Genomic DNA, 72,089 nt, shown 5'->3' with positions numbered 1-72,089 from the left:
TAATTCCAAAGGGATAGGCCAACTAGCTCGTTTACACAAGCCACGCCAAATTCACATGGAAATCATTGGACACATGTGGAAAGTCCTTCGCTGGCATTGGGTTCCCAAGGGTATGCCCTAAGCGGCTTCAGCAATCCGGAAGCCGTTCCAGCTTTGGTTCTTGAATCTAGAAGCTTCTTCAAGTCTATGCTACCTTGATTACTTGCCTAAAGAAGACTTGGCTAGATGTTTCATGGCCTAAGGATGTGTCCTAGCTTATTGGATCCTACAAATAAAAAATTTACAGTGTTTAAGAGAAAAGAAGAAAGGATTAGTAATCAATCTTCCATAGAAGCAATGTTCTTTGTAACCCTTATTCCTCTTGAATTATTTTTTCCATGGCTCTAGTTAGAGGTCCTATGTTAGCTCTAGATGGCCCTTCATCACTTAAGCCATTGTTTAGCACTATAGCTGTGTTGTGTCAAATTGCTTGAAAATTGCTTGAAAAGTGCTTGAATTTTTTTGTTTTTCTTCAGATTTCAACTTTGACTCTCTAATTTATTTTATTCCAGCAAAAAAAGTACAATTAGGATTATTAATATGGATTTTACATAGAACTATCATAAGATAAGATCCAATTCAACATTGAAATCAATTAATATTGGCCACTTATCAATTGGCATATGTTCGGAGATCAGCCGGAAACTGATTAGCAAAAAACCTAAAGGAGCATCAACTAGTAAGCTGGTCTGTAAACTCCATCAAGCAGAGGAAGAAAGTGGTTTTGTCATTGAAGAGACATCTTAAGTCAAAGTGGATAAGGTGAAGATCAAGATGCACGACGTAGGTGATCTAGGTATTGATTGCATATTAGCTTTCATTTTTGTACTCAGGCATCAGGAAGTTGAGCTCCTCTATACCTAATAGAGCCTTTGTCGTTGAAGAGACGTCTTCAAGTGATAGTGGTGTTAAAAAATATGTGCTTCGTTTCTCACACTAAGAGGGGGGGTGAATCGGTCATGAATAAAAATGATTGCTTTTAAAATCTTTTTAGCAAAACTGAAAGTCTTTAAACTTTTCTTGAATCGGAAGTAAAAATGTGTACAATGAAACAGTATGCGTATTTGAATACAGATAATATGAAATGGATTAAATGTAGAGTGATAGGGAGAACAAGATTCAAACTCTGAATTTTTATACTGGTTCGGTCAAGCCTACATCTAGTGTCCTCTCGATCAACCTTAGACCAAAAGCCAATTGCACTAAAAGATCTGAGTTTTTACAACAAGGATTTTACTGTGACCTCACTTATCAAAATGTAAACAACATCTCTAACTCACTAATCTAAAATAGCCAATATACAACAGCAAGAACAATCCTTTCCTGCAGTCAACCCTTTGAGATCCCCCTCAAAGTCAAGAACCACGTTCTTCTTCCTGTATACACCATAGGGAAACAACAACATTAAGCGTCTGCAAGAGCTCCTGATCTAGCAGTATGCACCTTTGTTGTGCAGAATGATCAGCCTTTACAAATTAATCAATCTTACTCCTCAAGAATCAACACTTGAACACCACGACAATTCTTGTTTCTTGGAGCGTTTCTCTCTTTTGTAAGACTTCAAAGCATTTATCTGAAACTAATATGAAAGTGTTAATCACAAAAATGTCTCTTCTTCTTAAAGAATTTCTAACCATGCGTCAATATATAGAGTTAGTCAAAACAGACGCATTTTAATCGATTATGCCATTAATTTAATCAGTTTCTTTTTACAGTTATAACAGATCAACAACAATCAAAGTCATTAATTGAATGCTCAATTAATTCAATCGATTAGCAATAAATGCTTGGTCAATATATTCAAAAATATGACTGTTGTGACAGTTATGTCAATCAATGAAATAGTTTTCAAAACTTTAAACAACTTAATTGAATACAAGATCTATGTAATCGATTATGTTTTAACACTTAGTATATTTTTGAAAACTTTTCTTCTCAAAATCCATCACAGCATACTTGAAAAAGATTTTTGCAAACACACGAGTTTTAATCGATGTAACCACTAACGTGATCGATTTAAAACCTATTATTTTGGCACAGTTTAAAGCTTAAGTTTTCTGATGACCTTAATTGATTAACTCATCATTGTAATCTATTAAGTCATGCAAATATGCTTGGTGTGTGTGGTTTTTCTTATTTCAAAACTCATATTATGCATACATAGATATAATCACATTTCAAACACAGTAGTATGCAATAATCAACACATTATATTCACAGTTATTCTTGTATAAGTCTCACAGTTATCACATAAGGATATAACACACATAACACAGTACATATACATGTGTTTTTATTAAAAATGTGCTGTCATCATCAAAAACAGATATCACAGAGATTGTGGGTTCAGTTAATCCTGTGCTCCCCCTATCAACAATCTCAACAAGTGGTTAACGTGAAGATCGAGGTGGACGACCTAGGTGGTCCAGGTATTGTAATGTTGATTAGCTTTCATTTTTGTACTCGGGCATCAAGATGTTGTGGTCCTCTGACCCTATAGATATTCCTTTTGTACTCAGTTATTGGGATGTCGAGCTCTTTTATCCCTAATAGCTCTTCTTATTTTTGTACTTGGTTATTAAGATGTTGAGCTCTTCTGTACCCGGTAGCTCTTGTTTTTGTACTTGAATATTAGGATGTCGAGCTCCTTTGTACCCTATAGCTCTTGTTTTTGCACCCGAACATTAGAATGTTGAGCTCATTTGTACCCGATAAATCTTGTTTTGTTAACTTTGATGGCTTGCCTCACTTGGAGGCTTTTTGTGTCTCACTTAAAGGTTTGAGTCATGTTACAATTCTAGTAACTTGTTTCTCATGTTACAATTCTAGTAACTAAGTTCTAACTCTGTGATCTTTTCTTATGTTACAGTCTAGTAACTTGAGTGCCAACTCCATGGTCTTTTCTCGTGTTACAATCTTGTAATTGAGTGTCAACTTTGTGGTCTTTTCATATGTTACAAGCTAGTAACTGAGTGTCAAATTCGTGGTCTTTTCTCATGTTACAATCTAGTAACTCAATGTCAATATCGTGGTCCTATCATGTTACAATCTAGTTGCAGAGTGTCAACTTTGTGGTCTTTTCTCATGTTAAAATCTAGTAACAGAGTGTTAACTTTGTGGTTTTTTCTCATGTTACAATCTAGTAACTAAGGCCTAACTCTGTGGACTTTTCTCATGTTACAATCTAGCAACTAGGTGTCAACTCTATGGTCTTTTATAACTGTAATGTGCATTCAGGTGTGTGACACTCCATATCCTTGGGATTAGCTTTCCTTTGAGATCTTCTATCTTGTACGAATCATTTTGGAGGGTGATAACGGTTGAATTTACCGTTATTTGTGATGCTATTTTGATACTAAAATAACCCTTTTTGACTTTGAAGTTTTCTTAAACTCTTGTTTTAGATTAATTTGATAAATAAGTTAAGAGAGGTTATACTTTATGATTTCGATCATTAATTCCCTCAATTTTGTAGGTTATTGGTATGATTGGAAGAGGAGTAAAAGTATCAAACAATTGGAACCCAGGAGGGACAACATAAGCACTGGGAAAGAAGGCTGAAGAAGGCTCGTAGGGCACCTGGTTGCCCCCATTTGGGGCGCTGAGCGCCACTCACCTTGTAAGCACGCCTGGGCACCCTCTCTAGGGGCGTTGAGCACCAGTTGGTTGTCACGCAGGACGCTTGGTTGCCCTCAGCCAAGGCGCTGAGGGCCAGTCTCTTCACAGTCATGCCTGGTTGCCCTTAGTTGGGACGCTAAGCGCCAGGGACATTGGCCCATGATCCAATTTTGATCTATTTAAAGGTTTGGCTTAATACCTCTTTTTGTCCCTCTTTATAAGGGAAATGTTCAATTTCGTCCTACCTTTTTTAAAAAGTTCAATGTGGTCCCAAGTTATGTAAAAAGTGTCCAATTAAATCCTTTTTGGTCACAGCGTTAAATATTTAACGATCCAGCTGACAGCGTGGACTGATGTTTGCAACGTGGCTGCTTACCTTCGTAACGTGGCAGTGACAGTGTTTTTCATTAACCGAGAACGTGGCAGTGGGTAGTGTTTTCAAATTCCCCAAACAGCCGTTCGAGAACATCTCATCCCAGAACTTCCTCGCAGGACGCAGTAGATCCTCCTTACAACACGCTTCCATTATGTAATTATAAGACGAGACATTGGGTTGAAACCCTTTCTTCTTCATCTCCTGCAGAACAGTATAGCCTTCTCTCACTTTCCCAGCCCTGCACAAAAATGAAATCATTACATTGAAACCCTCCACATCTTTAAAGTAGTTTTGAGAATTCAAAACATGGAACGTCTCCAATAACTCATCAACCTTGCCATGCCTACACAGATTCCTACACAAATCATTAACAGTCAAAATAGTTGGGAACCTCTCTTTCTCAACCATGAAATTGAAAAACATTATAGCCACATTCCTCATTGATCGGAACCCTGCGGAAACAACCCAATAAGCCATGAAATCGGGTTTCCAACCCCTACTCCTGAGATCACCCAACATCCACAAAGCCTCCGATACCTTAGAAGCTCGATACAACCCATGAACAGTCAAATTGCGATTTCAAAGCCCAATACCTTAGAAGCCCCAAATTGCGATTTCGAAGCCCTAACTCAAATTTTAATCACTGTCACGTTCTCAGTTAATGAAAAACACTGTCACTGCCACGTTACGAAGGTAAACAGCCACGTTGCACACATCAGTCCACGCTGTCAGCTGGATCGTTAAATATTTAATGCCGTGACCAAAAAGGATTTAATTGGACATTTTTTACACAACTTGGGACAACATTGAACTTTTTAAAAAAGGTAGGACGAAATTGAACATTTCCCTTATAAAGAGGGACAAAAAGAGGTATTAAGCCTAAAGGTTTATACACACTAGGGTTCACATTTTTGGACGGTTGAAGCACTGAAAAGCTGATTTCGACCCTTTGGAGCGGGAGCTTTCCTTCTCACTTTCTAGGGTTTCCATTCATTCATTCTTCCATTGTAAGCCAAGGTTCTCCATGACAATGGAGAACTAAACTCATTTGTTCTTGGGATGATGTAACCTCTAAACTTTTATGTATATGAATATGATTTAAACATTTTATGCATCTTTCATTGAATGTTAGTGATTTTCTCTTATTCTTAATGCTTGTTATGTTTTGGTCATTCATGACTTGATGTTTGATTTATTTGAGTATTGGGAAATATCTTATGAATCATGATCTAGAGGATTTCACCCAAAGGGAATATTGCCTAGGGATAGGGATAGGACGTTTGGTTGTCTTAAGCTTCTTTTCTTAATGCGGAATTAATTATTAGAGATGCAAGGAATTGAGGTCTAATAATTAAGACTAGGCTTTTTACGCCGAGGGATCGGGTTCTAAGTAATTTCGTAAGTGACACTAACATTCCAATGAAGAAGATGAATTCTAATATGCATGAAAGTGAAGTAGGTGAAATCTAACCCCAACAACATCATCATCTCATATTATCAACTTCATCCATTCATTCTTGTGTCAAGCCTCAATTGATCAATTCTCATTCATATTTACTTTTGTTGCATTTACATTTAAACACCAACAAAATAGCTTTTAAGTCTTAATTAATTAAGGTATTACACAATTGTTAAGTAAACACGAATCTCTTGAGAAACAATACTTGGTTTACCATTTTATATTACTTGATACGATTTGGTACACTTATCAATGAGTTAACAAGTTTTTAGCGCCGTTGTCCGTGACTCGTTGTTTAAACTATATTTTTGTGTGATTCTTTAGTTTTATTTATGATACCTAGCTTGATAATATTCATCATTTATTATTAGAATATTTCTAATGTTGATATTCGTTTACGTAATTCAATAAATTATTAATTCGAAGTTGGTTATTTAAACTTTTTAAGTCACCTAGATTTATGTCAATTCTACACAACAAAATTTAAAACAATAGTCATTAAAAGGTCCAAAAGATGTGTGAATTATGCAATGATATGAAATACTATTGCATAGTCAACCTCTGAATGGCAACATCATATCCTAGTTTTAAGAAATTACCCAGTTTTAGAATTCAAACTTCTTAAGAAATGTGTTTAAAAAGAAATGTGATATGAAAGGAAGTTGGATTTTCTATTAGATATTATTTATCAACAAAATCAATAAATTCTAATGGGTTTTCTTAGTTTCCTTTTTTATTGTCTCGTCCTTGAAAGGAAAATAAAAGCAAAATTAGGTCACAACTAATCCAAAACAAGAAAGCTACAAACTTCAATAAATGAAACCTGTTTGGCCAAGGAGATTCCAAACTTGTTTTTAAGTACACATTTCGCCAATCAAAAATATCAATGCCGTAATGGAAATTTTACTACAAAAGGTCGAAGCCTTAATGACCGAAAATTTCAGCTACATGGGTGTTTCACCCAAAATTCTTTCATCACCTTTATTTATACAACTCCATTAATATAAATAAATAAAAAGATAAATATATTTTTAATCTCTAATTTAAAGGTAAAATTGAAATTTATTTTATAAATTATGGTACATTTTAATTTTAAATTTTAAAAATAAATTAATATCATCTTCTAATTATATTAAATCAATTTTTTTAATCTTTAAAAAATATCTTAGAATTTTTTTTTGTCAAATATATTTTAAAATGATATTTGAATTATTTACATCATCTTAATACGTTGATGAGATATTAGTCTAGAACAATGTTGAATAAGCTCAAAAAAAGTTAACACTATTAAATTAAAATAATCACACACATTATTTTTTTCACACATTCATTTTTAAAGTTTGAAGATAAAAATATCAAAATTTGGAAGACAGGTGAATTTTAATTTTAAGTTTAAATTTAGAAATTAAAAATATATTTAATCTATAAATAAATAAAGAAATTACCTTCTATATAGTTTAAATTTTTTTTATCAATAATTTTAAGGTACAAAATAATATATTCGAATTAAGTATGGTTTTAGTGCACAAGTCATTCAATCCTGATTGCACAAACTTCTCTTCTTCCTTGTGCATCGTTATCACTCGTGAACAAAATATATAGAGCAATTATATTTCTTTTTAATCACCAACAAAATTCGAGTAAACAAAATGTATAGTAACGGTTTTTTTAATATTATAATCTACATTAATTTTACAACTCGTCTATTATAACTAACTTAAAAATACTTAATCTACATTAATTCGAGAAAACCTTTTCGTTAGTCGTAGAGAAAATTGTTTTCGAAAAATCTTTTAAGTCGCTCATTTCTATAATAACTAAAATATGTGACACAATTTTGAACTTTCAAGATTCTTTACAAGACTTTATAATATGTCTTATATTAAGAAGCAATTTAAATAATATTTTTTACATTTGTTATTAGTACAATTAATTTAGAAAAACCCATTTAAAACTAGCTTAGTAACATATGTTTTCGTTTTCACTCTAATTTTCAAATAATCATTTATGTTATAAAATGTTTTAAGGAAAACATAAACAAACTAACCAGCCATTGTTCTTACTTTATAAAGGTACAGTTTCTATTTTATATTTATGCATTTTTCATTTTCATTTCCATTTTATTTTATGAATTTTCCCCTTCCATTCTCAATTTCGTTTTTCATTCAAATACATTTTATAAATTTTTACAAATACTAATGTTGTTATAATTTACCATTGGCTAACACATCAAACTGATATTCGAAGCAAGGGTTCAGCGAATTGAACCTAACCCTGCAAATCCTACTGAAATCTCCTTGAATTGATAAATTATTTAAACGAAAAGTAATAATTTATGTTTTAAAATATTTTAATAATCTTCTTTTAGTTTTATATTGAAAAGGATATTTTCTAAAAACATCTAATTTTTTTTTTCATCTTAAACAAACATATCTTCCATAAATATACTTAAATAGGTATATAATCAAGCTAGAATTTAGAATGTGTAATCATGTCTCATGCATTCGATAAGTCAACTAGATATGTTTCACAAATTAAAACTAATGTTATTATAAAAAGTAAAAACGTATATAGGGAATCCTTAAGCAACTAATTAAAATTCAAGATCTAACATGTTATAAAACTAAACAAAACTGACAATAATTAAATCCTACCAACATTGATTAAAGTTCATATCTTTCTTCAACTTTTGAAAACTATATTTCAAACTATATATATACATATATACATATACATACATACATATATATATATATATATATATATATATATATATTAATATGTCAATCAATTATAAATAATATTATTATAAAAAAATAAAATAATAATACTAAATAATTCATCAATAAAAAATAATATCAGTATTAAAATAATAATAATAAATAATATCAATTAAAAAAAATGTATAGAAAGGTTAAAATGAAAAAGCTTGGCTTTATTTGATAGAGGTTCTAAATGAGCACCAGAGAATATTTTTAACAAAATCTCTAACATTGAAAACCAACTAAGAGTAACTGTAATTACTTATAATCATCATTATATTTGCAAATATAAATAGCAGTGAATGCATAGGCAACGACACAAGCATATCGTCCTTGAGCTTCCATTTGCCAACCTTTTAAAAAGAAAAAAGAGAAAAAAAAGGGAAAAATAATAATAAAGTAGGAAGAGGAGACATTTACCCTTTTTTTTATATATATAATTTTACTTATTTATTTCATGCTTAGGTGGAGAATCCTAATCCCAAAATATACTATCTTTAAATATTATACACTAAATATGTAGTACTTAAAAAATTTAATTTCTAAATGTATATTACATATTATATATATATATATATATATATATATATATATATATATATATATATATATATATATATATATATATATATATATATAAACACCAGTTGAAAAACCATGTTTAACTATTTATAATATGTTATAATTTAAAAAAAAAATAAGTCTTTAATCAAAGAAATTATTTTTAAAGTATAGACATTAGTTATAAGTTAATTGAAATAATCAGGATATAAGTTTCAATTAACTTAGATACATGTCTATACTTTGTTAATAATTTCAAAAATATTATTGTATGTTTAAAAGTTTGTACTAAATGTCTCAGTATAGACTTTGGTTCTTTATAAAACTGAAACTCATACTCTAATTGCCTCAATAAGGTTTTAGGTCTTTGAGAAAATCAAATCATATACTTAAATAGTCAAGCTATAGGCTTCGGTTTAACCTAAAACTGGAGCTTTTACTCTTATGCATAGGGTTAATTTATGAATTTTTACAAGTCCATAAAAGGTCTTGTTGTATGATGTTGTGCACAACTCATTGTTCTTCTCCTTCGTCGTGCATTTTCCTCCATAAAGTCCTTTGTTGATGTTCATTTATTTCTCCCCTCTTGTTTTTCTTCTCTTTCTTTTACGTTCATTTATTACTGTAGAACTATAATGTTATTCTTGATTGTTTTAATCTTGCTATAATCCAAGTTTCCTATTATCATCGTGACACATTTAGGGTGCTTTCATTGTCACCATGGTACCCATGTTGTGGTTTTGCTCTTGGTCTTAGTCTCGATTTCTCTTATTCTCGTTCTCGTTCTCGCTTCGACTCCCATGTTTCTCTCTTTCGCCAATTTTGGCTTTGAAGCTCTCAATATCTCTCATTACTCTTACTCTCTCTCGCTCCCAAGTTTCTCTCTTGGACAGGTTTGACTTTTAAATTTTTGTATGATTTTTTTTATTATTGGAAATATTTTTTAATATATATTGTGTAATGTTTTTTTATGTCTAATATATTGATTTATTTTTTTTAATTGGTTAATTATATATGCGTAAATTTGGTTTGTTTCAAATTATTGTAGCAATGAGAAAGCTTTTGTTTCCCGTTTGAGATTCAATACAAAAGTTATGTAACATCTTAATTTTTAATAGTCTTAACACTGTTATAGGATAAATCACACATCAATAAAACTAGAACAGTCATAAGGAAAACATATATGAACTTTTACAATTGTCCAAGAGATAACATATACTAAAAGAGAGGATAATATCGTTATCAACAAAAACTCCTTATACTTGAAAGTTAAAGTGCGACTAGAAGTTTATCGAAAAGAAACTATAAACAACTATATACATATATAAAACATTAGCAAACTAATGAACTAAGATTGATCCTCTCTTGCATCCCCGCCGCCTAAGATCTGATCCAAAGACAACTCCTCATTTGCTCACATCGTAAAGATGATCATTGCAACCCAAGAAATGAACAAACACAAACATAGAGAAAGGGTAAGCTAGTTTATCAAAGAACACACACAAACCTCATTTATAATCATCATTTAATAATTCAACTATCAATCACTACAATATTTATACACATTTCATCATCTAACTCTAGACCGACCATTTAGATACATGTATTGATATCGAACTATAGAGGCCTTGTCTTTCAGGTGGATTAACAACAACATCTTAAACAACAATCACCACACTCCAAGATTAATCCTTTCAAGCATTTATGGCTAAACAATTAACCAATAGACTAGGAACCTCCTACTACTCTCCACCACATAATTATCCTTCTCTTCTTGAGATTGGAAGTTATTGATAGTGTCAAAATAACCTTTAATTACTAGCATCCTATATCAACACATACACTTATACACATAACCATTTAAAGGACCTCTCCTTGAAATCCTTATAGTCATCATTCACATGTCATCACACCTTTCAATCATGTCACAGAATATAAGGTACATCATTCTACCATTTACAACTACACATAAAAGAGAAAATCAATTAAAATAACCAAGAGAACCCACTTACTCGCTCAGCAAGCAGTCTTCACTCGTTCAGCGAGAGCAAAACCATTGAACTTCCACAGCCCAACAAGTTAGCTTGCCGAGCCCCTGGAACCAAAGCCAAAACAGCCTACAAACTTGCCCAACGAACCAACCCACTCGCCTAGCAAGAGTGGAAATAGTAAGTTCCACCATCCCCGCGAGTTGGCTCGCCTAGCCACTGAAACTCACTACTAAGACCCTCAAATACTCGCCCAGCGATCTCTCCTTGCTTGCCCAGCCACTCTGCATAATCCGCAGCATCAAAATCTGCAGAATTTGCACCCCTTAACGCTTCAAGACTTATCTTAGGCATTACTACGAACTTTCATCACTTCCATTACGCGTTCTAAGACACAATTGACCTTTCCAAGCGTTTAGGACTCAACTTAAACTAAATCTAAAATTGTTTGACCATAAGTTTTTAATTCAAATTAACTAAAACCCACTCTAGAGACCATAACCCAATTCCAATTGTTTGACCATAACCCAATTCTATTTAAAATATTGAATTATTTTAACTTTAAAATACTCAGTCTCATTATTTTAAACACTTATCAACTCTAATACTTTATTTTTTAGGGTCTTACAAATTATATACTCCTAGTCTTTTGAGAAACATGTATATATTTTTAAATTAATATAAGAGGAAACAATACTGATAATTTATAGGAATTCAATCTTGTATGGTCCGGTTAGACTGTTTAAGAAAATCAATCATGTAACATGTCCTTTTAGTCATATAAAGCTAATAAAATAAGACATTTCATAATTATATTCAAAATATATAATATAGAATACAAAGTACATTAATACAATCCTATAAGAGAAACGACAATAAAAATATGACATTTATACAACCACAATAAAACAACAACAACTCTGTTAAAAACTAACCATTAATTCTCCCAAAGCATCTAACAACTTAATTAGTGTCTTTTGACTCTTGGTCATTTAACTATCTTAAATAATATATAAAGATTACATGACTTTAACAATTAAATTTTTAAGTCTTTGCAACTCTTAAATCCAAGCATTTTTTTAAGACTTTAACATTTCTCCATGAATCATCATGAAATCTTTCACACTTTTCCATAAATCATCAGCATCAAAACTCTTTATTAAAGCAAGATGCTTATTTTCTTCTTTTGTCAACATTATTCCCTTTCTTTTCCATCTTTTGTTTCTATTTTTAGCTTATGTGTTCTATTATACGTTGTTTGTGTTCTTATGTAGTTTCTTTTCTGTTGTTAATTTGAATTCACCCTTTATTCTTTCTTTTTGAAGTCTATATGAAATTAATATTCATATCTGCATAACATTGTTATCTTGTGACACTAGTACAAAATGTGCTTTTAAACTCGCACAATAGACCTCGGTTTACACCAAACCGCTGTCTATTCAGACATGGTGGCAGTTTTGTAATTAACGAGACCTTATAGGCCTCGGTTCAGACTAGACCGGTGCCAAAAAGGGCTACCACTTCGGTTGTGAAAGCAACTGGTGCCTAATTAGTGGTTTCTAACACGGTTTCTGATGGACGAACGCCCGAGAAGCTGACGACCGAAGCTGTGCGAGCTCGATTCGGACTCCTCGAAGCTTCTCCGACGAGTGAAGACGCAGCGGAATGGACAAAAACTCGAAGAAGAACAAGAACAGAAGGTTAAACTCGAATAGAAAACCCTAAAATCATGAACGAACCCTAGAAAAGAGGGAAAACTCAAAATGAACCGATTAATCGGTTCAAACATAAGATTGGAGGAAAACAATCGGTGAAAAGTCTGGATCGAAGGTGAAACAAGGTTTTAATTGGTGGAAATCAAAAGAAATGGTGGAAGAAGATGGAGCTGTGAGGAAAAAGAGGATTACCGTGATGGAAGCAATGGCTCATGAAGAGGAGAGCTCTCGAGAGAAAGTGAAATGCTCTGTGATGTGCAAAGGATGTGCGAGGATGAAATGAGAGGCACAGTTCTGCGTGAGGGAAAAAGAGGACGCGTGCGCTGATGTGGATTGGAGTGGAGACGTACTGGCAGCTGACGCGTGCCAGATGTTGCAATGGAGGAGAGGCAGCGTGGAGGAGAGGCAGCACCGTGGAAAATGGAAAATGAGTGTGAGAAAGGTGCTTGGAAGGTGGCTAGAGGGAGTCTTTGGACTCTCTAGCCTATGACTTTCAAGAGAGATTAGTTTCTGATTCAAAAAACTCAATTCTCATTAATCTCAAAAGTGCTAATACAAGAGAGGAGTTGGGTATTTATAGTAACCCATGCTCCTTAAGAGCTAAGCTAGGAAAAGTAAAAATACAAAAGGAGGACTACGTCAAGGAGGATTCCAGCAGTTTCTGACGCGATTAAGAGAAACCCGAGGTGAAAGGGGTATACTGCATCGGTTGGTAGAAAGGACCGAGGCGTATAAGCCTCTACTACCTCAGGCCCAAGAAGGACCGAGGCATATAAGCCTCTTATTTCCCCAAATATTTTCCCCAAATTCAACGAAAACCTAGCCGCATCCCTCACTCTCGCCTCCCTCGCTCTCGCCTCCCTCCCCTCACTCTCGCCTCCCTCGCTCTCGCCTCCCTCCCCTCACTCTCGCCTCCCTCGCTCTCGCCTCCCTCGCTCTCGCCTCCCTCGGTCTCGCCTCCCTCGGTCTCGCCTCCCTCGCTCTCGCCTCCCTACCCTCGGTCTCGCCTCCCTCGCTGTCGCCTCCCCTCGTTGTCGCCTCCCTACCCTCGGTCTCGCCTCCGTCACTCTCTCGCTCCGTCACTCTCGCCTCCCTCCCCTCGGTCTCGCTGGCTCGCTCCGTCGCTCTCTCGGTCTCCAAAATCTCCTGCGAGTGCGTCGCCTCTGGAGGGAAGAGCAAGCGGTGGTGGTGCGTCAATGGTGGCGGCGGTGATAGTGGTGGTGATGGTGGTCAGATTAGGGTTTTTCTGATGTTGATGGTGGTGGTGCAAATCTGAGATTAGGGTCAGATTGGGGTCAAATTAGGGTCAGGGGTTTTTCGAATCTGAGATTAGGGTTTTTCGAATCTGTGTTAATTTGTCTGTTGTGTTAATTTGCCTGTGTTAACTTGCCCGAGGCACCAAAATTAAATTCCTGTGTTAATTTGCCATCATTTTCAAAGCAGGCTAATGTTCTCAGATCTGCAACCGGTTCATAACGAAAATCATAACGAAAAAAAAAAAAGACCCTACTGCCTCGGTTCAGCCTCCAACCGAGGCAGTAGAAGGAGAAGAACAATCTCGGTTCTGATAACCGAGGCCGAATCGTATCATTTTTTGTCTCGTTCCGAAACCGAGGCATAAAGTCTAGCACTTTTTACCTCGTCTGAATATGCCTCGGTTCAGGAACCGGTGCCTATCAGCGAAAATAACCAGTGTCATTTCCTTTAATTGTACTAGTGTGAGAATTATTTTGAGACTTTTTTAAACAACATAAAGGTTCCCTAAAAACAAGAATATACATATATATATATATATATATATATATATATATATATATATATATATATATATATATATATATATATATATTATAAATGAGTATCGTTATTTATTAATTTTAAACATTTTATTTTAATTTAACTTGAACTTAGGTTAGGGAGCGAGCGACCAAGATGCTGCCATACAAGTAAGTTATATTAAATTGTTTGCGTAATTTTTTCTATACACATGTATGATAGAAAAGGAATATCTCTTTTTCTTCGCTTTAAAATTAAATGTATTGGAAAAATGTTAGTTTCTTTCTTTTCTTCTAAGCATTGCCTAAACTAATAAATTAAGACAATTTAACAAATTCATTGTTATTATTGCATAGATTTTTAATTTACTTTTCCTTTTATTAATTTTAATTTATTTAATATTCTTATCTTCTTGTTTGTTTAGTTAATTTGTTATTTTGAATTACTATGTTATTGAATTTGTTGTATCTTTTTTTCTATATTTTTTGTTTTATTTTTTATTTTTAAGTTAAATGACTAATTCCCAAGTCACGATCCAAGGTTATATATTTTAGGTTAAATAAAACGAGTCAAAATTTTGAAACAAGTTTTTTTATTTCTTCTTATATTATTAATGTTTTGATTTCAAGTATGTTAAAATAATATTATTATGATCAATAATAATATATAAGAGATATTGCTTTCATCGGGATTTTATTCTCATAAGACATCTCAATTGGTTAAAAAATATATATTTAAATTGTTAATAATATTGACACTTTTAAATAACGTAAAACTATTACACATTTCAGAATAAAAAGATAAAATAAGATATAATAAGAATTAAGATTAATTTTGAAGCAGTTTCCCAGTCAAGAATTAAGGAAAGAAGAGTTTGAGCATATGAGTAGGTAGAAAGTTTGGGTTGATTTTTCAGTTGTGAAAGAGAAAAAGGTAGGTAAAGAGATTTTCTCGTAAATGAGAAATTGGAAGGTTTTTTGAACCGAGTTCATGTATTGAGGGTTAGTAGCATGTATAACGCGGCAACAACCTACTCCAAAACCTGACATAATAATAAGACTGACGAAAATGTTTCAAGTTTTGGTCAATTCCATTGCTTTCGTTGTTGCCAACTGAAACAACGTTGTCCACAAAAGATGAGATGGAGGGTGTGAAAGAGAAGGGATTCTTCTTCACCAACAATGGCTGTAATTGGACAAAGACAATGTGAAACCATCCAATGGAAACACATGTTAGTGCTTCCTTGCTTTTCATTCGGATTCGACTCACAGTGCTAAAAAGGTGTTCTGTGATCAGACGTACCAAAAAATTGAAATCTGCCAACCACTACGCAACATTTAAGCTTTTCTATCTTATTATCAACTTAAACGGATATCTTCTTATCAAACTTTACAAACTATACGTAGAAACAAAATACTGAATTTCTTACAAATATTATCATAAGAGTCAAACTTCCTATGAAATCTCACTTATTTATTCCTTCTATTCATATAAACATACTATGCTTCCTTCTTTAACCTAAACTAACTTTATTAATTTTTTTCTTCTATTTACAAAATTTAATTTAATGCTGAGTAAATACGTAAGCCACAGTATGCATGTTTACTAATTCAAGACATGAAAATAAAAACCATATAATAGTATAAGAGTTTATTTTCAATTGGATATTGACTCACTAATACTAAATACATCATTGTTTCGATCGGTATATAAAAGTATTAGTTTCCATCTAATCAGATTTGACCTAATCATAAATTTATGATTTAAATAATAATTTGATATTTATATTTAAATTTTGACATGTTTTCATTCCTATTTTTTTATATTCAATTGAGTCTTTGCTTTTTTAATAAAAAAAAACTCAACTTATATAACGTAGTTTAGAAATATTACATATGTTACGTGTTAAAACGTGGATTATTTTCTATGTTAAAGATGTTATTTGTTAAAATAAAAAATATTCAAAAATTTTGACATGTGACCGAGCTAACTATTGACATATAACACGATATTAACGTCAATTTAATAAAAAAGAATCACATTATCCTTTTAAAAAAAACAAAAACTTAATTTAATTAAAAACAAATATAAAAAAAAAATCTAAATATAAAAATCAAATTATTAATTAAATATAAATAAAAACATAACTAAATCTAATTAAATTGAATTAAATCGAGTTGCATCATCTAATAACTAAACCTGATAAATTAGATTACATTAGATTTATCTTAAACTCAAAGTTAAGTTACATTACATTTATCTTTTTTAGGAATAATTACTTTTAATAAGATGTAACTACTAGCATCTAGGTTGTAACTTTCACAAAAATGATTAACTAATTAAATCATAATAATAACAATAATAATGGTTTGCAAGTTGCAACTATCTAACATATTCTGTGAGATTACGCGGGAAGTGAGGAGGTTGTAGCTGGTGTGACTGTGACTTCCGCACACATCACAAAACGTTGGTCACCAATGGTTAATTACTAATATATTTTTTCTATTTAAATTTTATTTTTTTAACATCTCATTTATTAAAATTATGAAGTATTATCGGTTTTAAATATAACTAATCTTACTTATAAAAAATATAAACATGTTAGTATTTAAAGTTTTATATATGACGTTTAAGTTTTCCCAAAGTAGGAATTTTAGTTTGTGTTCGATCTGATATTTGTCATTGTTTTGAACACTTTATTTTTGCGTGAATGAAAAATGTGGTAATTAATTATGAATAACTATATGTAATATAGTAGTTTCGAAATATTTATATGAAATATTAAAAGGAGTTTTATAGTTTAATTTTTAATTTGAAGATATTATTGTAAGAGAGATAAAATTTGAAGGTATTATGATATGAGGATGACGAAATAAATGGGTTAAAGGTGTTAGGTTTAGTTTAAAAAAAGAGAGATAAAAAATAAAATAAAAATTGTAGCTGATAGTCGTAATCCTATTACAACTACTGCACTGCACCACGTTCATCATAACCCAACAACTACGCAATATCCCAGTGGTAGGTGGTGAGTACATTGCCACCACAAGTTGCAAATTTTTCAACCCTTTCTAATATATATATATATATATATATATATATATATCACAAAATTTTTCTAATGAATACGGTTTGGGATTTTCTTTCACAATAAAACAAAAATAAAAAGAATGACATATATTTAGAGTAACCATATTTGCACTGTCGTTTTCTGTTACCCCATTTTAACTTCAAAGTTCATGTCATTTTTTTTGCGTAAAAAATGGGTTAGGGTGAAGTTGCTTTGTGGCTGCAATCAATTCTGTTTTAACCATTTCAAAAATATTACTAGATTTAGATGCGATAAAGAATTTAACAGGGAAAATGAAAAGCTGAAGAGAAAGTTTATTAAATTTGTGAATGATTTGATAGATTATAAATATTTTTTAATATAATTAACTAATAAAATATATTTTTAACATTAATTTATAATAATATAATTTTTTTTATTGTAAAGCATATATTAAAACAATTAAATTATTTATTTATTCTTTTAATTATAATAATAATAAATTATATATATATAATTAACACAAAACGTATAATTCTTTTTTAAAGAAAATGAAAATATGTAGAAACAGTTCAACCAATATTATACCAAAATAAATAATTTTGTAAATACCTTTTTAGTTAAAGAACAGAAAAATGAATTATTTGATTTTTGTAAGATAAACTAAAACCAAGTATAAATATATGAGAAATGAGAGTTTCATCCACAATCATTACTCTGTGCAGAAGTTCTAATAATTGCTTATATTATTTTATAATGTCCAGAGGAGCAGAGGAGCAGAAGAGAGAGAACTAAAAAATTAACATCCGTTTTGGTGAATTTAACGGAAGGGACTTGATTGAAGCAAATTTTACATACGTTTGGACGAAATTGACACTTTTAAACCAAGTTTGTACGTAATTGAAATTTTTTTAAAAAGATGGACTACTTTGACACGTTGCAGTCAAACTAGGGACAATGCAAGCAATTAAACCTAATTAAAATTAGTGGAAGTCTCTATTGATTTCTCTCTCTTTTTTTACACTTTATTGTTACACATTATTTATTTAGAAATGATGTGATTTAAGTTTTACTTATATTTATTATTATTTTTATCTTTTCAAGACGAAATTCAAAGTTTGATTATGAGTTGTTGTTTGTGCTCTAAAAATGGGAGATTGTAACATCATAAATTAGTATAAATTTTTTACATTACATATGTATGATCTAAGTATTATAGTATTTCTCATAGAAGTTTTTAGCAAGTTTAAAGAAACAAAAACCTTTATTAAGGAAAGAGGAATTTTATAATTACAAAAGAAAAATACACAATTAACTTTCAAAGGCATGTATTATATATGACACTCTTACTAGTGATGTCACTCACCTACACTATCCCTTGCTTCCCTTTAAATGCATTATTATCTCAAAAAGAAACATAATCACAAGTTAGTATAAATTAGTATATTTAAAAAAATGTTAAATATATTTTTGGTCTCTTAACATTTAGTGAAAATTGGAATTAGTCTCTTTTTAAAACTTTGACCCAATTTAGTCCTCCAACTTTAGAAATATGTAAATTTAGTCACTTTAACTAAATTTTGTTAAATTTATTTGACATTTCAAAAATATTTCATGATAACATTTGAGTTATTTAGACCGTTTGACACATTTTCACTTCAATGTTATTTGAGAAACGCACTAAAAATATCAAATGAACTTAACAAAATTTAGATAATATTACCGGCGGTCAAAATCTCCTTTTCTGTATTAAGGTTTTTTCAAGTTAAAATTTTTGGTGTTTACTAGTTTCTCATTTCTCTATTTTTTACATTTTATTGTTACACATATTATTTATTTAGAGAAGGTTTAAGTATGGTTTTGCTTTCATTTGTTATTAATCTTATTACCTACAAATCTTCTTGCAATTATTCTAAAATCACCTTGAACGGGTCTCTTAATCATCATTTGTATGTTGTTTGGGTCCTTCATTTAGGACAACCTTATCTTCTTCTTTTTTTCTTCTCAGGGATTCAAACATCCTTCATTGATAGTCTTTTTATCTCTCAAATTAGGATAAAAAATTTCTTGGCTTTTCGGAAATACGGACAATTTTACTTACCTTAGGTGGGTGTCAAAGGGTCATTTTTGAAATTTTTTATATGCAATATAAATTATTTTCTCTCTTGACCGACTTGCATAAATTAGACCTAAATATATCATTATTTAGCCTATTATTTTAAGAGATCAACCCCTTTATAAATTCATGTGTTGATCCAATCCCTCGTGTCATAATATTACTATTTGAAATTATACCCTTACCATTAACCTTCCTCCTTATGTTATGCTATGAAGAAACTATGATTATAATATATAATTTAATTTTAATAAGTTTTATTTCTATTTAATTGAAATTTTAATAATTATTAAAGTTTAGTTAATCACTACTACAAGAATTTCATTAAGTATGACAAAATATTATTAACAATTACAAATTTCAGTAAACTCTAATTTATTAGTAGTTCTTTTTTATAAAAGTTACATTTTAAATCATCGACGAATATTTTGGTTAATAGAAAAATCAATTTTAAAATCTATCAAAAAGATCTCCTAATGAATTACAATTATTTATTATCGATGAATATTTTTGTTGGTAATTTATCGTCAAAATTATTAACAAATAAAGTTGTTAGTAAAGTTGTCTGACATTTTGGTGGACACATTTACCACCCAATTTGATGAATTTTCTTTTTGTATTAAAGAGAGATGAGTGAGAAGAAGAAGAGAAGTGAAGAAGAGGAGGATGAGGAGGAGGAAGAGGTGGTGATGGCTAGGGTGTTAGAGGCTAGTGACTCACGTACACTACAAGAAAAAAGTGAATTACATACAGTCAAAATCCGTATATAAGACCTAAAATCCGTATATAAAACTTGGTTATATACGGATTACATACGGGTAAAAATCCGTATATAATACCATTGTAGCTAGGTTTATATACGGATAAATCCGTATATAAATTATATACGAACATTATATACGAAAATTATATACGGAAATTATATACAGAAATTATATACGGAAATTATATACGGAAATTATATACGGAAATTATATACGGAAATTATATACGGATATTATATACAAAAATTATATACGGAATTTATATACGGAAATTATATACAGATAAATCCGTATATAATTTCCGTATATAATGTTCGTATATAATTTTCGTATATAATTTCTGTATATAATTTCTGTATATAATTTCTGTATATAATATCCGTATATAATTTCCGTATATAACTTATATAAGGACAGTATATACGGATATATCCGTATATAATGTTTTACGCAGAGCTAAATATATACTCTGTATATGGCAGCTTCCCATACACAATATACAAACAGACCTGGACATTATAGTGAACATTCACAATTGATATAAGCAATCCTGGATATTATACATTGCACATTGACATATAAATCCATAAAGCTTTTCAAATACACTTAATCCATAAAGGAAACATTGTATATGAATACATAAATATTGTTGACATCAATATAAGTGCAAGAATAAACATCAGGTAAGTTCATAAACGGATTGTGATTGTGCTTCTAAATAAGTTCAACAATAATGGAAATAAGTTCTATAAAATGCCTAATAATGCATATAATCATTTCCATCTTCTGCTTGTTCATCTGTTGGTTGCTGGTGTGGTGGTTGCTGTTCTTGAGGTTGCTGTTCTGGTTGGACATCATTGGGTACTTCATTTTGAAGTTGAGGATTTTGAAGGTTTAAAAAGTCTTGTGCAGCTGTGGCTGCTGAAGGCGGAAGGAATGGCAGGAGGACGCCAATAAAGCCTTCAAACTTTTGAAGCTGCTGACCATATTGTTGTAACTGCGATTTGAGATTAACAATTTCTTCTAAATTTTGTTGTTGAGCAGAAGAAGATGCCTGTGTCTGTTGGATGTAACTATCGACACAGTCATCTTGGGAACTGACATTTCCAATGCCATATACGCGTCCCTTGTATCTTCCACCAGCAGCCTCTAACCAACATCGGTTTCTCAATCTTTCCTCCTCCGCAGGGTCTAGAGGAGAAGATGCTGAGACACCAACAGATGCAGTCTCAGATCTTATTTGAGAAAATTTTGCAACAAATTGTTCCTATTAAATGAATAAATATTAATATTAAACATGAGGTTTAAAAACTGAAATTTTATAATGGGATACAGTTAGTATAAACTTACATGGGTCCGCCTAGACCTTTCGTCCACAAATTCCCCTGTTGATTGACGAATATGTGTCTGCTGAAATATTTCATCAACATGCACAGACCGACCAAGCTCCTGTGACTGCAAACAAAATGAGTTGTTAATAAATATTTTTAAAGTTTATGATTACATATATAAGAAAAAAAATGTACAAGTTACATACCAAACGAATAGCATGCTCATGCACGCTTATAGACCCTCCAGTGTGCAAACAACCACCCTTTTCAGATGTCCGATTCTTCTTTGCTGTTTCACACTTTTGTCTATAAAGTGGCATGTTCCACTTTTCCAAAAGAGCATTCCAAGTATCGTCCCCCAGCCAATTAGGTCTTTTTCCAATAGTTCTAGCTTTTTTGTACATCTCTGAGAGTCTATGAGATGCCTTGGTGTGATAATTCTTTTTTACCTTTTCCTCATCTTCAGGCTTCCATGAAACCTTTCTCTGTTATATTAAAAATAATAGGTTTGAATAATAGGTTTGATTTACACATACAGAGAATAATTGCTCAGTGTAATAGGATTGGGATTGAAAAGTGTGTACCTTAAAACGTTCGAAGAAGACATCTCTGGTTGACTTAGGGATTGAGCCCCATGTTAGCCATGGCTCATCAAACTGTTGCTTGATGGTGGCTGTGATTGCCTTCGATGCAGTTTTTGTAGGATAAAACCTAAACCAAATTTGAACTCAAACATTAGAGTAATACAACAATGATTTGTCTATATATTAATTGAGTTAATTTTTTTCTTACCCTCCTCCAACAGGTGTAATCATTGGACGACTATTGGAACATTCTTCGACATAATTGGCGGCTGAACTGGAATGTGGATTTGCATCGTCTGTACCAGGTGATGGTGCAATATTTGTGGGAGTTGATGGGTTAGAACCAACATTGGGAGAGAGTGAAGCCATTCCATGAGGAGGCACTTGGTATGGAGTGGGTGTAGATGTAGGAACTTCATGTGGAGTGGGAGTGAAGGCAGGAACAACTAATGGAGGTGGAACAGATCTAGCAGTGGAGGTAGAGGTAGGTGTAGTTGGCTGACTGGTTGAACCAATTTCATTATTGAAACGTGTCATCAACACAAACCTTTTAACATTACTCCATATAACCACGGGAAGAAAAATTAAGGGCAGGGAATATATTCTTGATATCGTAAAGTAAACAAAAAAATTCAAGGTTACAGAATACATTAAATAAAAACACAAAAGGATTGAAACTATGTTCTCTGTAATTTGGTGTAGCTTTTTATGATTGCAGTGCCACAAGAGAAAGACTATATCTGCCATAAGATGAATTAGTAACAGCTAGGCTTTTAGATGATGACATTTTCCTGGGTAAAGTTATAGATAAACCTAGTAAATTCATGAAGGGACAAATAAAGAGGACAAGGATGTTTTTTGATGAGGCAGAGAAAGGAGTTGCAGAGCTAAACCCTGCTAGCAGGTGGCCAGTGTGGGCATCCACAAATTCCTAAACAAAAACAAATTCAATAATTTGCCATTTTAGAGTTTAACGGAATATTATCTTTCCATCTTCTCAATGAAGTAAATCCTTGATTGTACAAATTAACAAAGATGAGGAAGAGCTTGAGCTTCCTTTCTTTGATCAAGCTACAATTACCCAAAGCAACTTATGGCTTCTCAATTAACAATATATATGGTAATCACATCAAAACCATTAAACTATATACAATAGCTATTTACTCATTAAACAAAACATAATAACTACTTACCCTTTTGTGGTGCTTTCCTTTTTCAATCCCAAAAGCTTCCTCCACTTATCTTACCCTTCAAATACTTTGCAGTCCTATATCACACAAATCCAACCACAGAAAACCATATCAAACATATATATAATTAATAATATAAATTATATGTTATAGTCCTTAAAGATTGCGTAAACATACCTTAACACGCCTCTGAATGTTCACTCAATGTCCTAAAAATGCACCAAAGTATGGATTCAGGTTTCATACCTCACCGAGAATAAAGAAAGATATTGGTTTCAAGTTTTCATTTCAAGATTGGTGCTATATTTTTACAAAATGGGTACGTAATAAGTGAATGATGATGTGGGAACATTAGCTGAAACATGGGTTCATTAAATTTAGTTAGTTGAAAACCTCCATTACCAAGAAAAATGAAAAATATTCATCAACGACCACAAGACATTTCCCAGGTATAGGTGAAAATCCATTCATCATGTACTTAATCTAATGGCATTAAGAAATTATCTCAATATAAGAATCCAATAATAACTGAATGGTTCACCTAAGCAAAAGATGGAATAAATGATTATGGGCATGGTCAAAGATGATCTCTATGACCACGGTAGTGTTTGAGATATTGGGTTTGGACCTACTTGGGACATCCTTTTACGAGGGAAAGGAACTCACTCACCTTTGGTTCCTTCACTAAGGGCCTTCGCAACTCCAAATGGTATGTCTCAGCCCTGCATACCACTGACAATCTTCTTAAACCGCCAAACACTAGCCTCAATTGATGTTTCCTAACACTCCAACCACAGCTTGCGAGACCAACCACAAATGTGTCAAATAAAACAAAAAAAAAATACAATATTAGGGCTTGCGATTTTCACCAGTTAACGATTTCATCGAATACTAAGCATTAGGATTAGGGTTTACTTACCAGATGGAGATACTCCTTCAACGTTCAACTACGGCACCCGACCGAACAACGAAATTGCTTGGTGAACGCCACAACACGACGGACAGCTCAATACAGAGAGAGGAGACAGAAGCAGAGCACGACGGACAGCGACAATGAAGAGGGTTGGAGAGAGGGACATGGAGAGCGAAGACGGCTCAAAAGAGGGATGGCGAGAGCGAAGACGGCTCGAGAGAGAAAGGACTCAAGGGTTTAAGAGAGAGACAAAGATGGCTCGAGGGTTCAACACAAACAACAAAGCTCCACGGTTCGAGAGAATGATATTTTTCAGCTTCTAATTAATCCAAAATATTTTTTTTAAAAAAAATATTGTTGAAATCCGTATATAACATAATGCATTCTACTTACATACGGTTCATGGAAATTACATAGGGATATATCCTTAGGTATTTTTCCCACCACCACGCGCCAACTTTATGTACAGAAATTATATACGGATTTTTCTGTATATAAAAATCCGTATATAATATCCGTACATAATACTTTTCTGATATCCGTATATAATTTCTGTATATAATACCTGATTTATATACGAATTTAAATCCGTATATAATGTTCTGTATGTAATTCCATTATTTCTTGTAGTGGTAGTGACATAAAGGCTTATCGATGATGCATGACGAGAAAAAGATGGCTAGGTGGTAATGTGTAGAAGGAAGATGCTAGTTTCGTGTGGTGCTGACACTAATGAATTGTAGATCGAGGAGGCTAGTGATGGTGGTGGTCGAAGTTAAAGAAAGAGCTGAAGGAAAACGAGGTAGTGGAAAAGGAAGACAAATAAAAGAAGGATGAGATCCCAAAAGAAGAAAATGACCTCGAGTGACAAACATTGGGCAGTGATAAACCAAGAATAAAGAGAAAAAAATATGATTTTAAAAGAAAAACAAAAGAAAGATAAAGAGGATCAATGAGACCCAATCACACATTTTACCGAAGGATATTATCAACAAATTTTGTAAGATCCATGAAAAATATTTACCTTAATTGTAACAATTTTATTACTAGTAGTAATAAATTTCTTTGTGAATAGAAAATATAATTAATAAGTTAAATATAGAAATTTTGGTAGCTTAAATTGTAGAAAATTGTAGTGATTTCAAGAACACGGATTCAAGCTCTTTTCTACCTTTTTGTAAAAAAAATTAAAAAAAATTATTAAAAAAAAATTTAAAATATTGATAGTGGATAAAACACTTCAAATTTGAAGGCATTATTGAGGAATCCATTATGTAAGTGGTGATTAAGATATTAATATAATAAAATAATAAATAATATTAAAAAATTGATGAATACTAAAATTTTTGGACTATAAATAGCCATGAGAGGGGAGACTATTTTGCACAAAAAGAGGAAGAATCAAGTGAGAAACCTTGAGAAATAGAGAAGAAAGAGTTAGGAAGAAAATTTTTAGTTGTAAGAAGAGTAGAGGCTCTTGAGGGTTTTCGGGAAAAACAAATTCGGAGCAAGAGAAGTCTGGAATAGAGGTAGGGGAGCTAACCTTTCTAAGATTTTATATTATGATTTAGTATTGTTTTATTACTATTCATGTCTTGAAATTCTGTGTGAATACCGTTAATGCTTACTGTATATCTATCTATAGTGAATTTCTGTGTTAATATTATATGTTGTTGTTTTGAATCTGTAAATAAGAAATTTGTTAAAAACTAGTTGAGGAACACTTTGGCTAAGGAAAGACTTGGTACTTAAGTTGTCCATTGTGACACACCTCTCTTTCCTGGAAGTCTACTCGACAAGTTTTTAACTTAAATCCTATTGAACAGATTATGTACTGTTAAATTATTGTGCAATATATCTTGTTGGAATGGAAATTTCTGATGAATTCATGTTATTGTGGTAGATATGGAATTATGAATTATAATTGTGATGGTAGGATAGAGGAATCTTAAAAACCGGAGTTGGTACATCCCTGATCATAGAGCAGCCCTGGTCAAATCCAGTAAGTTGTGACTAGTCATATGTACTAGCGTTTATGGTGAGTTTGATTCGTCAAACATTTGATTCTTCTCCGATGACCATTTATGGTGATATTTTAGTATTGTTAATTTATTTTGTGATATATTCATTTTGTATGATTTTTGTGATGATTGTAATTTATTATATTGGATTTGAATTTATACATCTGAACATGGTATGAGTATTATGAGGAGATTTCGTAAGGGTATAATATGAGTTGAGGAATGTGAGCATGGTATGAGTCTCGCGGAGAGATTCTGTAATGCCATGGTATGTGTGTATATGTTGATGTTGAGGGTCCTGAAGTTGGAGGTTATCCTGATACTCTAATAATCATCCAGAAAGGATGAATTATGTGGTGAGAGGGGCAGGAGGTCCTGGTCTATGTGCCGATTTTGGACATAGTGTTGAGGACTAAGAAGGCATCACAAGTGTGTAACCTCCTGTTGACCGCTCATCAACATATCATCGGGATAAGTGTCTATTGGGTATTGTGGAATGGGTGTCCATTGAGTATTGTGGAACGAGTGTCTATTGAGTATTGTGGAACGGGTGTCTATTAAGTATTGTGGGATGAGTGTCGATTAATAATTGTGGTATTGTGGGATGAGTATCTATGATGCGATTGTTGTATGATGGTATGAGTGTGTCTCACATAATTATTATATGAGGTTTGTTGAGTGCATCAAAGTAAATATGCATGTTTTATAAATAATTGGTTGCATGTTAGCTCACCCTACTTGTTTGTGTTTGTGTTTGGGTATGTGCGATGATCGTATAATTCGTTATACGGGAGCAGATGAAGGAATGTCGTCTGATTCAGTGCCAATGAAGAGAAAGATAGAAGAATAAAGTAGAAGAACTCAAGTTATAATTATGATTTTGTAGTTGAAATCTGAGTTTAAAACATATATAGACATATATCAACTATGAATTTTTAAGTATAAGATTACATGGTGTTACCGTAAATATAATGTTACAATATATAAATTATGAATTATCAAATGTGAGATTTTGAAATGTTACAAATTTTTATCGACATATATTTACCGACAAATTTGTAATCGTATGTACTTACCAATGAATGTTTTTCGACAAATTTCTATTCATCAATAAATCATATTTATCAGCAAATATTTATTATTTTTAACATATTATAAAATTATGACCATGAGTAATATATTATATGTTTTTATTAATTATTGAATTTATGAAATATAATATTTTTGGTAACTATGCTATCATGTAATAACCGAGCTCTAATGATATAATTAATTTTACAAGCAGGAATGTCCTCTCTAACGATGCTATATATAAGAAAACATCACATTTATATAAAGCAAGTATAAGATTCATTCATAGAGACATTCATTGACAATAATATATTAGGTTGTTTCATCAATCTAAAGAATTATTTTCCTTTTCTAAATATCTAATCAAGATTCCCCACTCTCTTTTTCTTATCATTGATCGTATTTATTATTATATTTTTTTTTCTACTTCTCCAAACAAGCACTTAATTATTTTTGTGAAATCTTTTAATCTTTGTATCAGTGGTCAACAAAGTATAGCGCACTTCTTTCTCAAAGTGGATAAGATTTCTACACCTACTCATCTGCACACACAACTCAATTATTATATATAAAAACTGTTCTCATTTTCAAAGTTCAGAAATCAGAATTGACTCAAGTCTTTGGCCAATTTTGAACTTCTTTCAAGTCAAAGACAACTTCATATGCAAAAGTGACACAACAGATCCTTGTGAACATTTTCTTATGGACAAACAACATATTGCACAACCTGGATTCAAATTTTAAGACCAAATCATTCTCAGATACATTCAGTCTTTTCTATTTGCACAAATCTTTATTAAAAAAAACACAAATTAAAAACTAACAAAAACTTTTATTTCAGTCAAAATTAATTTATGCGTAACTTAAAAATCAAAATTAGGGAAGAGAAACTTTTGCTCATTACCTCATGCATAGATTAATTCACAATTTTATTTTTAGCCTATGTTAGAGTTTATAATTCTAAAACAGTATCAGTGTAAACTTATTTATTATAAAATGATAAAAAAAAGTTATTGTATAAGTAATAAAACGATTAACGTAAAAGTGTTGATCTCTTCTTATCTTCAAGTGTCTGTATTGATACGAAAACATTTTCAAGAAAAAATTATAATTAATCGGATATAATATTTTCATTAATCCTACTGTTTCTACAGAATCAATCAAGTTCCAAAAAGCTTAAGTTATTGTAAACTGATTTTCTTATTCAAGCTAGTTGTGAACACATTTACAAAAGACACTTTTGACGATTTAGCGATCAAGTTAATAATAATTTAATTAAAAATGTAACTTTAAAAATAAACTCATTTAAATAAAGGTTTATAAATGTAACATCCCAAAAATACAGTAAAACCATATAATAGAATTAATTACATTTAATGATAAACCAATTCAGTTTTATACTAAACAAGAGTATGGTTTTGGCCGAAAGGCCTTACATAGCTTATCAAAAGTGAGCTGTACAAGGTAAAGGGGAAAACATGACCGAACGGCTTACAAAAGTCCTATTACCGATCGGTCAAATTACAAAAAAAAAAAAGGAAGTGACCGAACAGTCACTTCATACAAAACTACTAACTACAACCGAACGTCCTACTGTTCGGCCTTCACTTCCACATCTATGAGGTTCTCGTCCTCTAAAGCTTCTTCTTCCAGCGCCTCTTCAAGTAGCGCGCTTCCATCTGCTCCCATCCACACGGATGATCATTGCAACGACAAGACGGACGTACAACAAGACAACACAAGGAAACACAGGGTAAGCTTATGTAATTTAATTCATGCTTCAACATATAAATTAAACAATCCAACACAAGAACATTTCAACATAAGTATTTTTACAACACCTATCACTAGACCGACCGTCCGGACTGTATGAAATCTGTGTAGCTACAGGCGTTCGTGCACCTGGGTGATGTGGTAATTGGGATACACTCAACAGCTGCCACCCGAGGTTAGTCCTATACATCCAAAGTACCCCTAAGGACGGGACCTCCTGCCGTTTCCACACATGACCTACCCTCCTCTACGTGAGGACGAGTACCCACGAAACATCAGGATGAACAGCCAACATTAGCATGCCCACAGTCATACTTTACAAAAATCCAATATTCATACGTGAGACGTTCCTCCCCGGAACGCTCGTTCATAATCCACAACATATCCAAATCACATCTTCTTCATCTTTCATTAATAATTATCTCGGTGAACTATCTCATTCAAAGATTTCAACAAACTTCAAAATGACGAACGTTCAACCCAAACTGAAAAACGAGGGTCGAACACATAGCTCAAAACCGGAGGATCTTCAACTGTGAGAATCGATTTAGATCACGAATTAACAACGGATTTTAAGAAAGACAGCGAACACAATAATATTTTCCAAGGACAAATGGGACGAACGTCAATTTCTACACTTAGTCAACTAGGTGAACTGACTCTTGAGAACTCACTCAGAATATTCAAAGACTAACCAAAAATTGGACTCTAGAGTGAAACGAATGAATAAGAATATTTCCAGACATCCAAGGACCGGTACTTACAGTGATTCACATGAGGAAAACCGAAAACTTGGGTTTAATAGAATTTAGTATCAATAAATCAGAATGTCATTCAAAGACTGAACGTACTAGAGGGTGAACACCAGAAGGCTTAAACTAGCGCTCATATTAAAATTGACTTAAAGAGGTGGGACGAGTGCTTGGTGTAAGACCGAGCACTAATAAACTTAACTTAGAAGATTTGATACTCATAGTACGATAATATTGAATTAGTGTTGACGAACAATAAAATATATATACAATTACATATATACTTAGATTTACAACCAAACGTAATTACTCAACTATGCTTGGCCGAACGCTCATGCACAATATACCGAAGTGAAAACGCTCGTCCTCAACTAGGATTCTTCCCAAATGAAAGAATCCACTACAAATCCAAATTCACTAGAAAACCGAACGGCCAAAGACCGTTTAGTAACGGACGTATACTTTCTTACAGAAATTCATATAAGGATCATTTATATTCCAACATTTTTCTTAACACATAGTTTCGTAACTTTATACTTTCACATAAAAATCAAGTTGCATACTTCATACAATTCATAACACAGTAAATAATCATATTCATACTTTATATACATTCAACCACTCAGCACATGCATACATTATCAACGAACGTACAAATAACATTCAATTAAATTAAATAAGCTTCCCTTACCTCTTAAAGGTGGTCGAATGTTCTCAGATATGTGCTAGGGTTCTCCTATGCATGTGACATCCGGGCACTGACGAGGGCGGGGAGTGACGCCGGTGCAGGGAGCACGAAGTGTGGGGAGCACTGACAATGAGCGGCTCCTGGCAGGCTTCTAGTGGAAGGGGCACATGGATGAATCGAGCATACACCGGAATGAGAGGGATCTGGAGACTGTATAGGTATGGGACTATACAGTTGAAGGATAGCTTAAAGGGATTGATTTGGCTACTCATATCACCAAATGCATTTGCTTTTCGGTAGCCTGACTCATAAGAACTCCATGGTTAAGCGTGCTTAGCTTGGAGTAATTCTGGGATGGGTGACCTTCTAGGAAGTTTTCCCGGAAAGTGTGCGAGTGAGGACAAAGCACACTGGAAAGCCATCGTGGTGATGTGTGGGGGCAGTCAACATTCCCTGTGAGTTGCCGGGACGTTACAGATGGTATCAGAGCCTAGCCTCTCCCAGTACGGTGTGGTTCGAGGACGAAACAGGCTTCTAGTGGAAGGGGCATATGGACGAATCGAGCATACACCGGAATGAGAGGGATCTGGAGACTATATAGGTATGAGACTATACAGTTGAAGGATAGCTTAAAGGGATTGATTTGGCTACTCATATCACCAAATGCATTTGCTTTTCGGTAGCCTGACTCATAAGGAGTAATTCTGGGATGGGTGACCTTCTGGGAAGTTTTCCCGGAAAGTGTGTTAGTGAGGACAAAGCACACTGAAAAGCCATCGTGGTGATGTGTGGGAACAGTCAACATTCCCTGTGAGTTGCCGGGACGTTACAAGAAACATTCATAAAGTTGTTGAAATCTTTACCAATACATTATCAAATCTAATATATATATATATATATATATATATATATATATATATATATATATATATATATATATATATATATAAATTAATTATAACGTGTTCTGATTAAAGTTTTACCATTTAAATAATTTTATTGTATACTTTTTACATTCTATATAATAATCATATAAAAGTGTGTAACATAAGCTAGACACGTGTGATTATGCCAACCTTTTCAATCTGTAGTTTCTCTGTTTGCATTATGCGACTGTTATGTTCTGTGTTTTAAATTAGTAGGGTTTAACTGAGCATGCAGAGCAAGGAAAGCATGGTTCAGTATTCTAATTTAGTAAGATACTAAATCAAGTGTGAAAAGAATAAAAACCTAGGACTTCACTTAAAAAAAAACGTTAATTACATGCTGATAGTTTATTTTTTTTTGGGTTGATTTTCCATGTGAAAATTGCTTTTCCACCTGTAAGTGATTGCTCGTAATAAATCATTTTCAATTTTTGACTTAATCACTATGAATTCTTCTTTGGAGCCCTCTCTTTATAGTTAGTCCAAGACTTGACTCTGAATCATCTTCTAATCACAATTAACAAACTTTTTAAAACTGCCCAGCCATGTCAAATTTACAGGTCAATAATTTCCATATTTCTTACTTTTTACATTTTACAATAATATAATTGACTATATGTCAGACCTCATTAAAAACGCACCTAAAATCACTCTGAGCAGAAGTCAGGTGTCAAGCGAAGGAAATCTGGAAATCAGAAAGTGGGAGACAGGTGTGGGCAGCAAAGTGGTCGTTCGTCCTTGATAGTGGTAGCAAAGCTTAGTTTTTCAAAACTCACGCCACTCTTTGCATGCAACCTCTCTTCCAAACTCTGAAACTTCATTTTTCTCCTCCTTCTCTCTACAAAACACTCACTTTCTCTTCTCCGATCACCACTCAAGCACCGTTGGAGCACTCCCGGCGTCAAGAGCTTCCAGCTAAACCGATCAGTTTTTGGTTCTGAACTAGTAAGTCACTTTCTCTTTAGAACGTTCGTTCTTCTTACACATGCGAACCCAAATTCTTGGTTGCATGGATATGTCACTTTGTTCTAAGTATTTCTGTTTTTCCTGTTTGGTTTAGTTTGTAAGGGGTGATCGTCAAACTCTAAGATTTCAGTAGTGAGAAGATATATTTCTGCATTGTTGAACGTTCGGTCACGCTTAGAGGTAAGGGAAGCTTATATAATTTAATTGTATGTTCGTTTTTACGTTTGTTGCTAATGAATGCATGTTTGTTGAGTGGTTGATATGTTTTGACTATATGAAGTATGATTATTTACTATGATATGGATGTTTGATTTTATGAAAATAGATTATGAGAGATGAATTGATATAACGAATTCTAGTATGAAATTTCCCTATGAAAGTGTACGTTCGTCACTGAACGGTCCTTGACCGTTCGGTTTTTCTAGTGAACTTGGTTGGAATTGGATTCTTTCATTTGGGAAGAATCCTAGTTGAGGACGAGCGTCTTCGTTTTGTAATACTGTGCATGAGCGTTCGACCAAGTGTAATTGTTCCTTGGTATTCGGTTATAAACTTAAGTATATCTATATGTATTTGTATATTTTCGTTTGTTCTTAAAACACTACTCAAAATGGTATCTTATTATATTTATCAAGCCTTTCTCCTATAAGTTTAGTAGTGCTCGGTCTTACACCAAGCGCTCGTACTGAGTAGTGCTCGGTCTTCTACCAAGCGCTCGTGCTGAGTAAGTGCTTGGTCTTACACCAAGTACTCATTCTCCTTTCTGAAATATATATATATATATATATATATATATATATATATATATATATATATATATATATATATATATATATATATATATATATATATAAAAGAACGTTCGTTCAAACTCAATAGGGTTCGCCCTTTTCGGTGCTCGGTCTTCGACTGACATTCTGATTGTTCTTGATGTTTAACCCATTTAAAAGCTAAGTATATTTATTGATGTTCGGTTTATTCACCTTATTCAATTATTTACCCTTATTTGAGGTTTTCACAGTGTCTGTCTTAAATTGGTTTCAGCCTAGAGTCTTGGTATTCGGCCTAGGCCTATTAGCGTTCGGTCTAACTCGAGAGTCAGTTCATTCAATTGGCTCACCTAGTAAATAAACGTTTGATTCCTAATCGTTCTCGAGAACTATTATGTTAATCACTCCCTTTCTTAAAACCAATGATTCCATCTCTCGGTTTTGATCCGTTTGGAACTGGAGACCTTTGGTCTCACTCCAAGTGTTCGGTCTAGTTCAGGGTTGATGTTTAACGTTCGGTATTTGGTATCCTCAGGGATCTTTGTACGAAGGGTTCAATTGAGATTAATAATAATGAAAGATGAATAGAATATGATATGGATGAAATGTTTTGGATTATGGACGAGCGTTCCGGGGAGGAATAGCTCATGAATGTATATTGGAAAGTGGTAAAGTATGAATGTGGACATGCTAAGCTGGCGGTTCATCTTGATATTCCGTGATTACTCGTGTCTCACGTAGAGAAGGGTAAGTCATGCGTGGGAATGGCAGGAGGTCCTAGTCCTTATGGTTAATTTGGACAGATAGGACTAACCTCGGGTGGCAGCTGTTGAGGGTATCCCAGTTACTACATCACCCGGGTGCACGAACGTCGTAGCTACACAGAATTCATACAGTTCGGACAGTCAGAGTCTAGCATTAGGCTTTGCATGTAAAAGTGAATGAAATGATCTTGTTTATGTGAATTGTGTGAAATACATATTGATGATTAAATTGAATTACATAAGCTTACCCTATGTTTCCTGTCTTGTCTGTTTTGTAGGTTCGTTTGTCTTTCTGTTGCAATGATCATCCATGCGGATGTGAGCAGAAGGAGATGAGCTGTTGGAAGAAGCGTTGGAAGAAGAAAATTTAGTTGAAGTAGAAGTTAAGACCGAACAGTAGAACCGTTCGGTCAATTTATTAGTTTAGTTGTAAGATGATCGTTCGATCATCTTTCCCCTTTTCTTTTGTATGACTGACCGGTATAGACCTTTTGTAAATCGTTCGGTCGGGGTTTGCTTATTTTGTACGGTTTTAATTTTCTTGTCTTTCTGTAAGGCCGTTCGACTACAAGCGTACGTTCTTTATTTTGTAAGACTGATCTATAATATTATTCAATATGATTATTCTATTATATAGTTCTACACTATATTTTTGGGATGTTACACTATATATATATATATTCAACTGTAATTTTGTATTCATTATGAAAAACATTGTTTTATAAATATATTCACGATTATATATAACTTAAATGTATACATATTTTTCATTGGCGGTATTATAATAATTAAAAAAAATTAAGTTCAGCTTTATAATTATTAGTTCTTCTTATAAAATAATGTTTGAATTAAATTTGAGCTTATAGATTACAATAAAATAATAATAATAAATAAAACATAAGATGATAGCTGAGAATTTTACTGATTATATTTTATTTCAAATATTAAAAACCAGTTATCTCTAACAAATATTTGTTTTGTCTATTACTTATATACCAAACGTGGTTTTTTCCTTTGATATCTTAATTATTGAAATATTGACGATAAATTATACAAAATAATTTTAAGAGAGTTAAAGTGAATATTACTATATTTGCCTAGATGCTTATTTGAACCTTTATTTATTATATTAATTTCATTAATGTGTTGATTTATTAATTTTATGTGTTTTTATCTCCTTTTATTTTTAGTGTATTAAGTTGTTTTTTTTTTAAAAAAAAAAAGGAAGAACAACAAATTCACTAATTGAATAAATGTAAATGAATCTAATGTGTGTGAAGAAATATGAAGAAGGAAATTTTAAAGACTTAATTGGAAAAACTTGCACCTATTTTGCAAAAGAGATGTTATCATTTCTTGCTAATTTTTGAACATTATAGGATAAAGAATGTGTGATAGGGGGGACATAGATAAGTTCTCTTAACTTCACAAAGTGTAAACCCTAATTGAAAAGCAAACCCTTTTGTATTGTTTATGTCATAAGAAACATGTTTTTGATAATTTCATAAATGTATAGAGGGTGAGACATTATGATTTTTTTTTTCAAGTAGGTTGACGAGTGGTTGTCTTAAATAATTAAGAACCAGGAAAATATAAAGATAAATATAGTTATTAAGAACGAGAAAAATATAAAGAGAAATAAAAGCATAATGAAAGAAAATTAGTGAATATAGTTTAAAAATTATAATTATAGAATTACATCTCATACAATAAAATTATAGAATTGGGCAATGAGCTTGAGGTTATTAATAATTGTTATTAATAATTTTAAAATCCAAAACAAATCAATAATTCAAACTAATTCGTACTTTTCTCCCAATTTGATGGAATCATTAGACGAATCAGATCTGAATCCATCCTTATTAACGAGTCATACTACATAAAAGGCATCTTAAGGATACCCAATGATTTTATTCACAATAAAGTATTGCTCTCTGTGTACAATGCATACATGTATACAATATTATTCTTTATAAAAATATAAATTAATTATTCAAATTATATATTTACTTAACTATATTTAATTCTGAAATTTCAATTTTGAATATTGTCTAGTTCTTACTTGTTATTTAACTTAATATATAATTTAATGTATAAACAATAACTTAATGTATAATTTTTTTAAATATGCAAATAAATTAAAATTTAGTAATTTTTTTCATAAAAAGTGTGTTACAGATCTTATATCAATTATATATAAAATCAAATTAAAGTATGCTTAATTTCCATCTCAAATTAATTTTGTAAAACTGCTTTAAGTTTAATGTTACTTTTTTTAATATGATATAAAAGTCTGTCTTAACTATGTTTATAAAATTTATTATATTATCTATCATCAAATTACTCACAAATATTTAATCAATGTTTAAATATGAAAAGAATGTATCAATAATTTTATATCAACTAGAGAGAAAATTAAATTATATTATATATGAAATGTCACATTGATTAAAAATAAAGTTAATATATAAACATAAATAATCTTCATCTTACAAACAAGATGTTGTAGAAAGGAAGTATTTTGAATATGTGAAATGATAACATTTTGTAAAGAAGGTACCGAAGATGGAAAAATTCTAATTATTTCTTACTTGTCATTTCGTGTTTTAAGTCTGCATTTGTGAAAGAAATATAATTTTAAAAATTAAAATACAAATAAACATTTAGAATAAAAGTTGAAGAATTATAAAATTATTTTTAAATTAAAATTACATCATAATCTTTTCAAAGAGATTGTGCATTTTATTAATAATAAAATTAGAATTAAAAAAGAAAAATTAAAATTAATTTATGTTTAAAATTTTGATACATTTGAAAATAAATATAATTTTAAAATTACATTAAATTTTGTTTACATATTAATTGAATATCATGTCAATTTGAGTTATTTATATCGTTTGATGTGTAAAGCCATCTTAACATTTTTAGCGATAATGTGTAAAGCCCATCTATTTGTTTATTTATTTAACAATTAATAGTTAAAGCCGTCACATAATATAAAATTTGAGTTATTTTGTGCGTTCTTGTTTTCACCGCGCCGTTCCTCATGACTCAGTCAGCGACTACGCATTCAAACGGGGTGGCTATTCATACTTCTAAGTCCACTACACTCTTTTATTTTTTATTTTTAACTAGAATGTCATATAAAAATGATAAGAGTTATTTATTTAATTCAAATTTATTAAAATCACAAAACTTTGGTGAATTTCATATCCTATTTAGTTCCTCTTAGAAAATATGTGTTTACATATTATATAACTTCTAACAAAATATAGTATCATATTGGCTGTTCTACACATATAATATGTGCGAAGTCAATTATAAAAATACTATTGCATTGTTTTTAATTAATATAGCATAATATTTTAAAATTTATATTAAAAGAAATTGTACTTTTTCAATTGAAATTAAGTATACAGAAATTTTTAATTAGCTTTTATATTTCATCTTTATTTTACTAAGAGATAAATAATATGACATGCAAAAAATATCTAATGAAACATAATATGCAACCATTATATTTGATTTTTTTTCTCTACTCCATTTTCTTTTACCAATTTAATTTAATGAACATAAATGTTTATGGTTGACCTGTTCTATTTTATTTGAATTGAATTGGATGCAGGGAGACAAAACTTTTCTAACTGGAATTTCTGTGACTGCAGTGATTTTCCACTCTATAATACTTTCTTGCAAAAGAAAAGAGAATCTTAATGATATTTATTCACACTTATTTTCCTTTTAATGAATATATTAATAATAAAATACTGCAACACTTTGATTTTTCTTTTCAAGATTTTCTAAAAGAAATCAACTACTTGCCGGGCTCGTTTATAACTTAGAATAATATTTAATTATATAGTCATATGTTTGAATTTATTAAACCCTAAATTAATATAAAAAAAACTCTAAAAAAATTAATAAACACCATTTAATAAATATTAGTTAGATGCAATTAGGATTATGTTTTTCTTCACCTAGCTTATAGTCTTTATTTTTTGTTGGGACCAATGCATTGAATCTAAACCTATAGTTGAAAGTAACATCATAATGCACACGAGAGATAAAATTTACATGTTTGGTGAACTACAAACTAATATATATCTTATAATCAACACATTTGTTCTTTTATGCAATATATATGTTTTCCTTCAATTTATAGGGCATGAATGTAAGATAAAAACCTAAAAAATAATCATAGTTGCTCAAGAAAAGGGGTCATATTCAATTTGAAGTACAAGTATGAAAATCACCATTAACAAATATAAATAAGATTTAGCATACATGTTGTTGGGATAGGGTTATCATACCATTAATCATCAACCAACTAACTAACTCATTCTTAGTTAGTGCTTAACAACTAGAGGCTAACACATATAATTCTTATCATTTAACATCATTGTACCATGGGAATATTAATTAGGGATATTCTTCACATTGATCACAATTTCTAAAATACAATTATGATTTACTAAAACCTAGGATTGAAAAGAATATGAACAATAATTACTTAAATGGTTGTAAATGCTTTTAAAAAACACTTATTTATGTTTTTTTTTACAAAAACAATACATACATACTTATATATATATATATATATATATATATATATATATATATATATATATATATATATATATATAATAAATTATTCACTATTTAACAATAGATGGTTAATCAAGGTAAGAATGAACCTTGAATTTAAACGAATTTGACCTAAAATGCCAAATGATTCAAATTCATATTTTATCTAATTATTACCATGTGTTTGAGAATTAATTTTATAATTATATTTGTTGAGATATACAATTTTATAATTAAACAATATTGAATCAAAATATAAAACATGGTAATGAATGTCCAACCTAAATGAGCAAGGGACAAATTTATGTCGTTTCTATCTCACCAAAAATGTTGACTAATTCATTTATTTAAATTTGGTCCAACTCGATTAAAATTCAGAACATATAATGAAATTTTTTATTATTCGGCTTAGGGTATCCATTTGTTGTTTAAGTGTTAATCAAGATGTTAATACTTTCATAATTAATTATAAGATTATCATTCATAGATGTCATGCAAACCATAACAAGTTGTTTTTATTTTGATTTTAACATTGTATTTAAATGTTAACTATAATCCTTAGTTATATGAAAAATAAATAAAATCATGCAAGTGTGAATTGTGACAACTTAATCGTAATAAATTTATATGGTTCATATTAAATCGTACATTTAGTTGAGTTTAAACCTTCTCCAAATGTTCAAGAATAATTTTGTAATGTTATTTATATTGTTTATTGAATGATTGAAAATTTTGAAAATGTTAAATATACAATAATTATGTTGTTTATACTAGTTCATCATAACTCAATTAATAAATCAAAATTCATTAAAAAAATATGAACTCAAGAAAAATAGGTTAATTTGTTATTTAAATTTGACAAACTAATTATACTTTGTCTAACAAATTTATTAAATTTTAAGATGGTATATTTGATCGAGTTATATAATCTGAAGTGATTAGAGATATTTAGATGGATGAATTGAACGTAAATATTTAGATGAAATACAATATTTATATTGTATCGATTTATATTATATTCGATTATTGAGATCATACATATACTTATGGTGAGCCAATATTTGGTTTATATATCGAAGAAAAGAAAAACTATTAAGAAAATTTACTTGCTTCTAAATTACATATAAATCAAAGTATCATAGATTGAGAAACTAATATAGAACTGTTACCCATCATTACATACTTCATTGTAAAATTATTTCTGCAGTTAAGATCCTTATACGACGAGAAAAAATTAATCAAATGTTAGCTTTTATATATATATATATATATATATATATATATATATATATATATATATATATATATATATTCTTGATTAAGAATGTTTGAGATTTATTAAACAAAATCTTGATTTGGTTAATGTATTGAAAGATTGTATATTAATCTTAATTCTTAATAGTTTATTTTTTAATTTTATCAAAGGATGACAATATGGACAAGCCACACAAGGTCACTCACAAGAGAGTTAGAAAAAAAAGTGCAAAACAAGTTAAGTATTTTAGTTTATAATTCTGCTTAGACTTGTCTTACATAATTCATACTCTACTTAGACTCACAAGAAATTGATTCACATTTTGTTTGCATTGACTTACACTACAAAGAAAACAAAATAACAGTTAAAAATCATTAGAAACGTAAAAAATTAGTTGGTAACAATATTTTTTGATTGATTTTTGAAGATATGAAATCCGTCGGTAAAAATGCAGTTGATAATATTTATTGTTGAAAATTTATATCTATCGATAATTATAGAAAGAAAAATTTGTCGATAAATTCTATTGATAATTATCGAAGAAAAAAATTGTTGATAATTATCGAAAGAAAAATTTGTCGTTAAATTCCATTAATAAATAATGTCGCAGTAATGATACCTTGTTGTGGTTTTCTACTTTAAAGCTCAAGTCCAGATAAAATTAGATTGCTAAGTTATTATGGTTCTCTTTTGTGTAGGATAACAAAATCAAGTTTGTCTAGCCCTACCGCTATTCGGATAAAATCCATTGGTGAAACCTTATTTTTACTTTAAAGCTCAAGTCCACATGAAATCAAATTTACCAAATCACTCTAGTTTTTCTTTGTGTAAGATAATAAAATCAAATTTGTCTAGTCTTACTGTTGTTCACTGACTGGTAAAATCCATTAGTAATAAATTTATTGGAAAAATCTATCGATAATTAAAATTTCAAAATTTGAATAAAATCTGTCAATAATTCAAATTTATCGATATTTTTTTGTAAATAAAAAATTATCTGTAATTATATGAATTTTTGTAATGTTAAATTCCTTATTAATGTTTTTTATAAGCAAGTTACTTATTAATGTTTTTTTTCAAACCTATATAAAAATAATTTACTTATTTGGTCGATCCAAAATTAGTTTTTTATTCAAGTTTATGTACAGTTGAAGGTTATTTTTATTTTAATAACTTTATAATTAAAATTTATAAATTTATAAATTATAAAATTAAAAATATAATTTATTTTACAAATTTAATTAAATAAAAATAAAATTTATAAAATTTTCATACGGGTGGCGATCGAACCTTAAAGCCAAAAGTCAAATATCATGTGTGATATGGGAAAAAAATTACCTCATACATTTGTTATTCGGGATGAATGAACCTAATTCACCTTTTGAGGGTCTAACGGACCTAGCCGCATTGATATCCTTCGTGTGACAGTACTATTTAATCCATCCATTGATAAAATTAAGTGTCTTCTCTTGTATGTAATTCTGATGACCGACGATAGATTAATGAAGGGATTGGACGCGTGGAACCCAGCACCATTTACTCAATGTTTTTGAGCAATATGGGATGCCCAAGTGTTCCAAAAGCAACAGTAACAACTCAATCATTTGCAAATCCTGATAATTAACTGCATAAACCTTTTATTATTTTACATGTTTTTCTGTTTCTTTTCTTTGGCACGTCAGACCATGTTCACCATCCAAACCATTCCCTTCTGACTGCGGGAATGAGGAGCGTACATTTCCGTAGCTGCCACAAACATCTTCTAGTTACAACATTTTTTAAGGATACTATATAATTTTAAAAATCCAACCCGATAATATTCATGTTTTTTGTTTCTATTCATGTTTACCATTTATTTTGAAGGCAAAAGTTCTGTATATTACTTCAATATAGACAATCCCAGGTGGAGCTTTTTAGTTGAACATTGCAATGCAAGAATAAGTTAAACCCTAACCGAAACACTAGTTAATCTTTAACCTATTTTTCCAAACAGTAACACCTGCCATAAATACTTCCGGCATCTTGATTTCTCTACCTCCATCTGCGCTCTGCCACTGCCCCGTCCTTTTCATGCTCCGTTTTTTATTTCGAATTATTATTATTATTATTATTATTATTATTATTATCACATCACACTCGTTTTTCTTTTCCTCTTTCCTATCTTTTTCCAATCCAACTCATTCTGAATCTAGACCTCTATAGATATAATAAAAGCTTTCTTCTAAGAAATTAGAAAAAACAAATTTTTAAATTTTGTAAATTAAAAAAAAAAGTAAGTATTTTATTTATTTATGAGTGTGTTGTATTCCACGTCCTGTGTTGGTAGGGGAGTGAGTGGCTAAGTGGGTTTTAGTTCTCAAGGGTGACATCGCACCCAGAGAAGGGGAAAGAAATTGCCACGTAGCGGAAGGAGAGCCGCTGATCTAGGCTGGTAATCGAACGCTTGTAATTATTTCTCCACCAACCCCCTTCACTAGCCCTTGTGCATCGTTACCACCCTTTATACCCACCTACCAGACACCAACGCTCCAGATTCGCTACGGCCTTAACACTCTCTGTTATATATAACCCCTTTCACGAACCAAACTAATCATTCACCACATTACGCTTACGAGCTCCTTCTCCTCTCTCCGTCTCAGTCTCCTCATTCCTTTATTTAAAGCCGCTTCCTCCACTCACCTACCCAAACGCAAATGGACGCAACACTCCCCAATGGTAAAGACGCTTTCTGCGTCACCGCCGCCAATGCCGCGGGGGACCCGCTCAACTGGGCCGCCGCGGCCGACGCGCTCTCGGGTAGCCATCTCGACGAGGTCAAGCGCATGGTCGCCGACTACCGCAAGCCCGCCGTCCGCCTCGGCGGCGAGACGCTCACCGTCGCTCAGGTGGCGGCGATTGCGGCGCACGACCAGGGTCTCAAGGTGGAGCTGGCGGAGGCTGCCAGGGCCGGCGTCAAGGCCAGCAGTGACTGGGTCATGGACAGCATGGACAAGGGTACCGACAGTTACGGTGTCACCACCGGCTTCGGTGCCACCTCCCACCGCCGTACCAAACAAGGTGGTGCCTTGCAGAAGGAGCTTATCAGGTCATTATCAACAAAATCTCTCTCTGACTCTCTCTCTCTCTCTCTCTTTTCTCTCTGCATTATTACGTTACACATGCTCATCTGCAACTGGCGTTGTTGCACCTCGTGAAACAACGCAAGAAAATGGCGAATTTTCTACCACATCTTTCAACATGTCATGCATAAACAGAAAAAAATTGTGTATTACAAATTAAATGTTTCCTTTTCTTTTTTTCTTGCGGTTTTACTAGTACTGATCTTAAAACGTCTTTCACAAGTAACATCACTTTCTCTTTTGGTTCTGTCGAACGTGTAACTGTGGTGCAGGATCGTGAAGAAAAGTTGCATGATGATGTATCATAAAATTAAAAGAAAAAACAAATATTTTGCAAAAATTCATTGCTCAACAAGATTTTTTTAATTTTGCTGTAAGGCGTGTTTGAAAAATAAGATATGTGTGGAAAATTTTGAATCCACACAATTAATTGACTTTTAATGAATTAGACTAATATTACTTTTCTCTTTTTTTTACTTTTCTGTTTGTTTTCTATTTTTTCTTTCCTCTATGTCCTCTTTCATTATGAGAAATAATTATAGATGGACGATCTAATTAATATCTACGTTTTTTATCATTCTTTTCTCCCTTTATATATTATTAAATATTTTTTAGCTTCTGTTTTGGTTGTCCGTACATAATTTTGTATTGCATATGCACCTACCCATGCGTCGTTTATTTTAATTTTATTTTATTACTGCTTTCATTTCTCTTTGGTAAGGTATTGTTGCTCGGTTACCTAAAACATTCACCACCACCTAATTAGCGAATTTAAATAAACATATAATTGTTATTTGTTATTCATTGTTTCTCATGGTTAAGAAAAGATGTCGATAAGTAGGCTCACCTAACACAAATATTTGGTAATATTTTTTTTTTACTAGAGAGAGTTGGTGTCTTATACTAAAAGAAAAATTAGTTTAATATGCTATACTTTTACTTTTAATTATAGTTATATTTTTTTCTAATACGATAACATTTTCAAACGTGTTTTATGAGGTTTGGTATTATGTTGGCTCAATATTTTTCTTTTAGTTTAGAGAGTTTTTAGGTAAAAACTACAGCTTTTAGACGTCATATAAAGCGTAATTATTACATGGTTGTTAAAAATATTTTATCTGTTTAAAGCATCTTTAAACAATGACACTTACTGGAACAATTTTGTTTTTAATATAAAAATAGAAACTCTTCGGATGAATGATTAATATAAAAATATATCATAATAATTAATATATGTCCATTTATAATCATAATAATAATGAGCTATTTTGCGCTGAACAAATAATAACGTGGTTTTAAATAGTAAGAAAACGAGCTGGCTTGAAAGAGATTTGTCTGAATCCAATACAATACCTGGATCTGAACTCGAGGTCCTGTTGAGTTGAAACGGCCGAGTGGCGAGTTCACTCATTAAAGGAAAATACGACGCCAGTTGTTTATTTGCACGTGACGCGAGGTTGGTGAGACTGCCTAGCCCTTCCCACCTTTCCAAGTCCAAACACCCCATCTTTGACTCATTACCTCAATTTCCTAATTTATTTTTTGTGCTAATTTATTAAACAAAATTAAAAATTCAATTTTTTTTTTAAATTTTTTATGACATCAGCTTACTAGTCATGTCAATTGTTTATTTTTCTTTTTCTTTTTTTATCTTTATCGTGGTGTCAGTGTTCATGAATTTCTTTTCTTGGTCTAGTACGTTGATGCCTTCACCTAATTCCCCACCCAACTACATCATATTCTTTATTACTTTAGCTAAGAGAGTGATTTATAAAAGGGTTCATAATTCTTAATCCTTTTTTTAACTTTTGTTGTTCTTTCAGGTTTTTGAATGCTGGGATATTTGGCAATGGTACAGAGGCGAATTGCACCCTACCCCACACTGCAACTAGAGCAGCTATGCTTGTGAGAGTGAACACTCTTCTCCAAGGGTACTCTGGAATCAGATTTGAAATTTTGGAGGCCATCACCAATCTTTTGAACAACAACGTTACTCCATGTTTGCCACTTAGGGGAACAATCACAGCATCTGGTGATCTTGTACCTTTGTCGTACATTGCCGGTTTGTTAACCGGCAGACCAAACTCGAAGGCTGTGGGTCCCTCTGGGGAGATTCTGAATGCCAAGGAAGCCTTTGAATTGGCCAACATTGGTTCTGAGTTCTTTGAGTTGCAACCTAAGGAAGGGCTTGCCCTTGTGAATGGTACGGCTGTTGGCTCTGGCTTGGCCTCCATAGTTCTCTTTGAAGCGAACATTCTGGCTGTCTTGTCGGAAGTTATTTCAGCAGTTTTTGCTGAAGTTATGCAAGGAAAGCCCGAGTTCACTGATCATTTGACTCACAAGCTAAAGCACCATCCTGGCCAGATTGAGGCTGCAGCTATCATGGAACACATTTTGGATGGAAGCTCTTACATCAAAGCTGCTAAGAAGTTGCATGAGATTGATCCTTTGCAGAAACCTAAACAAGACCGCTATGCCCTTAGGACTTCACCCCAATGGCTTGGTCCTCAAATCGAAGTGATCAGGTTTTCTACCAAGTCCATTGAGAGGGAGATAAATTCAGTCAACGACAACCCTTTGATTGATGTGTCAAGGAACAAGGCCTTGCATGGTGGTAACTTCCAAGGAACTCCAATTGGAGTCTCCATGGATAACACCCGTTTGGCTCTTGCTTCCATTGGCAAACTCATGTTTGCTCAATTCTCTGAGCTTGTCAATGACTATTACAATAATGGGTTGCCTTCAAATCTCACTGCCAGCAGAAACCCCAGCTTGGATTATGGTTTCAAGGGAGCTGAAATTGCCATGGCATCTTACTGCTCTGAACTCCAATATTTGGCTAACCCTGTGACCAGCCATGTCCAAAGCGCGGAGCAACACAACCAAGATGTGAACTCTTTGGGATTGATTTCGTCTAGGAAGACCAATGAGGCTGTTGAGATCCTCAAGCTAATGTCTTCAACTTTCCTCGTTGCACTTTGCCAGGCCATTGACTTGAGGCATTTGGAGGAGAATTTGAAGAACACTGTGAAGAATGTCGTGAGCCAAGTTGCCAAGAGGACTCTCACCACAGGTGTCAATGGAGAACTTCATCCTTCAAGATTTTGTGAGAAAGACTTGTTGAAAGTTGTTGATAGAGAATACACATATGCCTACATTGACGATCCCTGCAGTGGCACATACCCTTTGATGCAAAAACTAAGGCAAGTTCTTGTGGAATATGCATTGGCTAATGGAGAAAACGAGAAAAACTTGAACACGTCGATCTTCCAAAAGATTGCGTCCTTTGAGGAGGAGTTGAAAGCCCTCTTGCCTAAGGAAGTGGAAGGTGCAAGACTTGCATATGAGAATGACCAATGTGCAGTTCCCAACAAGATCAAGGAATGTAGGTCTTACCCCTTGTACAAGTTTGTGAGAGAGGAGTTAGGGACATCGTTGCTGACTGGTGAAAAGGTCATCTCACCCGGTGAAGAGTGTGACAAGGTGTTCACTGCTATGTGCCAAGGGAAAATCATTGATCCTCTTTTGGAATGCCTTGGAGAGTGGAATGGTGCTCCGCTTCCAATTTCTTAGTTAATCATTTTCTGTATCATGAAGAGTGGTTTCTTTCTATATACGTATTTGTGTTCATAAGAATTTGGTTTGTCTATAAGCCTGTGGCAAATCAATCCACATACAACTTTCAGGCTTCTTGATGCCAAGGAACTTGTAATTCATATTGTAATAGAATTCCATTTGTTTGCCGTAGCGTTGAGTGCAAATATTAATACATGGCCTTTCATGTTAAGAATGTTTTCTCTATAATTCTTATTATGCTTCAACTTTGGAGAGAGATTTTACATTTATAAAATTATAGTTTTCCACAAGAGATGGAAAATGTTGACACCAGCAACAAAATTCAAGTTGTCGCAAAGTGGTTTGTCCAATTTCCGAATCACTAGCTTGAGTAGTGTTTTCACCATAACATTGACTCCTTTGTACTATGCGAGTCACAAGAAGAACATACAGAAGGTGATAAATGGGATAGCGTTGTACTTTCATCATGGTATATATCCACAATGAGGGCTAATCAATATGAATGTGATTGAGAAGACCATAGATCATTAGAAGATCTTGTTCCGAACATTGAGCATGATTGGTGCCTCGGGAGCATAGAATGTAAACAATCAAAGAATGAATTCGTTCTTCAACTTTGAAGTCTCCTACCAAAAGTTGTCTTCGCCTGGTTTGTTGTTGTGGATTCCTTTGAAAAGCTTGGAAAGCAAGGAGACACTTGAATCCATATACACCAAGATGCACTTTAACAACATCATCTCTAATAGGCATCATGACCACATTGACCCAGATGTCATCATCAAGGTTGATGTTGACGCCTTTCACTTTGGTAGTAACCACAAAATCCTACTGTTGCAGAAACAAAATTTGTTGCAGAAACAAAATTTGGTGCAAAAAATGTATCGAGGTATGATTGGGTCCTTACTATATTTGACTACTAGTCGTCCAAATATCATGCACAACGTGTGCTTATGTGCTAGATTTCAGTCTTGTCCAAAAGAATCCCACTTAATTGTTGTAAAAAGGATTATGAAATATCTTAAAGGAATTCTATTTAATCTACTTTCTGTTTTTGGAAAACTGTAATTTCAAGCCATAAGACTTCTTGTTTGAACACTTTGTTTCTAGTGTTATTACCTTTTAGGATAAGTTTTTTGATTGAAACTATTTTGAATTTGAACAATGCTTTGAATCTTAATTCTGTTGAATGATTATAGGCATATATGTTTAATGCTTAAGAGTTGTGCCAACTGAATTTGATAATGTCTATCATGAATGACTTGGTGAACTGACTTATATGCTTGAACATATTGAATTATCAAGTTGATTCTGTTCTAAATGTCCAATATAATGTTTAGCACTTGATCATGTCATTCAATGCTTATTATCACTCATTGTTCATACATTTTTTCATAAAACTACTATATATATATCATACTTTTGAAGTACTAACATGGTTCAATGTTGAGAAAGATGCTATTGCATGTTTCAATGTGAGCAAACTAGGTTCTATATTTATATGCTCTATTTTGGACCAATGTTGCATATTTTAATAGATTAAATAGATAATATAATCTGTTAAATGGCCATTGCTACAATTTTTAATCTGTAACGCTAATAATGTAATCGATTAAGTGTTTGAATGATTTTATAAGCATATAACTGCACTTATGGTTTGCTGAACAAGTTTAAAATGTCATGCTATACATGTTTAGAATGAAATACATGTTATATGTTGCATACTACACAAATTCACTTTGAATTTCATTATCCATAGTGCAACATGCATCATTTTGAGTCTATTTATGCACTCACATCAATGCTACAACTATGTTGATTCTACTGCATAATAGGTGTCATTTACACAACAATACTCATTATTCCATCTACATATTGTACTTTATATGAGTATTGCAAATGAACTTGGTATCAATTGCTAGATCATGTGAAATCAATATACTTGCTCTGATACATGTTATAATTACTCTGATATACTGTTGTGAGTTAGTTATATTCAGCTGATCTTAATTGTGATATTGTTCATATACTGCTCACACACTTTCAAAATGCTTTAACTCTTTTCGATAGGGGAGCATCGTATTTTTTAATGGTTTGTAAGTGATTTTGATGTTTTTTAGCACAAATGTATTCCATCTTACTTATTTGTTCTGCCATTTTTTTCTAGTGGCCAAAGGGGAAGAGTAAGTGGAAACATGTTTTTTGTTCGTCATCATAAAAAAAGGGGGAAATTGTTAATAGGGGGAGCTTAACCTCTTTATATCTTGATTTTTGATGATGAACAATTAAATGATTATTAATGGTTTCTTGCATAACAAATGACATACCAAATGTTTTATCTTTATCATGTTTGTGTTTGATATGTATTTATATTAATGTTGAATGAATCAAACTTAAAACAGATTAATAATCTCAGTATAAATAATCGATTAAAGAATGTATATAATCTGTTAGATTTTTCCAGATCACTTAGAAAGCTAACAAGGGCAAACTACTTTGTTATAATCGATTATACAGGGTACATAACTGATTAAAATAGAGAAAATGCATAATATGTTATATAAGTGAGATAATATGTTAAGAATGACTAATATGGCTAAGTGTTGAAATAATCGATTACATAAGTTTGATAATCGATTAAAACAAAGAAATAGTCTAATCCATTATATAAATAGCCTAATATGTTAAGATTGTTAAATAAATCACCAATAGGCTTGGGTGTTTAAATAATCGATTATACACATAGGATAATATGTTAAAACAAAGAAAACACATAATTGATTATGCAATTAACATAATCAATTATAATAAGACAGAATTTGAAAATCCTATATATGTGTGTGTGTCTTGAAACCCATTTCCATAACGTTACAATTTTCAAATACTAACATTCTTGTTGAGCTTTGATTACAGGTGGTCTGAAGCAATATTCTTGGAGGATCTAAACTTCATTGGTTGATTATACATCAAGATTCATTCAAGACTTTGTGCTAAAGTGGTTCTGATTCAATATGCACTTGGAGAGTGTGTGTTCAAGATCAGGTTTTGTCAAACAATTTGTATTCTATACCTGTGCAGGTATAGTCAGGGGTTAAGAGCTGGGACTACTCTTTGTATTTGCAAGAGATTGAGGGTGTTTATCTCATGGGTTGCTATATTGATTTTGAGTGGTGAGAGGAGTACATTGAGAGAGTTGTCTCTATATTCTTGTATACTCATTCATTATAGTGAAATCCCTTCAACTAAGGTTGTTGAAGGACTGGATGTAGGCTTGTCATAGTCGAACCAATATATATTGTTTGTGTGCTTGATCTTTCTCTACTTGTTGATTCATTACTATTTGTTTATTGATTATAAGAAGCCAAGAACTCAAAGATTTAAAAAAGGTCATTGAATGACATAAAATGCTCAACGTTCATAAATAAAAGAGTGATAAGAAATGACATATCTACTGCATGCATAATTTACTCTACTCTTTGCAGATAAACTATTCTACACACATCTATAGAGCTACAAATCAAATATCAAAAGTGGATGTTAGAGACAAAAAACCTACGATAATTGATAATAATCATTTTTATCTTTTGAGGATAGAGAACTTATCAGACTTGATGATGATGACCCTTAGCCATCCAGGAGACATAGATTTGCTTCCCTATTTTCATCTTGTGATGAGCTACTTTTTGAATAATAATTATCTCCCCACGCTATACATGCCTTTTTTTTGTTCACTTTAGACTTGCTTTCTTGTCACATGTCACCACTTTTGTCCTTGTTTTGGTTAACATTTGGACACTCAATCTTGATGTTTCCTTGTTTTCCACAATTGTAACATGTAAAATTAGAAGTACTAGTAGATTCATTTCTTTTAGAGTAGAACTTCTTTTTATTACCTTTGTTACCTCTTCTCTTGAGAATTTTCCCAGGCTTCTTGACAAAGAGATTTAAGTTTTGATTTTCATTAAACTCAACCACATCTTCATTTGACTCATCATTCTTTCGAGTGTTTAACTTCAATGTTATGTTCTTTGCCTTTTTCTCGTTACTATCTTGTTCATCAATCAATTCATCTCAATTTCATGCTCCCTAAGCTTTCCAAAGAAAGAGGCAGTGATCATTGTTGACAAGTCCTTAGATTATGATATTGTCATGACTTTAGGTTGCTATTTTTATCAATACACTTTAAGACTTTGATGTTAAGCTCTTCTTGGTCAAAGTGCTTTCCCAAGCCAATGAGGTGATTCATAATGTATGTAAACCTCTTTTAGACTTTAGTTATGGTCTCTCTTAACTACATTCTAAACAACTTGTATTCTTGGATCAATGCATGCGTCCTTGTCGTTTTCACATCATTTGTTCCTTTATATGTGACTTCAAGCACATCCCATAAGTCCTTTACATAATTATATTGAGAAACCCTGAAAAACTCATTCAAATTCAATGTGGATGTTAAGATATTTTTGGCAGAACAATCATATTGAGCCTTGTTTTTCTCATCTTTTGTCCAAAGGTTTGATGACTTATTAACCTATTTTTTTTATCAACAACATGCTTAGGAATGAATGATCCATTCATGATAGCATTCCAAATCCTTTGGTCAATAGATTTTATAAAAAAACTTTCATATATATTTTTGTAAAATTGGTATTTCACACCATTAAACATATGAGTTTTATGAAAAGTGGCACCTTCAGGAAAGAAAAGCTTGCTTTCAGACATTTGAAAAATGTTTTCAAGATCAAACTTGAGTAATTTTCATGAACCCGATGAAATACGTGGAAAACACTAGAAGGGGGAGAGGGGGGAGGGGGTTGAATAATGTTTATGGAAAACGTTTTTCGCAACCCTTCTGATATAGCATGTTATCAAGCATGTAAAATATTCTTTTAAAGCTTAGAGGCTCGACTTGAAATATAAGCTTCGAAAAAATCAGCGTGCTATTGAGAATAATCTCTACTGTAGTGTTTGTAAGAACTTCCTTTAAAAATAAAGGATCATTTAGCTTGAAAGTTATTATATTTTCAAATATAAAGCTCAACTGTAGATTTTCTAAGAGGATCATTTAGCAAAGAGAAGAGAGAATAACACGAGATATTTTATACTAGTTCTCTCCAACTAAGCTACGTCTAGTCTCCTTCGCATAGGGTTCCACTATAATCTTCACTCTTTTCTCTCTTCTACTCTTTAGGATAGATATGACGTTACAACCTTTGCGCACTTTGGCTATCGTCTTTTTTATCCTCTTGATTTTTTTTCTTGAGAGATCTTCTATTTATAAGCTTTATGAATATTTGTCCGTTAGACAATGTTTGTAGTTCGTAGCCTTGATGCTTGTGTTTTCTCTTTCTTCTTTTCACAGCAGTCGTTGTGTAAGTCAACTTTGTCAAAGTAGACATGCTTTGCCAATCCTTTGCTTGAAGTAGGTTGTACGATCTTTTTAGACTTTCCTTCAAGAGAGGAACATTCCATGATTATCTCTTTTGTCTCTAATGTCCACATTTGATATTTGATCTGTAGAACTATGGATGTGTGTAGAATAACTTATTTGCAAAATTAGAGTAAACTATGCATGCAGTAGATATGACTTTTCTTATCACTTTTGTTGTTTTTGAACGTTGGACATTTAATGTCATTTAATGCTCACTCAAAACAACAAAGTGCTTTTTAATTTCCTACCGTTAGGTAGCATTTTACAATTAAGCTCTTTTAATTTGAAGATACCAAACGTATAGATACTTCATCATAAGATGACATGTCTATTTCGCTCATGGTATCACCTAGATTCAAGTAAACGCTTCTTTTGTTTTTGTCTCTTTGTAGATAGATAATGATTAGCTTGCTCAAGCTTTCTTGTGTCTTTTAATAGTTAAGTATTTTAATTTTTTTAGCCAAAGACATTGTCTCGACTTGTTTCGTTTTCGAGAGAAGTCAAATACTTAATTAAGGTATTTTGAGCGTTGAGTGTTTAACTCAGTTCTCTCTCAGACACTTTTAAACAAGACATCATCTAGTCAAGCATTTGATTGTTCTAGCATAAATGTTTTTTTTATTTCCTAGGACCTAAGTATTTTCCTATAATTTCTATGTTTGAGATTTGGGCTCTATGTTTTTATCCTAGGTTGCTTTCTGATCTTTAACCCGTTTTAATGTTATTTGGTTAAACTTCAAAACATGAGATTGTTTGTTCATACAGACGATTTTGTCTTTAACACCCGATCTTCATACCAATTGTAATCATAAAAATAGGTTTTAAGCCAAAAAGGAGGGGTTGAATTGACTTTTTTTAAAAAAAATTGTTCTTATCATAGTTTGTAAAAACCTTTCGGTTAAATCAAATTGACAATAGGATTTAACAATGTATCAATTCTAGGTTATGCATTTTAACTAACTATAAATTGAAATCAATAGGTTAAAATGTTGACATTGAATTTTACAAGAATTTAACTTGAAACTTACATTGCAAGTTTGATTAATTTGATTGCTAAGATAAGTCACAATAACACAAATGCTCTGATTTATCAATTTGTTATGTAATCAAGAGTTATTATTAAAGATCAATCAATTTTTTTTCTAGATAAAAGCTACTTGAAAAAAATTTCAGAAAACTAAATTAGTTCATATGAATTTTTATACTAATTCACTATAATAAAGCTAAATCCAATTGATCAAGACAACTTGAGCTTGACCTTTCAATGACACAAGAAATTATAATATCCTTACCATTTAATTCTTATAAACACAAATCACACACACAAGTTTCTTGAATTACACAAGAAATACCAAGCGCATAATAAGAAACCCTTTTGCAGACCTAGACTCACACCAAAATCACAAGAAAGATCAAACGTCTAGATTGGCTCTCCCTAACCAACTAAGGACCTTTCTTTAACACACTAAAAAGATCAATCATAGCTCCAAACCTCTGAAAAATTAATCATGAACAACAACAACACAATATTCTTCAAAGAGAAGAAGATTTTCCAGATTTCCATTGTTATTTCAGTTGATTGAATATGTTATTCACAAAACTATTTATGCAAGCCATTTAACCTGTTAAACACAATTTTAACAGATTAAATAATTGCAAGACACTGTTAAGACCTCGGCAAGTATACCGAATCATATCAAGTAATAATAAATGGTAACACCGAGTATCGTTTCCCAAGAGACTCACGACACTAAACAGTCATGTAATTACTTAACTAATTAAGACTTTGAAGAACAATTTAGGGGTTTTTAAATGTAAAAAGAAGAAAGTAAATATGAATGCAATTTTGACCAATTGAAGAGAAACACAAAAGTGAATGATGATGTTTGTACTATGAGATGAAGATGTTGTTGGGGTTTAGATTTCACCTAATCACTCTCATGCATATAAGAATTCTTCTTCTTTATTAAATGTCAATGTCACTTTCTAAATTACTTAGAACCCGATGTCTCGGCGAAAAAAAATCCTATCCTTAATTACCAATTTACAATGTTTTGTCTTGTTGGTACAATCGGTACCGTTATAGAGTTGCGCAGCGGAATAAAATACTCGGAAAGCGTGTTACGGTCACAAATCAAGTTATGATGGTCCGTTTTAGAAAATCAATTTTCTTAGAGAAAATTTAACAAACACTTGATGTGCATAAAACAATAATGAGTGTAAGGAATAGAAAAGTTGACACAATGGATTTTTATCCTGGTTCGATTCAAAAGAATCTACGTCCAGTTGTTAATCACTATAAAAAGTGATTAACAATTTCACTAAAAATCAGTTTCAACAAAATACAATTAAGAGTGAATAAAAACAGAAATATAAAACCTTCCTTCGACCAACGAAATGGAAGCAAGTAATCTACACTTTCCTTCGACTCCGGAACAGTGCAGAACAGTTCTTCCTTCGACCAACGAACCGGAAGAACAGTAGCGTTGCCAACTCGAAGAGATTCGCTCCGACCTTTGACTCACAAAGCAAGAGCTTCTCCTTTTCACGAGACTAGGCTGTGCAATGAACTAGCTTATGGAACTTCCTCAGATCACACTGTATTCTCAAAAGCTCAAAGTTATTTCTAAGAGTTTTGGAACTCACCTATATAGCCAACTGGTCTGAGTTCGCAAAGATGAATTATAACTGCCGCAGATAATCAATTATTGTTAGTGATAATCGATTATTCAAGTCCGTTACAGGGTTTTCAAAGAGTGATAATCGATTATCCTTAGGAATAATCTATTATTCCAGAGACTTTGGCAGTTCTCATCAGAACTAGTGATAATCGATTATTTGGAGTAATAATCGATTATTCCAGAGCAACGAGGTTTTTCAGAAGGGCTCAGGATAATCGATTATAGCTTCTAATAATCGATTAAATGCGTAGCAGTTCTAAAAATACAAATTTTTCTAAGTATTACACGTTTAAGGCTTTTCCTAATACATTTATAATCTACAATTTTCTTTTAAAACAACTATAATAATGTATCATCTTTCAGCATCATCAAAATCATTTATCTTCAAATTTACCAATACTCTTCATTGGTAACAATCTCCCCCTTTTTGATGATGATCAAAAATCACTTTTTAAAAGCACTTTGGGTTATCTGCAAAAGATACAAACTGACAGACAACAGTAGGAGTTAGAAGTAACTGCACATATTTCTCCCCCTTTTTGATCAGAAGCAAAAAGAGTGATAATGCTCCCCCTTAAGATGAGCTCCCCCTCAATTAAACAGGGTATGTACTAAAACAATAGACCATTTTATTCAGGAAAACATTAAAGATTACAAGGGAACATAAAGCAAGACATGATCATGATAAAACATCCTAGGAATTCAAAACAAACAAACATGAAAGCACACTAAGCATAAAATCCTAAAGCTAAAATTCAGGACTTGGTGGTCTCTCTGGAGGTTGGAGATTAAAGTGATTTTCAATGTTTCCAATGCGAGTATCAAGGTCATTGAACTGGTCGATCACAAATTCTTCATGATTGTGTTGCCACTCATATATTCGTTCAAAGTGAGTTTGTTGAAAGAGACGCATATCCTCCAGTTGTTTTGACAGGTTTGCAAAATGCTCCTCCATAGTCAGGGATGAAGTTGAAGGCATGTGAGAAGGACCAGCATCAGTAGAGGTAGCAGTTTGGACTGGATCAACCATATGGGCGTCCATATCATCGTTGACATTTTCGTGGTGATCATCATCCTTGTGAATTATCACACGGCCACGAGCAACAAAACCCATTTGGCGAAATGTGGTCTCACCAATTTCAGTGCCAATTGCTTGAATGGAGGTAGTGAGTTCGCCGTCCACACTTACACCTTTGTATTCTAAAATTCGAGAGATGAGAAGTGCATATGGAAAATGATAAGAAGAATATTTCTTGGCCTTTACCATTGTGTCGGAGATGAGGGCTGGCCAATCAATGTGGATGTGATTTAAAAGCCCATATAGTAGTAGAAGATCTTGCTCCGAGCATTGAGCATGGTTAGTGGCACGAGGACATAGGATCCATACAATTAAGTAATGAATCATCCTTTCTTCAACCTTGAATCCACCCACAAGCAGATGTCGACGATTGATTTGTTGTTCAGGATGGCGCAAAAAAGATTGAAAGGCAAGGAGACGATTGAAGTCCGGAACTCCAAGATGGGCTTTGACAGCATCATCCCATAGTGTGAGTTGTGCAACATTTGTCCATATGTCATCATCCAGAATTATAGGGACACCTTTCACTTTTGTTGTGATGATGCCGTCACGATAACGCATATTGAAGTAGAAGACACGGATAAGATCAGGGTAGATGCACCCCTTTTGCTCCACTAGATGAGTAAGTCCTTGAGCACGAAACAGATCTGGAAATTGAAAGCCATAATAACGATAAAAGTCGAGACGGATGAACTTTACCGCCATGATTCGGCGTTCTTGCCAGAAATGAACATAGTCACCATGTTGCTCCTCATCTGAAATCCAACCTTCAATGGAAGCAGGACGAACATTGCGGGAGCGAGAGGAAGAAGCACCAGCAGTCCTCCTTCGGGTTCTTCTTGAATCAGCCATGATAGAAGTGGGCACAAAAGAAACTTTGGAAGGAAAGAAGAAAGAGGAGAGATTTGGTTCAGATTTGGGTGCAGCAGGTTTCTGGGTACAAAGAAGTGAGTAATAATCGATTATAGGGGGCTATTTATAAGAAAAAATGGAGAAACTAGCCGTTTATGACCGTTTCCAGCCGTTAGGATTCACTATAACGGCTATATTTTTGAAACAGATCGCGTAATAATCGATTATTGTTAGTGATAATCGATTATCTGCTCATAAGTCACTTTCCAGAAATTGTGTAATAATCGATTATGTTTGAAGATAATCGATTATCTTCACATGAATGTCCAGTTTTGGGTTTGAATATGAATAATCGATTATTCGATGGTATAATCGATTATCTGCGAATAGGAGTTTTTGCTAAAGATAAAAATAATCGATTATTCGATGGTATAATCGATTATCTGCGAATAGGGGTTTTTGCCAAAGCTAAAAATAATCGATTATCTTCCTATGATAATCGATTAAAAGCGCTGATCGTACCAGAATTGAGAAAATTTTATAATTTTTGAATTTAGGACATATCTAACACTCCTAACTCTCTTCTAAGCTCATAGAATCTATCTTTAGGTAGTGCTTTAGTGAAGATATCAGCCAATTGATGTAAAGTGTCAATGTATTCAATTTGGCAATCTCCTTTTTGAATATGGTCTCTCAAGAAATGATGTCTAATTTCAATGTGCTTAGTTCTTGAGTGCATTATGGGGTTTTTAGTTAGGTTGATAGCACTAGTATTATCACATTTCAGAGGAATGTGATCAAGGAAGATATCAAAATCCTCCAGTTGTTGTTTCATCCATAAAATTTGGGCACAATAATTTCCAGCAGCAATGTATTCAGCTTCAGTGGTAGACAAGGCTACACAAGCTTGTTTCTTTGAATGCCAAGACACTAAAGAACAGCCCAGAAAATGACATGTTCCACTAGTACTTTTCCTATCAATTTTACAGCCACCATAATCTGCATCAGAATAACCTATCAAACTAGGTAAAGCATCAGAAGGATACCAAAGTCCAAAAGATGGAGTGCCTTTAAGGTATTTCAAAATCCGTTTGACAGCAATTAGATGAGATTCTTTAGGATTAGCTTGGTACCTAGCACACACACACACACACTTTGCATAATGTCTGGTCTACTAGCAGTTAGATAAAGTAAGGATCCTATCATTTCTCTAAACATGGTTTCATTTACTCCTTCACCAGATTCATCCTTATCTAAATAGCAAGACGTTGCCATAGGTGTGTTGGCCTCTTTACAAGTATCCATACCAAACTTCTTAAGCACTTCTCTACAATATTTAGTTTGGGAGACAAAAGTTCCCCCATCTATTTGCTTTATTTGCAGTCCTAAGAAGAAGTTAAGCTCACCCATCATAGACATTTCAAATTCACCTTGCATTATTTGTGCAAATCCCTCACACAATGAATCATTTGTAGACCCAAAAATGATATCATCTACGTATACTTGAACAATCAAGATATGTTTTTCTACTTTTTTAATAAACAAGGTTGAATCAACCTTTCCTCTAGAGAAGTCATTTTCAATCAAGAAAGTACTAAGTCTTTCATACCAAGATCTAGGTGCCTGTTTGAGACCATACAAGGCCTTTTTCAACTTATACACATGATTAGGATATTTAAAATCCTCAAAACCAGGAGGTTGATTAACGTAGACCTCTTCTTTAATGAAACCATTTAAAAATGCACTTTTCACATCCATTTGATACAATTTAAACTTCATCAAGGATGCATAAGCAAGTAACAATCTAATTGCTTCTAACCTGGCTACTAGGGCGTAAGTTTCATCATAGTCGATACCTTCCTCTTGACAGTAGCCTTTTGCAACTAACCTGGCTTTGTTCTTGGTGATGTTTCCATCTTCATCAAGCTTGTTTCTAAACACCCACTTGGTTCCAATGATTTGATAATCATCTTGTATAGGAATGAGTTCCCAAACATCATTCCTTTCAAATTGATTAAGTTCTTCTTGCATAGCAACACACCATTTATCATCTTGAAGAGCTTCCTTTATGTTCTTAGGTTCTACCTGAGACACAAAAGCTACTGTTAAGCAGAAATTATTAAGATTGTGTCTAGTAGTTACCCCTTTTAACATATCTCCGATGATGTTGTCCAGAGAAAGTCCTCTTGGTTGTTGATAGCTTTTAGGATCAACTACTTGATGTTCATTTTGAGTTTCTGGAGGATAGTTTTCATTTAGATACATCTCTTCAAGAGCTTCCCTCAAATAATCCTCATCACCTGCAATTGGTTTATTTGACTCAAGAGGGTTCACCTCAAGGTTCACAATTTCATCAAAGACAACATGAATTGATTCTTCAATTTTCAAGGTTCTTCTATTAAACACCCTATATGCTTTGCTAGTTAAAGAGTATCCTAAGAAGATTGCCTCATCAGATTTAGCATCAAATTTGCCTAGATTATCTTTACCATTATTCAAAACAAAACATTTGCATCCAAAGATTTTCAAATGAGATACATTTGGTTTTCTACCGTTAAACAGTTCATAGGGAGTTAGCTTAAGAATAGGCCTAATTATCATTCTATTCAACACGTAACAAGCAGTACTAACTGCATCAGCCCAAAAGTATTTTGGCACATTATATTCATTTAAAAGAGTCCTAGCTAGTTCTTCTAATGACCTATTTTTCCTTTCAACAACACCATTTTGTTGGGGAGTTCTTGGAGCAGAAAAATTATGAGCAATTCCATGTTTTTCACAAAACTTTTCAAAAGATTCGTTTTCAAACTCACCACCGTGATCACTTCTCAAGGTTTTGATTTTCAATTCCTTTTCATTTTGAACACGTTTTGCAAATGATTTGAATGCTTTAAAAGCTTCACTTTTCAAGGTTAAGAAAAATGTCCAAGTAAATCTAGTGTAGTCATCAACAATCACAAGAGCATAGTAGTTTCCACCAAAACTTTTAATTCTAGATGGACCAAACAAGTCCATATGCAAAAGTTCTAAAGGTTTTGATGTTGAAATCATGTTTTTAGACGAAAAAGAGGATTTGGTTTGCTTTCCCTTTTGACATGCAGAACATATTTTGTCTTTCTCAAATTTTAAATTAGGCAAACCAATCACAAGATCTTTTGAAATCAATTTATTTAAGTGTTGCATATGAATATGCGCAGCTCTTTTATGCCATAACCAAGGATTTTCCTCTTTGGCAACTAAACATGTTATACTATGACTAGATGAATTTTTAATATCAATCAAGTAAATGTTATTATGCCTGACACCTTGCAAAGCAATTTCAGTAGAATTTTTAAAATATACGGTACATCTATCACTTTCAAAGGTTACCTTGAGACCCTTGTCACATAATTGACTTATGCTTAGGAGATTGTGTTTGAGACCTTCAACGCATAATACGTCCTTTATAGTCAATGTGTTTCCTCCTCCAATGTCTCCAGTTCCAATGATTCTACCTTTGTTGTTATCTCCATAGGTCACAAATCCTTGCTTCTTTTTCTCAAAAGAAATAAACCTTTTCTTGTCACCGGTCATGTGTCTTGAACAACCACTGTCAAGATACCACAGTGACTTCTGTGACTTAGTAAGTTCCTACAAAACAAATTTGAGCAAGACTTTAGGTCCCCAATCTTATTATGGGTCCTTGGGGTTAGTTTATGCAAATATACATCATTTTACAATTTTAACCCATGCATATTTACCATTTGGAACACCAAAATGTTTTATGTTGCATTTGTTTGAGGTGTGACCAAGTTTCATGCAGTAAAAACAACAAGCCTCATACACTTTATTTTTCACAAGAGTTCCTTTTTTTACCCAAACTCTACGAGTTCTTATCACTTTATATTTTTTGTGTAGATGCGTGTTTCCACTTCTAGCATTGCTTCTCTCAAAGTTTGTTTTGGCATGTGACTTAGACTTATTTGCCTTTGCAAGTAAATTCTCAAGAATGTCAATATCAAACATATGACTTTTACACGATAGACATTCAGCAGGTTGTACAACAGTATCAAATTCAGATAATTTAGTTTCCAAATTACTAACTTTGTTTCTCAAAACAACTTCATCATCTAGTGCTTTTTCATACCTCAAATTCAATTCATTATACTCTTTCTTTAGCTTTTTATGAGCAACATCAAGTTTTTCAGATTCATTTAACAAATCAAGAAATGCCTTTTGTAAGTCAAACTCATCACTTGACTCTAAGCTAGAATCACTTACTTGGCTTCCTGCATCTTCTAAGTCTGCCATTAAGCACAAGTTTGCTTCTTCATTTGATTCGCTTGAACTTGAAGAACTAGAAGCATTGTCTTCCCAAGCTATGTAAGCTTTCTTCTTCTTTGGAAACTTTCTTTCTTTCTTTTCTTCACTTTTCCTATTCTTAGGACAGTCAGTCTTCACATGACCTCTTTCTCCAGATCCATAACATTTAATGCTTGATGGAGATCCTCGATTTTCTTTCCTTTCTCCATGGTATTTGTCTTTTCCCTTTGCTTTCATAAATTTAGCAAACTTCTTAATCATAAGACTCATGTTTTCCTCATCGTTATCGGAATCATCATCCTCAATTCTCTTAGAACTTTTTCCTTTTGAGATTTCAGACTTGAAGGCAAGCGTCTTTCTTTTGCCTTGATCCTCTTCTATAGTTAATCTTCTTAGCTCAAGCTCATGCTCACGAAGCTTTCCAAAGAGAATCGCCGTTGACATCTGAGTGAGGTTTTGAGACTCCGAGATGGCAGTCACCTTTGGTTGCCAAGACCTGTCTAATGATTTCAAAATTTTCACATTCAATTCGTCAGTGTCAAAAGTCTTACCCAAACTTGTCAGGTGGTTCACAATGTGAGTGAAACGCTTCTGAACATCAGATATTGTTTCTCCAGATTGCATTCTGAACATCTCATATTCCTGAATGAGTGTATTCTTCCTTGCACGTTTCACGTCGTCTGTACCCTCATGTGTGACTCTAAGGACCTCCCACATTTCCTGTGCTGTCTTACACACTGAAATTCTATAAAATTCATCAAGTACTACAGCAGATGAAATAATATTACGAGCCTTAATGTCAAATTGGGCTCTTCTATTTTCCTCAAGAGTCCAGTTAAAGTATGGTTTTTCTTCTTCTACACCATCAACAGTTATTTTAGGAATATAGGGACCATTTAGCACAGCTTCCCAGATGCCTCTGTCAACAGACCCCATAAAAATTTCCATTCTGACTTTCCAGAATGCATAGTTATCACCAGTAAAAAGAGGTGGTCTGTTGATGGATGCACCCTCAGCATATACTTGATTTTGATGACCGGCCATTTTAGCAAAAGTTTGAAAGAATATCAAAGCAAGCTCTGATACCAATTGTTGGTACAATCGGTACCGTTATAGAGTTGCGCAGCGGAATAAAATACTCGGAAAGCGTGTTACGGTCACAAATCAAGTTATGATGGTCCGTTTTAGAAAATCAATTTTCTTAGAGAAAATTTAACAAACACTTGATGTGCATAAAACAGTAATGAGTGTAAGGAATAGAAAAGTTGACACAATGGATTTTTATCCTGGTTCGATTCAAAAGAATCTACGTCCAGTTGTTAATCACTATAAAAAGTGATTAACAATTTCACTAAAAATCAGTTTCAACAAAATACAATAAAGAGTGAATAAAAACAGAAATATAAAACCTTCCTTCGACCAACGAAATGGAAGCAAGTAATCTACACTTTCCTTCGACTCCGGAACAGTGCAGAACAGTTCTTCCTTCGACCAACGAACCGGAAGAACAGTAGCGTTGCCAACTCGAAGAGATTCGCTCCGACCTTTGACTCACAAAGCAAGAGCTTCCCCTTTTCACGAGACTAGGCAGTGCAATGAACTAGCTTATGGAACTTCCTCAAATCACATTGTATTCTCAAAAGCTCAAAGTTATTTCTAAGAGTTTTGGAACTCACCTATATAGCCAACTGGTCTGAGTTCGCAAAGATGAATTATAACTGCCGCAGATAATCGATTATTGTTAGTGATAATCGATTATTCAAGTCCGTTACAGGGTTTTCAAAGAGTGATAATCGATTATCCTTAGGAATAATCGATTATTCCAGAGACTTTGGCAGTTCTCATCAGAACTAGTGATAATCGATTATTTGGAGTAATAATCGATTATTCCAGAGCAACGAGGTTTTTCAGAAGGGCTCAGGATAATCGATTATAGCTTCTAATAATCGATTAAATGCGTAGCAGTTCTAAAAATACAAATTTTTCTAAGTATTACACGTTTAAGGCTTTTCCTAATACATTTATAATCTACAAATTGCTTTTAAAACAACTATAATAATGTATCATCTTTCAGCATCATCAAAATCATTTATCTTTAAATTTACCAATGCTCTTCATTGGTAACATGTCTCCCTAATAATTAATTTTGTATTACGAATGAAAGCTTAAGACAACCAAGCGTTCTATCCCTATGCCTAGGCAATAGTTCCCATGGGAGAAATTCCCCAGTTCTAGGTTTCTCTATATGTGTCCATATCAAATAAAACCAATAATCGTTGAGGGCCCCAAAAAAGGGCAGCCAGGCACCCATACGAGACATCTTGCGTTGAGGGCCCAGAAAGGGGCAACCAAGCGTCCTGCGACCTTCTGTAGCCTTCTTTTCTGGTGCTTTTTCTTTCTTTTCTGGATTCCAACTCCTTGTTACTTTAAATCCTCTTCCAAATCATTCCAATTTCCTACAAAATCAAAGGAATCTAGTGATAAAAATCATAAGTTCTAACCTCAACTCTCTTTATTCACAACTTAACTAAAAACAAGAGTTCAAGCAAGTTTCTAAGTCAAAAAGGGCTCATTTAGTATCAAAGTTGAATCACAAATAACGGTGAAATCAACCGTTATAAACTTTTCTTGTCCTTAAGCAAAACAAAACCTAGCTTAACAACATAGCCAAACTACAATGGTCTAGCACACCAAAAAACATTTTTCTCCAGGACAAGTAAATCACTCATGTCTGCTCCTCATAGAAAGATCAATCAAGATATAATGATTCTTTAACCAATCAAGCTCAACTATGGTGCTCACATAATAAAAACATACACAATGGATTCCAACTTCATTAACAATCAACAACTAAGCAAGAATGTTATCATAAAGTGCATGGAACAATTCCTCACCCAGGATAGTGTTTCATTTTAACTCAAAGGTGTATAGTGAGGTGCCACTCTTACACTCTACCATCACAATTTCACATGAATCAAGTTTTCCTTTCATTTAAACAAATCAAACGCACTTACAAGCAAGTTATCATCACAAGGACTTTTTCTAGGCTTGTAACATGGTCGGGCTAAGAAGAAAATTGGTTTTTCTAGATAATAAAATTCCTTGAGTTTAAGAGAGTGAACAATTTTACTTCATGATACAAAATTAATCTCTCTTTTTGCTTTTTATGTGAGAAACCAATATTCAACTCATTCCCAACTTTTCTTTCATTGAGCTTAACCTTTTCTTTTCTTTCTTTTCTTTTCTTTTCTTTTTCTTTTTCTTTTTCTTTTGCTCAATTCTCTTTAAAGATTTCACAAAGTTCTTTCCGGTTTCCCACAACCCCAAACTTGAACCATTCTCCATTACCATATAAACATACTCCACTCAACTCAAGGCAAGGATTCCAAAAAGGTTTTTCAAATTTTAAATTTAGGCTCAAGGTTCAAAGGATAAAACAAACATTGTTCATTATTGGGTTCACATATTGGCAATGGCTTATATGGGAGAAGAAAAAATGGCCTTGATCATGTGTAACAAGTAAGCAAGTGGTTCAATCATAGAAAATCAGGCAAAATCAATTATGATTCCAAAGCAATAGCATTCAATCAACAAAAACTCTGGAGTCCAACCTTTCATAGGTTAACTCAAGTTCCACAATTTAATAACATCCTTCCCAACATATTAATCACAATTGAAATCATGCATCTGTTTTTAACAAAACTATGAGCAACCACCATCTATGCTTAAAAGCCTCACCAATCATTAACTCAACATGCCTCATAGAATAATAGAGCAAACACAAGAGTATTACTGATCACAAACAACAGTTTATCACATCATACAAAACTATTGCAGCACAATTCATTAAACCAAGTACATAAGCAAGCTAAAATAAAAACAACATAAACAAAATTCAAATAAGCATAAAATAAAGCAAAATAAATCTTGATCTAGTAGCATCCATCAGTAGATGTTGTCAGTAACATCCCTCAGTAGATGTCTAATCACATAACATCCATTAGTAGATGCGAATCCTTCTCATCAGTATCCATCAGTAGATGCTGATCTTTCTCATCTTCATTGGCATCCATCAGTAGATGCCATCAGTAGCATCCATCAGTAGACGCTTAATCACATAGCATCCATCAATATATGCTTAATCACATAGCCTCCATCAGTAGATGCTATCATTCATCACCCTCATCGTAGCAGCATCCATCAGTAGATGTTGTCATCTAAGTCCTCCTAGCATCCATCAGTAGATGCTGTCATTTGAATCCTCATAGCATCCATCAGTAGATACTGTTATCTCTGCCATCAGAAACAACATATAACCTAAAAACACTCAAACATACAAAGCAAAATCAAATCCACACCACACAACTAAATCAATTAAAAAAAAAACAAATTCAGAAACTGGGTTGCCTCCTAGTAAGCGCTTGTTTAACGTCATTAACTTGACACAATTAAGCTTAGTCCGCATCTTTGATGTTGGTGTTCCTTTTGCTTTCATCACACCAACTTATCTGCAACAACTTCTTGTCCACCTTCTTGACTCTTCTAGAATATGGTGATTCAATCTCAATAACACCATTCACTTTAATCTCCTTAATCACCCATAACATGTCCCTGTATATGACTAGTTTGCCAGGTTTGAGCCCTTCATCTTCACACTCCGAGTCTTGCTGAATTATCTTCTCTTTATTCTCTTTCTCCTCTTCCTTTACTTGTGACAAGAAACAATTTTTACCTCTCTTGACTGAATCAGCAGCTTGTTTAGATACATAGTCTTTGACAAATTTTCAACTGTAACTTTAAGACTAGTTTTCTTCACTTGAATCGGCTGCTCATCATTGAAAACATTGAAAGTCACCTCCTCATCTTGATCTCTCAGTGTTAACACTTCATCATCTACATCAATGACAACCTTAGATGTCTTCATGAATGGTCTTCCAAGAATGAGCGGGATTTCCACATTTCCCCCATCTTCATCACTACAAAGTCCACCGGGAATTTGAGTTTATCAATTTGGACCACTGAATCTTCCACTACATCGTAGGGTTTCTTGGTAGACCTATCCACCATTTGTAACACCATATTTGTGGGTTTGACCTCAAGACCACCAATTTTTTTTAGCATAGATAGAGACATTAAATTGATGTTAGCCCCTAAATCAATTAGGGCTTTCCCTATATCATAATTCCCAATAGTGCAAGGAATAGTAAAACTTCCCGGATCTTTGACTTTAGGAGGAAGCGTCTTCTGTAGAATAACACTACAACTGCCCTGTACTTGAATTGTTTCCTCATCTAAATATTTCTTCTTTTTTAGGAACTTCTTCAAAAAATTTGCATACACAAGGATTTGGTGCAATGCCTTAGTCAATGGAATAGTAATCCTCAATTTCTTGAAAATCTCCTTGAAACACCCTAATTGTCTCTCTTTTTCCTTTCTAGAATAATCTTTAGGGTAAGGAAGAGATTTCTCAACTTTTCTCTCTTTTCTCTCGCCCTCTTCTTCTTCTTTTCTTTCTCCCTTTTATTTCTTCTTTTCCTTACTCTCAACCTCACTTTTTCTCTCTTCAATTTCTTCTTCTTTTTCACTCAACTCAACTTTTTCTTTTCTCTCAATTTTTCTCTCTTCTAACCTCTCACTACTTATGCTCATAATCGCATTACACTCCTCTTTAGGGTTAACTTCAGTATTAGCCCCAAACTGATTCTCATATTTCTCCTCCAACTCCTTTGGCAATTGAGAGACTTTCTTCATCATAGTTTCCAACTGTTGGGTCATAATCTTGTTTTGCGCTAACAGAGCATCTTGAGATTGTAGTTGTAGAACTCCTTTCTGTTGAAAATGAGTTCTTTCACTGTGCATCTCATTATCAATGGTAGCCATATTTTCAATAAACTCATAGGCTTCCTTTAGAGTCTTGCACTTGATATTACCTCCAGCTGAGGCATCCAGCATCAATTTAGTCTTCGAGCTTAGACCTCCAAGGAATAGAACGACTACTGTAGGATCATTAAAGCCATGTGCGGGTGTCTTCCGCAATAAACCTTTGAATCGGTCCCACGCTTGACCTAATGTTTCATCCATGCCCTGCCTAAAATAAGAAATTTCTTGTTTACCTTTCTTCACCTTTGATTGTGGGAAATATTTGTTCAGAAATTTTGCAACCACTGTTTCCCACTCAGTAAAGCTGTTTTTTGGAAAAGAGTTCAACCGCATCTTAGCATTGCCTCTGTTAAGACATCGGCAAGTATACCGAATCGTATCAAGTAATAATAAATGGTAAGACCAAGTATCGTTTCCCAAGAGACTCACGACACTAAACAGTCATGTAATCGCTTAACTAATTAAAACTTTATAGAACAATTTAGGGTTTTAGATGTAAAAACAAGAAAAGTAAACATGAATGCAATTTTGATCAATTGAAGAGAAACGCAAAAGTGAATGATGATGTTGGTATTATGAGATGAAGATGTTGTTGGGGTTTAGATTTACCTAATCACTCTCATGCATATATGAATTATTCTTCTTTATTAATTGTTAATGTCACTTTCTAAAGTACTTAGAACCCGATGTCTCAGCGAAAAAATCCTATCCTTAATTACTAGTTTACAATGTCTTGTCTCCCTAATAATTAATTTTGCATTACGAACGGAAGCTTAAGACAACCAAGCGTTTTATCCCTATGCCTAGGCAATAGTTCCCATGGGAGAAATTCCCTAGTTCTAGGTTTCTCCGTATGTGTCCATATCAAAGAAAACCAATAATCATGCCATTAATGAGTTAAACATAACAAGCATAGAGCAAAGGAGAATAACCCTGACAATTAATGAAAGAAGCATAAATAAATTGGAATCAATTCAAATACATGAGAGTTTAGAGGTTACATCTTCCCCAACAACAAATGAATTTAGTTCCCCATTGTTGAGATTGTTGATAGGGGAGCACTGGTTTAGCTGAACCTACAATCTCAAAGCTTCTGGTTTTTTATGATGACAACATAATTAATAACACATGTGCTGTTTATGTGTTACATGTTCTATTGCTTACATGCTCTATTGCTTACATGCTATATGTTTTAATCATTGTGTAAATCTGTTTAAAGCATTGAGAACATGATTGTGTTGATACATTGCATTTCATTGTGCTATATAATTGATTTTATTGGTGAATGCATGTCTGATGTTTTATAGAAGGAAAACCACAAGCACTTATGTTGAACTTTTATTTGTGTGGCAAAACAACAATTTTAAGTCGACTTCATTATAGGGTGAGTCGACTAAAACTCGTGGCTTTGCACAAACCATTTTCAAAGTGTGCTGTGAGGATTTTCAAAGTGAAAGTTTTTCAAAAATTTGTTTAAAATGCGTCTGAATTGTGAAAATCTATAAATTGACGCGAATTTGATTTCTGTAAGAACTTTTTTGAATCTAACAATTTGTGATATCTTTTGCAGAAAGTGCATTCTTACAGAAAGAGAGAAAGAGCTCCAAGAAACAAGAAGTGACCGTGGTGATCATCTACTTGTGGATTCATGAAGAGCAAGTTAATTGCACGTACAAAGGCTAATCATTTCTGCACATTGGGTGAAACTGAGAGATCAGAGGCTATAATCTTGTAAAGATTGGATTGAGGTTCCCTGTTGTGATTACAGGAAGAAGAACGTGTTGCGTTCTTGACTTTGAGGGTGACTCAAAGGGTTTGGACTGCAGGAGAGGGGATTCTTGCTGCTAGTCTATTTGTATATGCCTATATTTTGATTAGAGGGTTAGAGAAGTGCTTTATATATTTGACGTGAGGTCGCTATAAAAGTCTTGTTGTAAAAACCTTGATCATTATAGTGCATTTTGGCTTCCTATGGTTGGAAGGACACTAGATGTAGGCTTGGCCGAACTAGTGTATAAACCCAACGTTTGATCTTTCTATCCCTACACTCTTTTATTCAGTCGACTTCTTACTGTATTCAATCGATTTAATTTCTGCTGCATAAACAAATCTTTTTCCTTGCATTTCAAGAAAGCTTTTAAAGGCATCCACTTTGCAAAAAAGATTTAAAGAAAACATTGCTTTTACATTTCACCAATTCACCCCCCTCTTGGTGTGAGAAATTAAGCCATTCTATTTTCAACAATTGGCACCAGAGCTGGTTTTCATAAGATATTTGAAAAACAAGTCGATTATCTTTTTCTTTAAATCGACTGATTCTGAAAAATGGCTTTCAATTTTCAAACCTTTGGTGAAGGTGCATCCACAAATAGACCACCACTATTTGCTGGAGAAAACTATGCTTTCTGGAAAATTAGGATGCAATTCTTTCTTGAATCCGTGGATAAAGAAGTTTGGGATGCAACTCTAAACGGTCCATTTGAGCCAACTCATGTTGTTAATGGAAAAACTGTTTTGAAAAACTTTTCTGAGTGGACTCAAGATGAGAACCGAAGAACTCAATATGATGTTAAGGCTAGAAATGTTATTGCTTCTGCACTAACCATGGATGAATTTTTCAAGATATCACAATGCAAGACTGCCAAGGAAATGTGGAAGGTTCTTAAGGTGACACATGAAGGAACAGATGAAGTAAAAAGGGCCAAAAAGAATTCTCTTATATAAGAATATGAGTTATTCAAAATGAAGGCATGATGAGTATTGCTTGATGATTCTTAGATATTGATTGATGTTGAGATTATGCACTATATGCTAATATACAGGTGGTTGTTTACAAGCTATGTGAACAGATGCATGATGTTGTGATTGTGATTATGATGTTAAGCAAGATGTGTATGTGGAATGATTGGATGAGCTTATATGTGAGGTTTTGAACTCCAGTGTTTTTGTGATTGAATGCTATTACATTGAAAGCATGAATGACTTTGCCCAGGTTTCTATGATTGAATCACTTGCTTGTATGTGTCATATGATCAAGGCCATTTGTTGGTAACCCTGTATTAGTCGAATGCATGATTTTAGCCCAATAAAAGAGAGCACAATGTGTTCTATCCTTTGAACCCGTAGCCTTGAACATGATAGAAAACCCTTTTTGAAAATCTTTACCTTGAGTTGAGTTGAAAAATATCTGGTGGTATTGATAAATGTTCAAGTTTGGGGTTGTTGGGAGGTCTAAAAAGGGAATATGAAAAGCATTGAGCTAAGCACGTGAAAAGCAAAATAAAAAGGGAAGAAAAGAAAGAAAAAAAAAAGCTCAATGCAAAGGAAAGTTGGGAAGAAGTAAGAATGGTTGTGTTTAAATGATGATTCTCTTAACTCAAGGATTTTGTGATCAAGGAAAACCAATTTTCTTCTTAGCCCAGCCACATTATAAGCCATAAAAAAGTCCTTGTGATGATGCTTGCTTGTGAGTGTATTTGATTGTGGTTAAATGAAAGGTAAAGTTGATTCATGTGACATTTTGATAGTAGAGTGAATGAGTGACCTCTATACACTTGTGTGATTGAGTGAAACATTTTATCTAGTGAGGAATAATTCCATGAGAACATGATTACATCTATGCTTTGTTAATTGATCATTCATGAGAATAGCATTTGTTGGATACTTTGTGATTATGTGAACACCACAATGAGTTTGATTGAATTAAAGCATGTGTGCATCTTGATTGAATTCTTTTTGATGAGCTGATTTGAGTAATTACTTGTCTTGAAAGAAAGAGTTTTTGAATGTGGTGAACCATTGTATGGATTGGTGGAAGATTGAGTTACATTTTGTTTGCTTGAGGACAAGCAAAGTTCTAAGTTTGGGGTTATGATAACGGTTGAAAAACCGTTATTTTTATACTTAATTTTGATATTAAAAACAACCTTTATGACTTAGAAACTAGCTTGAAATCATGCTTTTGCTTAAGTTTTGGAAATAAGAGAGTTGGATTGGTTTTATGCTTGGTTTTCCTTGTTTTGGCAAGAATTAAGATGAATTAGATGAAACAAGTTGAAGTAGTAAGGAGCTGGACTCAAGAAAGGAAGTAAAAGTGCACAAAAGAAGAGTCGTATTCACCGCTCAACGCAACTTTTACCGCTGAGCGGCGTTCTGAAGCACCACAGTCACCGCTGAGCGCCAAAAGTGCCGTTGAGCGCCATTTAATTGGGCTTGGGCCTATTTTCTGTAATTTTTAATAAACTATATAAGGGTTTAGTCGACCTAGAGTTGGTATCTTTGGACAGAAAGAGGCGAAATCACACTTTCTTCACCCCTTGGATGCGGATTTTGGATGCAGAAGCTCCTTTCTTCAAATTCTAGGGTTCTATCTTTCATTCTTTCATTGTTTTTCATCTAGTTTCACCATGTCTATGGTGAACTAAACCTCCATTGTTGTTGGGGAACCGATGTAATCCTTTGAAACTCTCATGTATTGAATTGGTTCTATATTTTATATGTTTTGCTTCATTAATTGTTAGGGTTTATATTCTATACTCTATGCATGCTTTGTTTAACTCATTCAATTGCATGATCATTAATTTTATTTATATGGACACATATAGATACATCTAGAACTGAGGAAATTCTCCCAAGAGGAATATTACCTAGACATAGGGATAAGAGGATTGGTTGCCTTTAAGCTTCTGTGCGAATGTAATGCATGAATAATTGCTAGGGAGACAAGACATTGTAAACTAGTGATTAGGAGTAGGCTTTCTTCACCGAGACATCGGGTTTAAGGTAAATTAGAAAGTGGCATTAACATTAATGAAGAAAGATGAATTCATGAATACATGAGAGTGGATAGGATAAATCGAAAACCCCAACAACATCATCATTCCATATTTCATATCAATCTCGTTTGCTTCTTTCAATCCAATTGATCAAAAACTTGCATTCATGTTTATTTTTCGCAATTCAAACAGAATGATTTCGTTTACAAGTCTAATTTAATCAACAAATCACATAACTGTCTAGGCCGTGAGTCCTTTGGGAAACGATACTTGGTCTTACCATTTTATTATTACTTGATACGATTTTGTACACTTGTCGAGTGTTAACAATTGTGATCATGAAGAAGAGTCAAATCTATGCTTCATGGCTGGCTCGGCACAATCTGATGATGACAGTAATGATGGCTTTGAAAATCAATCAATATAAGTCAAGTACCAGATGCTACTGGATGCATTTCAGGAAATTCATGCAGAGGCCATGCGACTTCAGTACAAAGTGAATCGATTATCATATGAGAGAAGAGATTATGAATATAGAATTGATAATCTTGTGCAGGATAATGAAAAGGTTGAAAAAGATCTTGAAGAAGCTC

The 72,089-nt window shown here is 32.9% G+C and overlaps 2 protein-coding genes across 2 annotated transcripts; one reads left to right on the top strand and one right to left on the bottom strand.

Moving 5' to 3' along the window:
* Positions 1-20,761: 20,761 nt before the first annotated feature.
* Positions 20,762-22,672, bottom strand: LOC108333004 (uncharacterized). Its single transcript, XM_052874897.1, has 5 exons — positions 22,344-22,672; positions 22,136-22,262; positions 21,758-22,036; positions 21,571-21,675; positions 20,762-21,487 (listed from the first exon to the last, which is right to left on the bottom strand). Exons 1-5 carry the CDS (start codon positions 22,670-22,672, stop codon positions 20,978-20,980), a joined length of 1,350 nt encoding a protein of 449 aa, XP_052730857.1. The 3' UTR covers positions 20,762-20,977.
* A 19,718-nt stretch (positions 22,673-42,390) lies between these two features.
* Positions 42,391-46,674, top strand: LOC108326061 (phenylalanine ammonia-lyase class 2). The gene is made up of 2 exons (XM_017559310.2): positions 42,391-42,893; positions 44,751-46,674. Exons 1-2 carry the CDS (start codon positions 42,502-42,504, stop codon positions 46,498-46,500), a joined length of 2,142 nt encoding a protein of 713 aa, XP_017414799.1. The 5' UTR covers positions 42,391-42,501; the 3' UTR covers positions 46,501-46,674.
* The last annotated feature ends 25,415 nt before the right edge of the window (positions 46,675-72,089 follow it).

The sequence above is a fragment of the Vigna angularis genome, chromosome 3, assembly GCF_016808095.1.
Source record: "Vigna angularis cultivar LongXiaoDou No.4 chromosome 3, ASM1680809v1, whole genome shotgun sequence".
Lineage (NCBI taxonomy): Eukaryota > Viridiplantae > Streptophyta > Magnoliopsida > Fabales > Fabaceae > Vigna > Vigna angularis.
The sequence above is the reverse complement of the archived record's forward strand: the minus strand, read 5'-3'. Positions and strand labels throughout refer to the sequence as shown.

Excerpts from the sequence above, each read along its gene's own strand:
- LOC108333004 (XM_052874897.1), bottom strand. The coding sequence starts at position 22,672 with ATGACACGTTTCAATAATGAAATTGGTTCAACCAGTCAGCCAACTACA. Across the intron at positions 21,676-21,757 it reads ATGAGCATGCTATTCGTTTG|TCACAGGAGCTTGGTCGGTC; the intron begins GTATGTAACTTG and ends TTTTGTTTGCAG. Across the intron at positions 21,488-21,570 it reads AAAGGTCTAGGCGGACCCAT|GAACAATTTGTTGCAAAATT; the intron begins GTAAGTTTATAC and ends TTCATTTAATAG.
- LOC108326061 (XM_017559310.2), top strand. The coding sequence starts at position 42,502 with ATGGACGCAACACTCCCCAATGGTAAAGACGCTTTCTGCGTCACCGCC. Across the intron at positions 42,894-44,750 it reads TTGCAGAAGGAGCTTATCAG|GTTTTTGAATGCTGGGATAT; the intron begins GTCATTATCAAC and ends TTGTTCTTTCAG.